The following is a 61,006-nucleotide window of genomic DNA, read 5'->3' on the forward strand; positions in this document are numbered from 1 at the left end:
ATTGTGCATAGCAATAATATGTATATATTGAGTTACAAAATATGAGCAAAATTTTTAAAATTAGTTTTTAATTAACATAATTAGTTTACAATTTTAGTAAAAGAATTAATAAATAAATAGCCTAAACAACATTTATATATACATAAAGTTGAGAATTAGTACATTCTGATATATATATATATATATTTATTTATTTATTTATTTATTTATTTTTGATAAATAGGCATAGTTTTTATATTTACTTGAATTAATACACTGTAATTAATTCATTAAGTAATATATTATTTGTCTAATTAAATAAAAATTTTAATTTTAAACGATAATTTTACTTAATATATTAACTAATGAGTTACTATTTTAATTAAAGAAAGATTTTCTGTTCAAAAAAAATATATTAATAACATTTTAAATATACATTCATATAACAATAATACTATTATAAAATGACAAAATTTTATGATTTTATATGGCTTATTATCAATTATATATTTTATTGAGATTTTATAAATTATATTCAATTTAGTATTACACACAATTATTCTCTTGAAAAAATAAAAGAATTATTTTAATGTGATCATAAATTTTATGTCTAATACATATGCAGACGTATTAACTTTCTTTAAATTGGTCACTTGTACACTTCAAATTTCTTTTTTTTTTTTCCTTTTAAACATTTTAACTGTTTTTAACAAGACATATAAGGGTTGGAATATAAATGAATATAATTAGAACTAACATCTAAATAGCTGTTCTTATGCAAAAAAAAATAATTTAATAGAATTTATCATAATTGTGTTTTCAAACAAAAATAACAAAATAAGTTCACTATTACATAACTTAACCTTTCAGTTTGAGTGGAACAAAATGAGTAAATAATGGTTTACACAAATTGCAAATATGCAACTAAGTGCTACATAACCGAAACCAACTGATGTAGTTGAATAAAATGCAACTTATCTAACTAACTAATGCAAATGCACGTTGGTGTTAATTGCGTCTATTAGGTTGAGATGATGACTTTGCTTGAGCTTGGTTGCTTTGGCATTATTTTGCTGCTATAGGTTCCTAGGAGCAACACACTTTTTGCCCATCCATTTAGGATGAAGTGGTTCGTATCCTAGGTTTCCAGTTACAACAATAGGCCTTTTAATCTGACTAACACTTAAACTTCCTGTATTTATAATCCTACCACCTGCACATCCATTCTATATGTACAAATCCCAATACAACCATTCACTAGCATTCACATAAGGCTTAGCAAATATAATTACCTTTTCAATTGTAAAACTGATTTTCTTATTGATAGACACACCAACACCAATGAATGGTTTTTTCTTGTCCACTTGTTTCATACTTGAGGCATATTTACTTCCTGTGTGCATTTGGCATTATTTTGACCTTTGGTCTTGCATATAGAACAAGTCATTCTAACTCCAATCCTTGACATCTTTCTCACATTTTCTTGGCTCATGGCTTTCCTTTTTTCTATTTTCTTAGGTCTTCCTAGCTTTTTGGTGGTCATATGATGCTCAATTGTAGGTTTCCTGTTTCATCCTACAGCCTCATGCCTCTAACAGGCCGTAAAGCATGACCATATGCTTTCAAGTAGGTCTCCTTCATATACCATTTTCCAACATAGCTTTTTGGATTCAAATTCTTAGGAAACATTGCACAGATTGCATGTGGACAAGGTATTGCTTTCCATTTCCATGACCTACAAGTGGAAGTTTCATTCCTCTAGTCCACTATATCGCCATAATCACCATCCTTAATCTCAAATCTACTTCACCATTCCATTCAATGATGCGGCTCATAGCATGTAACTTATTTTTCTCCAAATATCTTAAGGCTGTTGGTGAAATGTCAATTATTCAAGTTTTAGCAAAATCCCTTATAATCTTAATCTTATTCATTACCTTCACCCTATTTTCCTCTAGCATACTGATAATTAACATAAATTTAGGGCTCAAAATCCACCCATTAAATGTCTCAGCCATGTTGTTCTCAACAACATCACACTGGCTGTCAAAATCAAAATGAACTCTACTCCAATTCTCAATAGGTAAACATAATAGTTTTTCCACAATTCTCTTTCCTAGTTTTGCCATATTATCTAACTTATCCTTTAACCCTACTTCAAAATTAGACCTAGCAACCTTCCAAAATTTTTTTCTCCTAGCTTCATCCCTCCATTCTTTTGCCCAATTAGATCACACATGCCTAGCACACATCATGTGTTCATACTCAAGCAGTAGCTTTCTTAAGGTAGGAATTAAACCCTTCAAATAAAATATACAACTCACATTATTATAAAAATAGAACTATATAATAATATAACTATATAAATTAAGGAATACATTTATAATAAAATACTATTTAAATTAAAAAAGAAATAGGAATAAGAAATACCTTTGCATATGACTAACAACTGTTAGTTTTGTACCATTTGTGATCTCTATATCTAGCTTCAAAACTTTTATATATCATCTTCAATTCTTTATTGTTTCCAGATCTATAACTCTCAATGCAATAGGGTACATTTGATCATTCCTGTCATTTGAAATAACAACTAGAAGTTGTCCTCTACATGGACCTTTAAGGAAATAACCATCTAGTCCAATTATATTTCTCACTCCATCTTTCCAGCCAGCCTTTAAAGCTTGAAAGCAAATGTAGAACCTTTTAAAAGCCTGTCTCATATGCTCCCCTTCTTCATAATTGTGAATAGAACAACTTGTTCCTAGGTTAGACTTCTTTATTTCCTCCACATAACCAAATAACTTACCATATTCCACTCTTAGGTCACCAATGACAAATTTTAATACAAGCATTTTAGCTCTCTGCAGATTATTTTCCTAACTCTAACCTTTAGTTGATTTCTAACCAAATCCTCAATTTCTCTAAGCTTAATTCCTGGTTGTGAAATAAAGTTATCTTTAAAGTAGTTTTTAGCAATATATCTGGAGTCATAGAACTTGTTTTTATTAGTCCTAGTACACCTATGAACCAGATTATAAGTCTTTATTGTGAAATCATTAGTAGATTCTTAAAGGCCAGCATAAAGTTGCCATGGGCAACTAGGTTTCATACACTTTACTATAATTCTATCTAGCTCATTAGGTCTTTTCTTCAATGCTACATCTTTTACAATGCCACATTTGGCCACACTAAATTGAGACATATCATCAAGTATCATGCCAAGCTCCTAAATAGGTAATTCAGTAGTTAGATCATACCTCTTCCTAACTCCGCCTTTTCTCCTTGGTGCATCTTCATCATCATTTACCTCATCTCCTACATCACTGCCAGGTTCATCACTTGCATAATATGATTAATTACCACCAATAATTCCCTTATTTCCATTGCCCCTAACATTAACATTTTCATAACTAATGTCAATCCCAATTTCACCTAATGGAATTTCATCATCCTCTACTCTAACCCTTCTTTTCTTTCCTCTCCTCCTATTATATTCTCTAATATTCTCTTTAGTTTATCTTAATTCATTATCAATATCACTGCCAGCATCCCCATCACATACTACCTCCTCTTCTTTATCTGTAGTTGCTTCACTTTCTTCTTCATTATCACTTTCCAATGTTAAATTCTCCAACTCTACGTTTAGTATGACATTACTCTCATTTACCTCATCCACTTCTTTATTAAATATAATCGAGTTAGGGTTCATGGGAGGACTAGGGTCTAAGGCAGGAGTATGGGTTGGGGCGGTAACCTGGGTTGGGGAAAACTCTTTACTTTGTATAGTTTCTTTGAGAATAAACAACTCAGCTTCATCTATTGTGTGTGTCACATAAATATGCATTTTATCCCCATTTTCAAGCCTTTAACCTACTGAAAAAATCACTAACACTGCTTAAGCTCTTTATACCTACCCCACTATCATAGAGAACAAATAATCCTTCTACTGTGGCATAACAAACTCCTTAGTATAACCCAAGAACTCAAACAAACTAAACTTATCTACATCTAAATTTCTAGCAAAGTTCTCTAACCCATTAATGTAACTAGAGTTTGGGTTATTTATAAAAACCCATAATGATGCCATCTCATATTGACCAACACATCCACCATACTATAAACATAAAACAAACAAACAAACAAAAGAAAATAAAGTTGCAGCCTTTTAAGGACCATTAATATAAAAAAAATAACGAAATTCACAATAATTTTCTAATATATTCTAACTTACCATTTTTAGTAAAGATTCCTAACAATACAAAAGCCAAAACCCTAAACTTAATAACATTAAAGCCATAGTAACATAGCAAGCTTCAAAATTAAATATACCTTCAATGAAAGATAAACCTTACTTTATCCAGATAATGCTTCAAACTTTCCAAATTCTTTCACTAACTAAACGCACACAATCGAGAAGAAAAGAAGACTGTAGATGTTTTAGGAATTTAAGATTTTACTTTATTGCATGATTTAAGGATTTTGATGTTTTGGAAGTTTTAACATTTTAGAGATTTTAGGCTATCAAAATGTGCGCTTTGATGATAGAGAATAAATTTCTTTGAATTATGCTTAGTCATTATTTATGTGTCATACTTTTTGACGTGTCATAGCAACTGTTACGCACGCGCTACTGTTGTAATTCACCAAGTGTCACATTGAAAAAATAAGAGCAGTTGAAGTGTTTAAAAGGTAAAAAAATATTGAGGTGTCCAAGTGACCAATTTAAAAAAGTTCAAGTGTCTGCATATGCATTGAGCCTAAATCTTAAAAGCTGGAGAGCACTAGTGAGTACTAAATTATTTGATAATTGGGCAGACCTTTGAAAATTATATCGAGCAAATTCTAGGTGAGAGTAAATTATTTATATTTTTCTCAACCAGAAAATAGTTATGGCAGGAAATGACTTCATTATTACTAATATATTATATTACATTCTTGCATAAATAGTGTATATTGTGAATTTTTTATACTTAATAATGAAAAAGTTACCCATATTATCTAAAAAATAGTATTTTAATTAGATTTAATGACTTGCTTAAATCTGAATTTTCTAGTTTTTAATTTTTGACCAAAAGTTTTAAATTTTTCAAAGAAATATATGTAATTTGTTATTTTTTTCAAAAACACCTTTCATTCAAATTTTCAGGCCAAACTTGTATACATGGATGCTAGAAAGCTAAGTAAAAAAAGAATATAAATGAGTCAAGTAAACACTAAACTTGGCTTTTCCTTTCCAGCAAAACACATCGTTTAAGGGAAGCAAAATTTTTGGAAGTTACAAAGCATAAATTGTCAAAATCCTAAGCTTATCAAGTAAAAACCTCTTCTTTAACTTACCTCTAGTAGAAGAAAAAGGAAAGCAAAAAGTGAATCTTTGAAGCACTAAGTTCATTGGTTGAAGCATTAATTGGTGGGGTTTGTGGTCCTTCGTCGCACATTGTTGGTGATGGGTCAACAGAGAAGCAAAACAATAAATAACACAGGTACTTCAACTTTATTGAACTGATTTTTATGGTTGACAATTGTTAGTTGTATTATAATATTATAAGCATTGTGGAAAACATAACCAGTACTTAGAGTTTAGTTATTTGGGATAAAATGAATTTTTAGTGGACCAATAATAGTGGTTGTACATATAAAAATGATGAGATTAAGTAGTTTTTAATTGATTTGTCCATATTCAGTTTGAAATAATAATATAGACTTGTTCATACATGGCTTAACTAAAATATATATGTAATGCAGAGATGGATGCATTTCATATAAATCTACTTCATGGTGGAACCTTTGTGGAAAATGAGAACTTGACAGAGTACGTTGGGTGTCAAATGGAAGTAGTGGATAATTGTGATTCAAATAGAGTTGATTGGTTTAGAGGATGATGTTAAAAGTTATGGATACTCTAAGATATTGAAGGCTAGATATGTGGATCAAGATACTGATTTCACTAAGATGTTCATATATGACAAAGACATAATGAAAATGATTAAGTTTATCGGGAATGGTGGAATTTTTATTTTTATAGAAGTTGAGGAGGTTGTTAAGAAAATAGTTGATAATGCTGGTGAACATAGTGACAACCAATCTACTGAAAACCTTAGTATAGGTGATGATGAAGAGCAAGCATGTGCAAAAGCTTCAAATATTGGAAGGGAAATTCAAGGGAATGTTGATCCATATGGTGAAAGTGAGCCCAAAGAACTAGATTATGATCTTATTCAAGTTAGTGAAACAAATGTTGGAATGAGTGATGGGGACTTCTGCTCAGATGACGAGGAACATTTGGAAGGAAGGAGGTACCTGAAGTGGGTTAGGCAATATGAGAATGACTTTCATGATGATAGGGACAGCGCCTCCTTAAAACCACCAGTTAGAGCTCATAATAAGGTATTTTGTGGTGTCTTTTTTTAATTCTATTAGGACTTTAATTCCTTAGTTATTTGATTTATTATTTATAAGAGTGCTATTAGGGTTTGGGCACTATAAATACTCTTATTATTTATTTTATTAATAACTTTTCATTATTATTTTATCAAATCAATTATTTTGAGGATTCTCTCAAATTATTTTTTAGTTTCTTAGATTTAAAAGCTTGTTTTTCTCTGTGTTTTTAATTTAGCATTGAATGCACATTAAAGGTAGTAGTGGTAATTTAGACTTTGAAGGTTTTCTAGATTGGATGACAAAAATAGATAGGTTCTTTGAATATATAGAAATTCTTGAGGAGAGGCAAGTGAAGTCAGTTGCTTATAGATTGAAAGGAGGTGCATCGATGCGGTGGGATAAGTTGAAGGAGACAAGGCAAAAAGAAGGGAGAAATTCTATTACTATATGGAGACAAACAAAATATTTGTTACGAGGTAAATTTTTACCTTATGATTATGAGCAATACATGTTTCAGTCCTATTAGAAGTTTGCACAAGTAGTAGGAGTGTGACTGAGTATATGGCAAAATTCCTAAGATTGGCAGAGAGGAACAACTATCAAAAACTGAAAACTAACAAGCAGCTCGATATTTAGATGGATTGAAACCACAATCAGGGAAAAGATAAGAGTACATATAATTTTTCAGTATGCACAAAGCAAGGAACTTGGCAATGAAGGCTGAGTTAATATTGTGAGAGAGGACAAGAACTGAAAATTATCACATATATGGTAGAGGCGATAATAGAATAATAACAAGTGTTACCAAAGGAAAGGCGATGTAAGAAGCAGAAAACAACAATACCATTAAGCCAAGAGATAATACTAATACTAAAAAATCTAATAATCATTATGCTAAACCTGCTCCATTTAAATGATTTAAATTCTTAGAGCCTAGGCATAGATCGAATCAGTGTCCAAATAGAAAAGCAATGAATGTGATGGAGAAGGAGGTTGAGAATTGTGAGGAAGATGCAATTTGTGATCTGGATGATGGGGATAACGAAGGAGAAGATGATAAGCATAATTATATGTTTATATGTTGTTAGAAGGTTCATATTGATGCTTAATAATGATGATGATATTAAAAAGCATAGGTTGTTTTGCACTAGATGTACGGTATTAGAAAAAAGATTTGATGTGATTATTGATAATGGGAGTCAAGAGAATATAATAAGTAGGAAAGTTATAGAAAAATTGCAATTGATGTATAAAAAATATCCTAACCCATACCTCAATTTTCTTTGTTGGAATGGATGTATGAAATAATACATGTTCAAGTGAATACCACTAGAGTTGGATAAAAAGGGTTCAAGTGAAATAAAAAAATAAGCTCATGCACTTAGGATTGCCCAACCAAGGATTATAAAGCTTGGTAAAAAGTTCATGAAATTGTTGTCAATGAGATCAGAGAAAGAATGATGATGAGTGTTTGATATTTTATTATAATTTACTCTGTAATGCATATGCTTTTCGTTGTGCATTCATTGTATGTTATTTATACAGACATGATAAGGTTATAAAGTGAGAATCTTTGAGTTTGGCAATGTTTATTATAAGGTACATAGGGCAAGCATATATGTTCACTTTATTAAGTTGCTTCTATAAATGAATTATGATTTTCATAATTTGATATTGTTAGAACTCTAGTAAGACAAGAGTAAACTATGTAACTGGTGGTTCAACAACAGGTATTACAGCTAGGGCAATTCCCCCAAATGGATCAAGGAAAACTCCACCAACCAACTTTCAACAATAAGCTGACACTATGAATTCTGCTAATGTTGGTAACAATAGTCAACTATTAGCAAGATGCTTATTCTGGGGTAATAGTCCTATTGGTACCAAAACTTCGGCCTATTTTCTAATTAATCCCAATATGTTAGTTCTTTTTCCTTTTTAGTATAAAAATTTTAATTTTTATTACAAGAATGGTACCTATTGGGAATCCGTTTAATTTTTTATGACGTAGAAGGTGGAGGTCCATAACAACATTCTACTCACTATGCATGTCATGCTTGACTTTGGATAAATTTTCCTATTGGTACTGAAACTTTACCACTTATATCCAAATGGTACTAATTCTGTAATTTGTTTCTACCATATCCATTGATTTTGTTTTAATTGATAGTATATGCGAGTTAAGAATCGCTAATACTCGATAACCCACCTAGACCACTAACATACTCAATAAGCGAATCACCATTCCACACATTTGTAAAGCACTACTCCTGAAAAGTCATAACCCATAATCCTCCTGATCTTTAGGACCATGTTAGAGATTGACATAACTAGCACTTCTCTTATAAATACCCACTTGAAACACTAATTAAAGACTATTGCTAATACAATCCTTAAACACTATTCCTTAAGTCCTTATTCACACTGTTGTTACCTTAAACTCTCAGTGACATCAGTACCCATTGGGATTCTGATGATTTTCTTACTAACATGGTAGCCAAAAGTTTACCCAAGCATGACACTAATTAACACATCAATAAAATATCACTGATATCCTAATAGGTACCATCAATTGAAACAAAAATAATAAATGTAGTACTAAGAAGAAATAAATTAAAGAATTGGTACAATTTGGATATGAGTGTTAAATCTTTATTACCAATAGGTGCAATTTACCTAAAGTCAAGCATGATATGGACTGTAAGTAAAATGCTGAGGTGGAACTTCGACCTCCACATCATAAGAAATTGAACAAATCTCTGATTGGTATTGTCGTCTATAACAAAATAAAAGTTTTGATACTAATAAGAAAAAATTAAAATATTACTACCAATTGCAAATACATGTCAAAATTTTGGTACTAACTAGGCTATTTACCTTACTTATCTCCAAGTTAGAGGATCACTCTCACTCAAGATGGAAATAACCAAGTCAATGATGGTCAATGAGCCATATTTAGTTTAGAACTTTTTGGAATCCTACTTTGCTAGTGAACACTTTTGGGGCACTTTCAACTATTAGTGTGAGTTATATTATAGTGGTGTAGGTTAAATATTTTTTTATAAGGTGTGTTTTAGGCTACTATATATTGTGCTTTAATAGTTGTAAACAATCACCTAGGCAGATTTGTAATGCTTATATAGAATGGTAATTTGTCATTTAGGATACTTTAACTTGGATATATCTAGGTTGTCAATTTTATTATACATTAATGCAATCCTGTATTTTCACATAAATATTTACTTTGAACTATGTTACTAGCAATAATAACAGTTAGACGGACTCAAATACAATCAAGCTAAAAAGCACAATGCTTCAACAGTACATTTTCATTAACCAAGATCAAGAACTAAGGTAAGTACAATATTTTCCAGTTGTTAAATGATTAGGGTTGTATGTCAGATATATGTTTCCTTCTTGTAATTAAATAAGTTTTTATGATTCCATAATTAAAACTTGAAATCTGCCATTGTTCCTTTATTGTCATTCTTATTTTAGGGTTTCCATCATTTTTCTCGTGTTCTAATCTTTTTCTAACCTTTTATACATGTAGAATTGGCTCCAGGGAGGCAAGAATCGAGTGAAAAGCTGCAAAACCACTAAATAAAGCCTTAGAGCCAATCTGTTGTTCACCTCCCAACGTCAATTTTTAGAGTTTTTTTATGTATTTTTGGAATATTTGTGTATTGTACTTCGATTTTAGGTGTTTTTTCTTCCGTTCTTTTAGTTGTATGATGGGTTGTAATAGCTAAATTTACTTTCTGCACTTTATTTTTGCTTAATGTATGTCAAATAACTACAATATGACTACTTAATCAAAATGGGCCATATACACTCTGGGTCAAAATTGGACCCAACATGAAAATTATAGTCCATTAGGTTAGTTAATGATTTTGAATCTGTTAATATGCTTGCTTTTGGATTTTAGATTTGTTTAGTCAAATGATTAGAGTTTTCATGTTAGATGTGTATTTTCTTTATATTTTTTTATAATTAAATAAGTCTTTAGAGTTCCATAATTAAAACTTGAAATCTGTTATTATTCCTTTATTGTCATTCTTGTTTTAGGGTTTCTATCATTTTTCTCGTGTTCTAATCTTTTTTTAACCTTTTATGCATGTGGAATTGGCTCCAAAGCGGCAAGAATCGAGTGAAAAGCAGCAAAATCGCCAACCAAAGCCCTAGAGTCGATCGGCTGTTCACCATCCAACCTCAATTTTCAGAGTTTTTGATGTATTTTTGGAATATTTGTGTACTGTACTTAGATTTTAGGTGTTTTTCTTTTGTTCTTTTAGTTGTATGATGAATTGTAATAGCCAGATTTACTTTCTGCACTTTATTTTTGTTTGATGTATGTCAAATAATTATAACATGACTACTTAATCAAAATGGGCCATATACACTCTAGGTTAAAATTGGACCTAATATGAAAGTTGTAGTCAATTAGGTTAGTTAATGGTAATTTGACTTAAATTCTAAAATCAATATATACCTAGTCGGTTTTGCCAAGTTTTAATTAGGTTAATTAGGTTATATTAGTTTTTTAAGATTACACAAATTAGCTTTAACATAAAAAATAGTCCATTTAGGTTCAAAGACTGAAATTCAAATTATAGTTTGTAATTGGACTAGACTATATGAGCCTTGTACATAATCAACTAGTAAATTAAATTGACAATTTTAGTATGGGTTAGTGTAACGCCTGCATTTTCTCATCATACATGTTATGTGCATTTACATTTAATCATTGGGCATTTGATGGTATATTAATAATATTTTTATCACTAAATGTAACACCCCCATTACATGCTAACCAATAGACATTAGCCAGAAAACATACAAGCGTCGTATACTATATACTACATGTAGATAGGTCAATATGCAGATTGTTAAGAATCAAGACACAAGGTTATTAACATATAAACATATGATTATACTTAAACATCATTTAACAAGTATTCAAAACATCTTCTTATGCCTTACAAGGCACACTCCTATATACATCACATAACTGCATACAAAATGCATCAGGAGGAGACTCATAAACCGGACCAACTTTGTGGGCTAAAAGCTAGACTTGGATACAACCAACGGATGCACTACTATTTACAAACCTGAAAAGAAAAATTTTGGAGAGGGGTGAGCCTCCAGCTCAGTAAATAAATAATCAACATAATCTATATCACATACACTTAATACAATTTCCACCCAATCACATAACTTACCATGATTCATAGTTTAGGTATAAATTCATACCATTCTACTCAATTTAGTACAACCATCATAGAAGAAATACAATTCAACAATTATGGTTAGTTCTCACGGCTTGTGGATCCCCTTTAATGTGCTGCTCTGCCTCATCCTCACCTATCGCACACGTAAGCTGCTCCGCCTCATCCTCACATAATAAACTTTTATAGCCTCTCTAGGCTTTAGCCTCCCAAGGCTTTATATATAGATATATATCTTTTTTTCACAGGGAAATCCACCATTCACATGCACATATGCACTTAACATCACAATTCAATCATTTCACTTATATCATATTCAAGCAATAACAATTGTTTCACTCAACACCAATCATTTCCATCTCATTCATTCAAACACAAAACAATATTAAGCAAACACAACCATTCGTAGAACATTTGATTAAATATATGGATATAGCAAATATTAACTATTTACTTACTCAAAATACACTTATTCCTTCAGCATATAAGAACCTTCTTTCTTCACAACTTTCTTTCCAGGCCTTTGAGTACCTATTAACACATTCATCAATTCACATTTCATGCATATTCCAAATATTCATGTAAATGCTAGTTCTAATGCATTACAAGATCATCCCCTTTGTAATTCATAGGTCTAACTCTTCCTCTAAGACTCTCAATTACTATTTTAATATCATATAAATATTTTTCATCTAGTTATATACCAATTTAACTCAAATTAACTGCATAAAACTAATCTCCAACATCTCTGTTTTCTAGACAAAATTTAGTACCAAAGTATATTTATTGCTGGGCAGAATTGGCTCAATACAAAAATCTCGTATTAAATAGACATATATGCTTATGCGTCTAGTTTCATCTCCAAGAAGAATTACTCAATTCCGACTTCTATAAATTTAATTATTCTCAAATTACTGAGCAAGGGTCATACAGCTAGTTGTACCCGAGCAGCAATCTTTTTACTCAATTTAAGCAACCAAAACGGCAAAAATAGCAAAATCACAAAACTATAAAGTTATAGAGAACTCTTCAAAATTTCCATAGACACCAATTAAGCTTAATTTGGACTTATATAACCCATGTTATGTCCAAAATACAGAACATCAATGTTGCTGGAATTTTGACAGTTTTCTATCTTGACATACTTAAACTTAAATTAAGCTTAATCTCTATGCAATCATTCAATACTCTACTAATTCATGATAATCAGACCTTTAATTAATCAATGAAAGCATCAATTGAAGTTTTTCCAATTTGTAATCAAGAACCCTAATGACAAATTAATAATACTCAAGTAACAACTCACCAATTTCAGCTTTTGGGTTGCTAATATGCTTAAATCCTTTAGCTTTAGCTTGGCTCCTTCAATAGTTGGTAAAATTCTATCTTAATCTTAAGTTTTTCTAGGTATTCCACTCCTCTCTCTTGTTCCAAATTTTGAGTTTTTGGCTATGTACGAATTTTAGAGAAATGAAGAAGTAAAATGAGCTTGCTCATGGTTCCAATTTCCAAGATTCATCTCTCAATGCCACCACCTACTTAACTAGTTTTATCATCCTAAATTAATTCTTACTAACCATATATAGGTACTAACTTTTAATTGTATCTTTTAAGTCCAATCTATTTACCCAACCTTCAGCTATTGGTTCAATTAAGTCTTAAGGCTTAATACACATAACCAAAATACTTAATCAACTTATCTAAATTAATAATCTAATATCATACTTCTTATTCTCTACTTATAATTAATATATATCTGTTCCCATAAAATAAAAATATTATTAATATACCATCATATGCCCAATGATTAAATGTAAATGCACATAACATGTATGATGAGAAAATGCAGGCGTTACAACTCTCCCTTCCTTAAGAAATTTCGTCCTCGAAATTTTAACAACTCACCAATATTACAATGAAATAGATGCGGATACTTCTGTCTCATATGCTCTTCCACTTCCCAAGTTGCTTCTCTTGGTGAATGATGACTCCACTTAATTTTGACCATAGGAATGTCTTTATTTTTCAATTTCTTAACCCTTCGATCAAGAATTTCTATCGGTTCTTCCACATATATCAACTTTTCTGTGATTTCTATCTCTGGCTCTAGAATGATATGACTAGGATTTTATCTATATCGCCTCAACATAGAAACGTGAAAAACATCATGAATAGAAGATAACTCTGTAGGTAATGCTAACCTATAAGCCAATGGTCCAACTCTTTCAATAATTTCATAAGGTCCTACATACCTCGGACTCAATTTTCCTTGTTTACTAAACCTTAATATTCCTTTCCACGGTGATACCCACAAGAAAACTTTATCACCCACAATATATTCTATTTCCCTTCGATGCAAATCAGCATAACTCTTTTGTTTGTCCTGTGCTACTTTCAAATTCTTTTTAACTATCTCTATTTTATCCACTGTTTCTTGTACCAATTCTGGACCTTCAAGCTGTCTTAAACCTTCAACATCCCAGCATACTGGACTTCTACATTTCCTCCCATACAAAGCTTCATATGGAGCCATACCGATACTAGAATGAAAACTGTTGTTATACGCAAATTCCATCTGTGGTATGTAATCATCCCAGTTACCCTTGAACTCAAGTGTGCAAGCCCTCATCATATCTTCTAATGTCTGAATAGTTCTTTCTGATTGCCCATCTGTTTGAGGATGAAAAGCTGTACTGAAATGAAGCTTAGTACCATATGCTTTCTGCAAACTCTCCTAGAAACGAGAAGTAAATCTGGGATCCCTATCTGATACAATAGATATAGGCACACCATGCAATCCAACAATCTCAGAAATATACAATTCAGCAAGTTTATCAAGTGAATCTGTTTGCTTCACAGGTAAGAAATAAGCACATTTAGTAAGTCGATCAACAATTACCCAAATAGCATCATGCTTGTTAAATGTACGCGGCAATCCCATAATAAAATCCATAGTAATCTTATCCCACTTCCACACAGGTATAGATAAAGAATGAAGTTTACCTGCAGGTGCCTGGTGCTCTCTTTTCACTTGCTGACATGCCAAACACTTACTCACAAATTCTGCCACATCCTTCTTCATTGTCGGCCACCAATAATAAGGCTTCAAATTTTTGTACATTTTGGTACTTCTAGGTTGCATTGCATAAGGTTCATAGTGCGCTTCATGCAGGATTTCCTTTCTCAGATCCCCTACATCAAGTACACATACACGATTTCTATTTAATAACACACCATCATCTTTCAACACAAATTGTGTATTCTTTCCTTCTTGTACTCTACCCTTCATCCTTTACAAATAAGAATCTTCACACTGTGCATCTTTAATTTTATCTCCAATCAAAGGCTTTACTTGAAATGTGGTGTGTTTGCTTAATATTGTATTGTGTTTGAATGAATGAGATGGAAATGATTGGTGTTGAGTGAAACAATTGTTATTGCTTGAATATGATATAAGTGAAATGATTGAATTGTGATGTTAACTGCATATGTGCATGTGAATGGTGGATTCCCCTGTGAAAAAAAGATATATATCTATATATAAAGCCTTGGGAGGCTAAAGCCTAGAGAGGCTATAAAAGTTTATTATGTGAGGATGAGGCGAGTACCACGTGTCGATAGGTGAGGATGAGGCGAGCACATTAAAGGGGATCCACAAGCCGTGAGAACTAACCATAATTGTTGAATTGTATTTCTTCTATGATGGTTGTACTGAATTGAGTAGAATGGTATGAATTTATACTTAAACTATGAATCATGGTAAGTTATGTGATTGGGTGAAAATTGTATTAAGTGTATGTGATATAGATTATGTTGATTATTTATTTCATCGGAGGCTCACCCCTCTCCAAAATTTTTCTTTTAGGTTTGTAAATAGTAGTGCATCCGTTGGTTGTATTCAAGTCTAGCTTTTAGCCTGGGCCAGTTTTGTGGAGTCTCCTCCTGATGCATTTTGTATGCAGTTATGTGATGTATATAGGAGTGTGCCTTGTAAGGCATAAGAAGATGTTTTGAATACTTGTTAAATGATGTTTAAGTATAATCATATGTTTATATATTAATAACCTTGTGTCTTGATTCTTAACAATCTGCATATTGACCTATCTACATGTAGTATATAGTATACGACGCTTGTATGTTTTCTGGCTAATGTCTATTGGTTAGCATGTAATGGGGGTGTTACAGTTAGACTTAAGAAAACCTCACATGATGTATTGTATGCTTGTAAATATAAACTGTTGTTTATAGAGAATAACTCGTTAACAATAAAATTAAAGATTGAGATACACGAATAACGAGGTTGGCTTCCGATTTCATCTTGTAGCGTAAACTCCCTTATGAAATCGAAAAACATCACTCATTAGTAAAAATGTTCATGTGAATTATCCGGGTGCAACTTCCATCTCCGTGTTGGTTTTTGTGACTAGTTAGCATGTTCTCAATTTGGTTGAAAGGCCTTGCAGCTAAAACACTTGGGTGCGCGTTCAAAACCGCCGCCCATAATACTGAAGTGAGATAAAATTTTATGTTTTCATTAGATAATTGAATTATAATGTACATATAAAATGAAATTTTATTTCTTATAAAAATAGTAACATATTATTAAAAGATAGAACAATATTGTAATAAAAAAGAAATACAAAATATATTGAGAATAGAAAATAAAAATAACAAGTTAATAATATAATGATAATAAAAATAAAAATAAAGAATACAATATTCAAATTAATAAAGAAAAAGTAAATAATAGAAGGAGAAAAAAAGACATTAAAGAATAAAAAAAATACTCAAAATAGTATCATTTTATTACAAAATTAAAAAACTATGTTAAATAACTCAAGTCTAGAATACTAATGAATCTGGATTAAAATATAATAACTCCAAAAAATATATAGAAATTTAATTTGATAATAATATATATTTTAATTTAGAAAATTAATTTGTTGAAATTTACAATTAAAAAGACTAATACGTAATTAAAGTAATAGGAGCCTTAGACTTTCCCAAAAACTAAAAAGTGTCCAGATCTATCTAGAAGATAAAGAAATTCTAAAAGCTAGAATTTTACTTGTCCGATGATGCCAATTTAGACACTCTTTTTAAGTCCAAATGCTTGACAATTTATACTTTTGGTAAATATAAAATCTACAAATTCTCAAACACAGCGATGACAACCTTGCAAGCACATGCCGCTGTCCAGTGATATTAGTCTCGCAGGAACCTAGACCAGCGAAGAATGTCCTTCTCTCCTTAGCTCTGAGCGGTATAATTTGACCATCTTACTTGCTTATTCCATTACGGTCACTAGAAAGGACGAATCCCAATCTTATTTTCATCTCAAGAATCCATCAGCTGTATATTAACATTGTTGAAGTGAAATACTAGATATTTTAAAATTTGATTGGAATTTTAAATTTTAACCGAATTAGTTATATAATATAAATCGTGATTCAAATGATAAAAAAATTAATATTTTTTCTAAAATAATATATTATTTATTTATCGATACGTAAAGAAAATATTTTATTACAAACTAACAAGATATTAAAAAATTATCTACATGTAAAATCATAATTTTTGATACGGATGTTTTTCATATAAAAATGAATTTGTTTACAGTAAAATTATAAATAATATAAGTTATTCAAAAATTGAAGTCTTAATAAAAAGAAGATATCAATCAATTGTTTTGATTGATATCAATCAAGTTTCTAAAGATATCAATCAAGTTTTCATGGGATTCAACTGATTGTTTTGATTTGGACTGAAAAATTTTTAAACTCAATGAAATAAATTCTAAACTATTTAAGTTATAATGACATATTTTAAAATGTAAAAATAATTCGAGACCGAAATGATAGAAAGTAAAAATATTTAAGGTTCAAAACAATTCAGAAATATATTCAAACACAGCCCAACTTAAAATCTAGAAAGTATGAAAGACATAGGCTGCATATGTGGGATGACAACTATAGAGATGAAGTGCATGGAGACATGTTTTTTTTTTTTTTGAAAGTGATAAAGGTTCTACATAAAATATTTCAACTCCAATCCTAAAAAATCAAGAAAGATGAATAAGAGACAAGCAGTCATTTCTGTGGCTAAGAATCTACTTAGCCATAAGTCCATGTAAACATATTTTGCCTTCTCATAAAAAGCATTCAGTCATGCAAACAAGCCTTCAAGATGACAAAGATACATGAGAGAAACAAAGTTCAAAGGTCATTTTTTATCCTCCAAGTCTCCCATTGGTTGTGATTTATAGAAAAATGGGTTAACGCTTTTTGGAACTTTGTAAGACCTTTCTGAGTTGATATTGAATTCTTAAATCTCTTGGGTAGCAACCCACGTTACCTGATGTTTTCTTGATTACAATTTCCTAGAATTACTAGAATCTTTTCTAATTTTTTAAGAATAGCTATATTTAATCTTAATAAGTATTTAATTAAAAATAATATGTTAGAAGTGCTAAAACCCTTTTGACGCCCATAATTACATATCCAATTACCATTCACGTTTTTCTTTTTCTTATTAATGAATAAATCTCTTTACTTGTATAACTTAGATGTCTCGTATTTCCCGAAAAAGTGATTCGATTAATGATAGAGAAAGAGAATTCTTGGTTCAGTTCTCTACCTTAACGACAGAAAAAAAGGATTGATCAAATTCTATTGAGTCTGACTCATAGTGATCATTTATCAAAGAATGACTCTGGTTATCAAGTGATTGAAAAGTCAAGAGCAATTTATTTATGATACTTAGTTGACATTCATAAAAAGTATCTAATGAATTATGAGTTCAATACACCCTGTTTAGCAGAAAGACGGATATTCCTTGCTTATTAGCAGACAATCACTTATTCATAAACCTCGTGTGGGGTGAATAGTTTTCATTTCCCATCTCATGGAAAACCCTTTTCGCTCCGCTTAGCCCTATCTCTCTCTAGGGATATTTTAGTGATAGGTTTAAGGATGTATTTTATAGCCGTTACAATCAGTTTTATTTATGGATTTACAATTTTTAGGATTAGTCTCAATTCTAAGTTTAGTTAAACTATAGAATTAGTTATATTTGACCTTGTTTGATATAGATATTTTAATCCCTAATATTACACCTTATTTGATATAGATATTTTAATCCCTAATATTACTTGATCTTTTTATAATCTCATATTTAGTAGGGTAGTTTAACCGATAAATATAAATTATGAGAATAACTATATTGCCTAAACACTTTTATTCAATATTAAAATAACTAGTTCTCTTAGATTTTCCAGTCGAATCTTTTTTCTCATTATTTATTTCTTTAACTTTTGTCTGACTAGCCTATACAGGTCCTCTAATCAGTAGGATATATTTATTTAATTTTCTATTGTTTTTTTCAAATATAGTATTTGACTTCATATGGACATGTGAACTTATTGTCTGTGGGATTTGAACTCCTTTTAATATTTTCTTTCTTTCTTTTTAACATAGAAGTTTCTAACTTAATCTAAGTTTTCTTTTAGAGTCAATGAGTCTTGCATGTTTCGAGATTAGAGCACTAATTTTTAATCTCTTTTAATCTTTGGAGGTCTTTACTTTAAGGTTATTATGTGATGAAGGATGAACTCGACCTTCTTACTTTGCCTCTAGTTTAAGTAAGCAGGTTATTATTGTATCGTCCAAAAATCTCGCTAATTGTGATCTTCCAATATGCTAGTTTCAACAACTCTCAATGATAAAGGTACATGAACAACCATTTGATCCCCGTCAACGGGTAACTCCTACAAAAGATCAGACTAATAACGTATACAATACTTAAATTCTCGATGTAGATGCTACATAGTTGGTTCTCATCCTTCAGAGACTACATGACTCCACTAACTTGAATCCAATCTTGCGTGTACCATCTCCTTTTTCTTTCTTTCATTTTATTTTTCTCTTTATTTTTCTCATTCATCTGATTTTTCTCCCTTCAAGAGTTATATTATGTATAGTAGAAATGTACCTAGGATTATTATTTATATCCAGATTAAATTAATTAATTCAAATAGAATTAATATCAAATGTGTTCATGTAATAATCATAGCCATACAAAATACCATTAAGATAAACATCAATTAAAAGAAGTAAAAATTGGAGTTATATTATTAATTATAGCTAAAAGCAAAATTATAACATTGTTCTAAATCAATATCTGAATCTTGTAAAGTTTCATCATCTTCTGATGGTAGGTCTTTGATCTCTCTAGTTTGGTAGTTTTCTATGTACCCTCCACCTCTAGTATTTTCAATCTCCCCTACTTATAAGTCATCGTCATAAAAGCCAACAAAGATCTTGGGATTCATCATTTGTAGCTTTTTCATTCAAGATGGGAGAACATTTCGAATTACAATTCGAACTTGATCCTTTTCAAAAGGCTTGCTTTTTATTAACCCTACTTTATTTCTCCATTTAGTTAAGAAGTCAAAAGGACTTACAAGGCTTTTGCTTTATCGATTTCGAATTTCTTATAGAGACTTCTAGGTGAGTATTGTAGTCATATTGCTACACAAGCGCATCATAAGGCTTTCTTCAATCAGACTTGATGGGCCTTTTCCAACCTATAGTACCAATTCACATCTAGCCCTTCTAATGAAAGTATGAATAGCTTAAAAATTTGGGTCCTAGCCAAACGACTCGGAACCATATCACATGAGATGTTGTCCGCTTTGGGCCCCACTGGCCTCACGGTTTTGTCTCCTTGGTGGGTTCAAAAATTCCTAGGAGGTCACCCATCCTGAAGTGCTACTTTTTAGGCTTTTGTCTTGATTGTTGGTGAAATCGGTCTTCTTAATATCCATCCTAGCCTGCCACCTCTTGTCTCTTCCAAACTAAAGGTGATGAAGCTATATAACTTCAAGACAAAGGGTTAGTGCGATGCATGGTATGCATGATGCATGTGCTATTGGAAATTGAAATTAAAATATAAGAAAAAGTGTAACAGAAGCAATTTAAAAATTTTCTTAATTCCCACCAAGGTCCTCATTGATTTAGATAGTCATAACACACAAAACAAACAAAAAATGGAGAAGGCTTACAAAGGGTGTGTGCCACCTATTCCAAGGAGTGCTTCTTCCTTTGTTGATTCTTGATTCTTCAAGGATGATTGATGCACTTCAAAGCTACTCAAATGATCAGCCTTTAATGGTAATCCATACAAGCTTCAAAGTTGGAATCTTCTATGAACAATCTTTCACAATAGAGAGAGTGGAGATGATGAAGAGTGAATGCTAGTTCAAAACTAGACTGAATCTTAAATAATCTAATTAATTAAGTGTTGATGGCATGATTCTCCTTCACACACATCTCCGAGCCGTCCATCATACTCCATATATATATACATGGGACTTAACCTAGTCTTATAACAAGCAAGGCCTTACTCTTAAGTTGGGTCTTAATTGGCTTATTTAGACTAAGTTAACTTAATTAATACATAAGCATAGTTATAGGACCCTTATAGTCGAATATCACAGCCCAATATGTATTAAACTAATTAACTTTTAATTAGGCCCAATATATGTAAGTTTAAGCCTAATCTTAAGCCTCATTTTAATCTCAACTTTAAGCCCATTTGTGTGTGACCCAAAAGATTCTAACATATTGGCAATGAATTATGAATTAAACCTTTTTAATTCAATATTAATTCTCTAATTAATTTAATTCATATTTCATAGATCAAGATTGGCATTTAACAATGCACTATGTTCATCCAAATGTGAGGAAAGATTAAAGTGCTTTAATCAACCTTTACAGTGAACAATCTTATAATATAATTCAGTCATTTCATTGTACTTTTATCCTAACTAGTTAATAGAGCATGGATGCAAGTGTCAACTCTACATTTGAATCAATCATATTTATTCTTGATAATTGCATATAACATCTTGAATAAGATCTATGAAACACTTTCCATAATCTTCATTCAAACAACCTTGGCTAAGGATTTCTATCTTACAGCATATCATTAGGATAAGGTCTCATAACATATTACTTTGGTAATAAATTCTTTATTGATAACTTATTATCTTCATATGACTCTTAGTATACCTAATGACTATCTCTTAAGGGCTTCATGGATAGGAGAATATAAGATAGTATCAAAGTATAATAATCCTCATATAAGATAACATATTGTTATCTCAAATTTAAGGATCACATCTTACATGATTGTCACTAGAGTATTATTCATAGACACTTGGGGTAAATTCCATAAGGACTACTCAGTAGGGTCGTGTTCAATGAACTTGTTCTTATAACAAGCACCGAATATGCTTATCTCAAAATCCTTATTCCTCAACCTTATGAGACAGATTGCTTACTTCACAAGTAAGTGATAACACATTATGGTAGTCTCGAGCGTTTGATCAATATCCAACGATTAATATCTGATTCTTGATCAAACATCGATTATGAACAAAGTTTATGAATGTATATAATGAGAATCTCATCATTATAAACTCGCTTTATAATTTCTCTTACATTTGTATTCACATTTCATTGTGTTTCATCTTTAATGGTTTGGATTATTCCTTAATAATACGATACTACTCGTACCATTAGAGTCAAATAATGTTTTTAGTATAATTGTGTGCTATCAATTTTGATGTATAAATTAACATAGAAACAAGCACAAACCAGCTTGAGTAGGAAAATGAGGATTACTAGAGAGAGTTTCTCGTATAAAGAAAAGGATCAATTCATGCATACTAGGTTCTTTAGTTTTAGTATTATTGGTTATAGCAGGAATGCACATTTCGAATTACCTGACGCCTTTGGTGGTATTATATAATTGCAGCTTGAATTATAAAATAACATCTTTTTTTATCAACATAGAGAATTATTATCTATTATCTCAATTTGATTTGTGCTCTTAATCGTCCCATAACTTATCGTTCTTGATTTGGATTGCTTGATACTGATGTACTAGATTTAGCTAAATCTTTTGCTTATGCTATTTCAGTCTAATGTATTATTTGCCTCTTATGTTATTTTTATTATGTTAAATTCCTTTTATATTTTTAAAAAAGGCCTATTGGCATAAAGATCCAAACCTTATAGCATTTTGACTATTATTTCCAATTCTTTTAATTTTAATAAATTTATAAAACACAAACGCTTTGACAATTTTAACCAATTAACTAGAGTAGTTAAAATTGGCTAATGTATGTTTATACTAACATTATATAAAACACCCAAATGGCATTAGTATTTAAATATATGAACACACACTACACCTTATTTATCATTTTATAAAGTATAACCAAGTTAGATTAGTTCTCTTAATTCAAATTAAGTAGTTATTGAAACAATAAATCACTAAACCTATAATCATGTTTTTGCAAATAGATTAGGAATGAAAAGATATTATTTTACTAGTGTTTGGTATATAAGTTTAAAATTTAATTTAACTATGGTTAAAAATAATAATTTTTGTTGTCAAGGTGATAAATGTGATGTGATTTGAATCTCTTGCGTTTAAAATACTAATGCCAACACATATATTTTATGTCATACTACATAAAATATGTTAGCCAAATTGCATCAAATTTGTCAGTTGGCCAAAGCTGCTAAAATATTTGCATCTTTTATAAGTTTGCTAAAATTAGAAGAATTGGACTAAAAACACTAATAGGCCTTTATATAATTACTACCACCTTCTTCGTTGAAAATCAATGCGGTTGAAGCTTCAAATTAATAAAAATAAGTTACATTATAATTCTTGAATTTTTTATTAAATATTAAATTCGTTTAAAATAATTCTTTTATTCAATTAGAGTAATTTTTTTTTTATAATAGTTTAACTCTAGTGCTTAACAAAATAAAGTAGTATCTTTTCAATGAATATGTATTTTATTTTAATAACTTAAAATAAAATTATATAGTAATTTAATAATGTTAATTTAAATATAAGTAATTTGGAAATATTTAAAATTTCAAAATTAAATTGTGCTAATAAAATGATAATTAATTATTTTTATTAGATTTTGGAATTAATTTATTGTAAAATTATTATTATTCCACTAAAATTAATAATTACATTATAACTTGATAAAGAAATTAATTTTGAATGAACTTCATATTAAATAAAAATTTAAGAATTAAAATATAATTTTATTTATTAATTTAGTTCTTTAAGTATATTAAATTTGAATGTAAGAAAAATACTAGCTAGTTCTATAAAAATTTATACAGAAATTTAATAATAATATAATAAAATAATATAGGAGTCACTATATATTATGATAAAAATTAGAGGTAAATAGTATTCAGCAAAAGAAAAATAGTGCCTGCATGTCGGCAGAATTTATATTTGTGTATAGCTGGACATACCTTCAATACAATAGATATGCCAAAATTTAAACAATTACAATCTAATAATTATCAAGAAAGAAAAAGAAAACACATTCTCACAATGTGCCAAAAGTATTGCCTTCAAAGGAAAGCGAAAGGTTACAATGATGTAAAATAATGACGAAATTTATTATTCTTCGGCAATCAATTGTCAGTGAAATTGCAATTGTCGAAACCTGCCGCAATTACAAAAAAAAAAAAGCTATTATCCTCTGAAAATTAATAAATATAAATAGACCTAATATACTATATATATGTAGTACTAAATAAATCTATAAAAGTTAATATTATTTTTATTTTAATAATTTATAGATATAATTATGCATTAAATTAGTTAATTATATATTATTTTTAGTTATTGATCATTATTTTTATATATTAAATTTTTTATTTATTTTATAATTTAACAAATAATACTGAAGAATTATGAGATTCATCTATATAATTTTAATTTATATAAATATTTTAAAGTTATATTTATTTATTAACCAATTATATTAAAGATGAATAAAATAAATAAATTACTAAAATAAAATTTTATTAATTATTTGTAATTAAAAATTAAAATTATAATAGTAAAATGTTATAATAATACTCTAATGAAATAAAAATTTAGACATGATGAGCCATGCTAGTAATCATTTTTCAGCTTTTAAAACTGTTAAATTTCTATTAATATTAATATTATTAGTCGATAAATAAAAAATTAAATTCATAATTTCAATTTTTACATATCTTTGAAATATGTGAAAGTTTGACAAGTATTTTCTTGTAATTTTATTTTATTTTTCCAGCAAAAGCATTAGACTTATATTTTTTTAAAAATAATGAAGTGGTGATTAGTACACTAGAGTAAGAACTCAGTAAATTATGTTTTCTCTAAAATAAAAGAAAAAGAAAAAAAAATTATAAAAATATATTAAAATCAACAAGGTATCATTTTTATTGTGTAACTTTTTTTTAAAAAAATATAGTGCCTTTGATATTTTTTATAAGGTATTATTTATATTATGTAGTTTCCTTCAAAAATATAATATTTTAATATTTTTAAAATTTGCGATGTGTTTATTTTTTAGTTATTTTCTAGTTATTTTTTAACTATTTTCAATTGTTTTATAAAATGTATTAAAAAAATCAAATCACCAACCAAAATGTAAATTTGAGAACAAAAAAGTCAAAATACCATATTTTTTATATTTTGATACATTATTAATAAAAAAAATAAAAAAAATCTTTTATTTAATGAAAAATACTAAAAATTGGATAATTGTATATTTCTTAAGAAAGAAAATAGGTGAGCACACTTACCTGGATCATTGGTAACAAGCATTGCAGTCCCACCAAAGTCACAAGTGCCGCCAGCTGCTTTAGCTTTCTGCCAATAACTATTGAAAGCATAAGAAGCATGCGATACCAACGTGTTGGGCTGAAAGCATGGCCCATTGGGTTGAATCGACTTGCAATCCGCCCCTGACCCACAGGCATAGTCCAACGCTTCTTGAACTATTGAATCAGGAACAGTCGGCTTTGCAACACACCAGACGGCAAACTGTGGTTTTTTATGTGGAGGCGGCGGTGTAGACGGTGGTGTTTGAACCACCGGTCCCGGTGGGCTTGGGACAAGCTTTGGTGGGCTCAGCATATACTGTGGTGGACTTGGAATTGGTGTATTATACATAGGTGGGCTAGCGGAGTTTTTAGGTGGGCTTTTCGGCGGACTTTGGATGGAAATATTAGTGGATGGTGGAAAAGGCGGCAACATAGATTCAATTGGTGGTGGAGCTACACTTGATAGAGGACTACCCGCCGGTGCCGGAACTGGTACTGGTGACGCTAAAGGTGGCAGATATAATGGAGAGGGTAAGCCATATGGTTTCCCATTTGTAGGCTCTACTTGTTCTACTGATTCTAAAACTTTTGGTCTCTTTAGTACTTGATCAGGAAATAATCTTGCCTCTGCAACAAGTTTTAAAAAACTAAGAAAAATAATTCTAGAGAGCAATGTAAAGAGGTAAGCAAATAGAAATTAATTGAAAATGACACAAATATAATAATGCATTCAGACACTACACATTGCAAAAGAGTAGATTACACTTATTGCCCATATCTATGTACATTTTTTAGTTAAATCTCTTAGCATATAGAATGCAAGAAAAAAATTAATATTTTTATATTCTTATAAGTCTCATTTCAGGTAATCATAATATTATAAGGGTTTTCTTAAAAATAAATATCAGTTTTCTATAAATTCTTGATATTAATATAATGAGAAGAAAAATAGATTCTCTATGCATAAATAAATAAAAAAAATATAGCATCTAAGTAGTATTTTCCTTCCATATATGTGCATATGCAGAAGCAACATACAAGTTTTAAGAACTTTGAATTCTTACCGTTGAAATGGAAGATGCTGCTTATAGTGACAATGATGCTCAATTTTCTAAGGTAAGACTTGGGATCCATGAGATGATGAAATGCAATTGCTGCAGCTATAAGATCTCAAGGACCAGAAAAAACACTCAAATACAATTATGGGTTTTCTGCTATAAGCATCAGCAAACACAATATGATATATATATATATATATTTATATGCATGTATATATAGAGAGAGGGGAAGCTGCCAGTAAGCTTTTATAGTGAAGAAAAGAGAATGAAGCAAAAGTTATTGTTCACTTTATAAGGTGAAGAAGTGAAGAATGTCTAAGTAAACAGTGTAGAAAACATATGTAAAGTTTTGCAAAAGAAAGGCTTATTAGAAGCTTGTTGAAGGGTATTTTTATCCTTTCTCCTGTTATCTTGTTAGGAATAAATGCTTGCTTGGTTGCAGAGTAATATTAAAGAAACACTAGCTTTATATGATTTGCTTGCTTTGTTTCTACTCAAGGATCTCACTTTCTTTTTCTTCTTTTTTGTTTTTCTTTTCTTTTTCACCAAGGATGTTCATAAACCACATTAGATATGAGATTATTTTCTTATTTAGATCAGAATGCTATAAACAGTAAAGTATTAAAATCTAAACTCATGACTTTTGCCAATAAATGCTTTAGGATCTAAGCAGTATGCTACAGCACTAATTTCACATATGGTTCTTTTTCCTTCCTTTTATATTTAAGAAGAATAACATCAATAAAAATTGTCAATCATTGAGGATGTGAGTGTTTTTTATTGTGCAATCTAAGATTGGAACTCAAATTAGTCAACAATTGGCTATTGAATTTTAGTTTCAAAAGGTAATGGAGATTGTGTATATAAGAAACTGAAATTAGTGGAATGTATTTATGCATATTCATAACGATAATAAGATGCTGACCCTAGCCAAACTAATTTGTACTTACAAAAATTGAAAAACTTTCAGTTTGAATTTACTTACCACTATCCACCAATACATCCCTAATGAGAGTTTGACACTTTTATAACGGATCTAAAAAAGAATTTTACAGTGGGCATAAAATTTTGGTTTAATAGATTCATCGCCATCTGAACTTAGCATTATTGGTTATTTTGCCTCCTATTTTTTAATAGAAACCATTTAGCCACTTCAACTTGGTTAAACTATAATTTATAAATATATTTTTGCTTTGTTGGTAAAACCAAGAGAAAAATAAAAAATTTATTTATCTATGTTCAAATTTTTTAAATTTTTTTATTATTTTAATTGTATTTAATTTAAATAAAAAAAAGAAACTAGCTTAAAATTAAAATTGAAAATTTTTAATATTAAAAAATATTTTTAAATTTAATTAATTTAATAAATTTAAATAAGATCTAAATACAATTTTCTTATATTTAATTTAGGTCATTCAATCTTATTTTGTTATTTTTAAGTCTAAGAGAATGTAAATAATAGAAAGAATTTTGAGAGAAAGAAAAAAAGAATGATGAGTCAACTACACACAAGCAAAAACAAGTGAATCATATGTCCAACAAAGCATAAATGTATTTATAATTATAATTTAGACAAATTAAAATTATAATTAAGGATGAAATGATTAATCGTGTCAAGTTCAGTGAACCGTAAATGTATTAGGTTTAAAATTTTCTATACATAAAAGTAAAATAACAATATAAGTAAATAAACAGTATGATACAAATAAACCTCAAAGCCTAAATATAATTTGTTTTCTAAGAGATTTTTTGATTTTCTACATTTACTTTATATTCCTCTTAATTTTATTTTATTTTATTCGAAAATGATGAAATCAATTCATTTATATAAGAGATCCATGAGCTCAATTGGAAGATATAAATACTATTCTGGAAGATGATTTATTAAAGATTTCTACTAATTCAATTTGCTAATTTGTTAAAGTGTCTATTACCATTGATAAAGAGTCATGAGTTGAAATCTTTTATACAAAATATCTATGGAATAGCAATGGCTTTAGGGATGGAATCCTCATTCGCGATAGATTATTGATGGCAAAGAAATAAATAAAAATAGAAACCATTCATATTTGACGAGATTTAATGCTAAATTATAGCTAAATTTACCGTCAAAGAATTATACAAAAACAAGTTAGCTAGATGTAAAAAATGATGAACTATAGAAATTTCTCCAGAGAATGATAGAAACCTTTTCTAAAGAGATTTTCAGTAGCCAAAGAACTCCCTGTTTTAATTAACCTCTACTTCTTGTAGAGATTCTTTTTTTAGAGTCATTTTCTCAACACATAACTACTATAGTTATCCCTTACTGTCTTAAAAAAATTAAAGAACTCAAAAGATAATTATCTACTAATTACATAATAATTACTTAAACTTTCCTTCTTAGGCCTTAATGAATTAAACTAGGCCTAAACTATTAATAGTCCACGTGTCTTATTCTCGAGCCTTTAATAGCCGCAATTCAATTAACGTCCATTAGTGCGTTTTTAGCTCAAATTCTCCTCTTTGGCGATTATTTCCTAAATTTAGAAAAAAAAACTAAAGTGAGGTAAAACACATCTTTTCACCATATTATATATAGAAATATCTCATTAAAACTCTAAAATATCCTTAAACATCTATATACAATTTAGATCGGTCAATGCGTTAGGCCTAAAATTTTCTATACATAAAAATAAAATAATAATATAAGTAAATAAACAGTATGATATACATAAACCTCAAAGCCTAAATATAATCTATTTTCTAAGAGTAACTTTTTGATTTTCTGCATTTACTTTATATTGCTCTTAATTTATTTTTTTATTTTATTAAAAAATAATGAAATCAGTTCATTTATTTATGTAAGAGATCCATGAGCTCAATTGGAAGATACAAATACTATTCTGGAACATGATTTATTAAGGGTTTTTACTAATTCAATTTGCTAATTTGTTAAAGTGTCTATTACCATTGATAAAAAGTCATGAGTTGAAATCTTTTATACAAAATATCTATGGAATAGCAATGGCTTTACGGATGGAATCCTCATTCGCGACAGATTATTGATGGCATAGCATATAAATAAATAAAAATAAAAATAATTCATATTTGATAACATAAAAGTAAGGAAATTTAATGCTAAATTTATCGTCAAAGAACGATGCAACGACAAGCTAGCTAGATGTAGAAGATGATGAACTATAGAAATTTCTCTAGAGAATGATAAAAACCTTCTCTAGAGAGATTCTCAGTAACTAAAGAACTCCATGTTTTAATTAACTTCTACTCCTTGTAGAGATTTATTTGTTAGAGTCATTTTCTCAACACATAACTACTATAGTTATCCAATACTATCCCAAAAAAACTAAACAACTCAAAAGATAATTATCCAATAATTACATAATAATTACTTAAACCCTCATTCTTGGGTCTTAATGAATTAAGTTAGACCTAAACTATTAATAGCGCACGTGTCTGATTCTCGAGCCTTTAATAGCCGCATTCCAATTAACGTCCATTAGTGCGTTTTTAGCTCAAATTCTCCTCTTTAGCGATTATTTTCTGAATTTAGACAAGAAAACTAAAGTAAGGTAAAACACATTTTTTCACCATATTATATATAGAAATATCTCATTAAAGTTCTAAAATACCCTTAAATATCTATATACAATTTAGATCGATCAATGAGTTAGGCCAAAGATTTTCTATACATAAACGTAAAATAACAATATAAGTAAATAAACACTATAATACACATAAACCTAGCCTAAATATAATCTATTTTCTAAGAGTAACTTTTTGATTTTCTACATTTACTTTATATTCCTTTTATTTTTTTTTATTGAAAAATAATGAAATCAATTCATTTATAAAAGAGATCCATGAGCTCAATTGGAAGATACAAATACTATTCTGGAAGATGATTTATTAAGGGTTTCTACTAATTCAATTCGCTAATTTGTTAAAGTGTCCATTACATTGATAAAAAGCCATGAGTTGAAATCTTTTATATAAAATATCTATGAAATAGCAATGACTTTAGAGACTTTTTCGCAACAGATTATTGATGCCATAGCAAGGAAATAAATAAAAATAAAAATCATTCATATTTGACAACATAACAGTAAGGAAACTTATCGTCAAATTTTAGCATCAATTTTAGCAACGGACAACTATTCTGTTGCCGAAGTATGGCACGGTAAAAATTTTCCTTCCCTGATAAGTGATGGATATTACATATTCCTTTTTTTAGCCCGCTTCTTTAGGTTTCTTTTTTTAATTAAGATAAAATAGATTATCAAATATTAAGAAATTATAATATTAAGTCAACTTTTTATATATTTATAAAATTAGATTTTATCTGTGTGTATTGTATGACCGTTGTAATTATTTTAATTATAAATAATAATATAAATAGAGTTTATAGATAAAATTAAATAGAATTTTTAATGTTTTATAATTATTTATAATGTTCTTAGAAATAATAATAAATTAAATAATTTTAATATTTTTTTAATTTTTATATATATAAATTTAAATTTTATATATAAAAAATAAGTACATATATTAAAATAAAAATTCTATATGTTAAAATATAATAACACTTGTTGAAAAACTTTTATGTCTCAAAATGTAATATATTATATAATATATATATATATATATATATATATATATATATATATAATAAAATTTAAAATTAATATAATTTTTAACACATTTTTATTCTTTTAATTAGTCATACTATAGAGAAAATAAAAATCGATATATTTTTAATAAATGATAAAATAAATTATTTATAAGACTAGTATAATATAATTTTTAAAAAGCTTCCATATACTAAAAAATTATATTATTATTGAATGAAAGTAATTTTTTTATACATTTAACAAATTAAGAATTGCATCAATACTTAATAAATAATTTTATAACCAAAGGTGTTACAGTTTTATGATTGACATCAATATTCATTATTTATAGGTACAATATTAATTGTTTATCATAAACATGTTCATTCTATATTACGTAAATCTTTAGATGTTTATTGTTTTAGTGAAGGATATTCATTATTTATAATATCTATATTCATTTATTTATTTTTATTAATTTAGTAGTTATAACTTTATATATGCTCCTCAAATTCCTATCAAATATAACTTTTAGATAAAAATAAAGTTAATTCTTTATTAGAGCTAGATACACTATTTTTGTGATTGATATAAATATTCAATATTTATAGGCGTAATATTTATTTATTTGTTAATAGATATTCATCATTAATAAACAGCATATTTATTAATTGATCCAAACAGACATATATAACATAGATATACCTTGAACCATACAGTTAGTAAATAAAAAAAAAACTAAAATTAATGCTATAAATATTTATATTATGGTATAAATATCCTTTTCATAAAATAGAGGAATAAGGTTCAATTTGCTCCTCGAACTTTTCAAGAAAGATCAATTCACCACTTTTGACCTTTTTTATTCAAATCAGCCCAGAACATTGCTAAATTAGATTATTTAGCCCTTTTTCCCCTTTACTTTTGTGTGTGTAATTCATCTCAAGGCAAAGTTGTCATAGGCTGCAAATTTTCTCTTCTCGCACGAAGGTTCAAAGGTCCAAGAAGCCTCCAGAATTCACTAGAAAGCAAGGGAGGATTCTAGAACATTCTAGAATAACCTGGAAGCATCTGGAACATTCTAGAATAATCTAAAAGCATGTAGAATATGTAGATAAGTATGGAATTGTGTAGAACATTCTATATACTTAATCTTAACTATTAGATCAAATGTATCCTCACCGTCCATTGAAGGATGGAGGCCTATATATAGCTTAGAGATTTCATTTGTAATCATCAAGCAAATCAAGCTTAAACAAGCAGAAGTTCAATAGAAGAGCAAGCAATTTCTCTCTCTAAAAGCTCTCCAAGCTTTCTTAAGTTCTCTATTGTTCTTCTTGCTATCTTAGCTAGCATTTTCCCTAGCATTCGAAGAGTAAGGCTGACTAGCTTACTTGTTTGCATGTAGAAAGTAGCTAGTGTCGTACGGTTCGTTGGTAGAAAGACCAAGCCCGTGACGGTTGGTATCAGAGCAATGTTAGCATGATCCTTGAAATGGCAAAGACATCGGGAGCAAGTGAGACTACTAGAGCTACCGAGGAGGTAAGGCCAATTCACAGTGAGTCTGTGAAGGACCAACCGGAAGTGTCCAAGCCACCGAGGAAGAAGAGAGGAAGGTCGAGGGACATTGTGTCTAACATGGATGCCAGGCTAGCCAAGATAGAGCTAACTGTGGCTGAGGGACAAGATACGTTTGGGGATTTAAAGCAACACATCGAGGAGCTCGAGAATGGGAGAGAAGAGCTTCATGAGGGGATGCAAGCCGCCTTGAATGAAGGGATGTCCAACTGTCAAGAACAAGCCAAGACCATGGAGAAAACTCTCCTTGCCGAGGTTGCGACGTTGAGGGAGACGCTCGATGGCATGGTTGCTAGGTTATTAGTAACCGAGGAAGAGCTTATCCTCTATAAAAAGGCAGCTATCCAAGGAGGTGGATGCATGCCTATGGTAGTCTCTACTCCGTCAAAGATAGATGTTCTGAAGCCTAAAGCTTATCAAGGCTCAAGGAATGCAAAGGAAATTGATAACTTCCTATGGAGCTTGGAGCAATACTTCAAGGCACTTGGCTTAGTAGAAGAAGCCAAGAAGGTTGACGTTGATGCACTCTTCCTTGAAGATACCGCAGTGCTGTAGTGGAGAATGAGGAGTGGCGATATTGAAAAAGGGACATGCATAATCAACTCGTAGGGAGAATTCAAGAAAGATCTGAAGAAACAGTTCTACCCCGAGAATGCTACTAGAGAAGCAAGGGCCAAGTTGCAGCAACTCTCACATACGGAAAGCATCAATGAGTATGTTAAAGAATTCACAAACACACTCATTGAGATTCCTAACTATACTGATGAAGAAGCCTTGTTCGTGTTCACATATGGGTTGCAGATTTGGGCAAGGTTAGAGTTGGAGAATCGTGGTGTCTAAGATCTCAACACTACCATTGCCGTACCCCGATAGAGATCAGGAGGCAAGACAGGTACAAACCTGACCATGATAGGGACGACAACGGAAAGAGTGGGGGAGACCGCCACCATAAGAAGGAAGGCTCCTACAAGTTTGGCAAGCTTAGAGAATGAGGCAACCATGGCAACAAGGATGACAAAAGTGGAGAGAGGCCATGTCTCAAGTGTTTCTTTTGCGATGGACCACATAAAGCAAGATAGTGCCCTACAAAGAGCAAGCTCTCTGCATTAGTCGAAGAAAGAGAAGAGCACTAACGAGAGCAAGAGGCGTCCAAGATGGGATCGCTACAACTCCTCAGTGCCATTAAAATAAAATTCGGGATGCCTAAGTCCGAAAAGAAGGGTTGATTATTCATCGAGGCGAAGGTTGGAGGCCACACGGTAGAGGTATTGTTAGATACCGGGGCTAACAATAACTTCCTGAAGGCAAAAGAAGCAGAGAGACTTGGTATTAAATATACGAAGGAGCAAGGGTGGCTCAAGGCTGTCAATTCGGCACCGAGTGCAACATGTGGATTTGTGCGAGACATCAAAGTAAGCCTCAGTGAGTGGTCTGGCCTCTTGGACTTCTCCATTATTACAATGGATGATTATAGAATGGTGCTTGGCATAGAGTTCCTAGAAAAAGTATATGTATTCCTACTTCCATTTGCCAACACCATGTGTATCTTGGAGCAAGGAAATACTTGCATAATACCGTTGAAATGAGAAACCAAGCCAGAAGCCAAGAAAATCTCGGCCATGCAACTATCCAAGGGGGTAGAGAAGGCTCAGCCCACATTCCTTGCAGCACTAAAGGAAGAAGCAGAAACCATGCCACAAGATGAAGTGCCTAAGAAGATCACAAGGGTCCTAGAAGAATTCAGGGACGTAATGCCTACGGAGTTGCCGAAGAAGCTCCCACCGAAGAGAAAAGTGGATCAGAAGATTGAGATGGTAGAAGGCACAAGCCTGCCCGCGGTAGTCCCTTATCGCATGGCGCCCCCTGAGTTAGAGGAGTTGAGGAGGCAACCAAAAGAGTTGTTGGATACTGGCCATATTAGGCCATCCAAGGCTTCATGTGAAGCACTGGTACTCAAGCAAAAGAAACTGACTCTCAAGCAAGTAAGATGGCAAGCATTCCTTGCGGAGTCCGATTTTGCAATGGAGTACAAGCCGGGAAAAGGAAACTTAGTGGTCGATGCGCTAAGTAGAAAGGCAGAGTTGGCTTCCATCACTAGCGCCAACATTCCTTTATTGGATCGTATCAAGGAGGGACTCGAGCATGACCCGCAAGCCAAGAGTTTAGTGGAATTAGCAAAGAAGGGGAAGACCCTCCAATTTTGGCTAACGGATGGGGTGCTCGTTACCAAGGGAAATATTTTCTATGTGCCGAAGTAGGAAGGCTTAAGGAATTCCATCATCAAAGAGTGCCATGATTCAAAATGGGCGAGGCATCCAAGCACGCATCGCATATTGACACTTGTGGAGCGTGGATACTATTGGCCTTAGATGTGGGATGACATTGAGCGTTATGACAAGACTTTTCTTAGTGCCCAATTCTCATATAACTTGTAGAAGAGTGAAGCAGTCGAGGCAAGTCCATTCGGGATTGCTACGGGACAAAAACCCTTAACTCTACACACATTAGCCGTAGGATATAAAGGCCCTAGTCCTGCAGCATTCAAGTTTGTAAAAGGTTGGCATGAGAAAGCCGACATGGCATGTGCTTATCTAACTAAGACCGCCAAGAGGATGAAGAAGTGGGCGGATGGAAAGAATAGGCACTTAAAGTTTGAGGAAGGAGACTTAGTAATGGTAAAACTCCTTCCCCATTAAAATCGAAGATTCGCTAAGGTGCATAGAGGACTTAATCAAGGCATACAAGGAGGATGTGACGAGGGCGTCGCCAGAATGGGTGGGAGAGAATGTCACAGCCCGCAAATTTTCCATTCTCGCACGAAGGTTCAAAGGCCCAAGAAGCCTCCAGAATTCACTAGAAAGCAAGGGAGGATTCTAGAACATTCTAGAATCATCTGGAAGCATCTAGAACATTCTAGAATAATTTAAAAGCATGTAGAATATGTAGATAAGTATGGAATTGTGTAGAACATTCTAGATACTTAATCTTAGCCATTAGATCAAATGTATCATCACCATCCATTGAAGAGGTGGAGGCCTATATATAGCTTAGAGATTTCATTTGTAATCATCAAGCAAATCTAGCTTAAAAAAGCAGAAGTTCAATAGAAGAGCAAGCAATTTCTCCCTCTAAAAGCTCTCCAAGCTTTGTTAAGTTCTCTATTGTTCTTCTTGCTATCTTAGCTAGTATTTTGCCTAGCATTCGAAGAGTAAGGCTGACTAGCTTACTTGTCTGCGTGTAGAAAGTAGCTAGTGTCACATGGTTCGTTGGTAGAAAGACCAAGCCCGTGACAAAGTGCGTGGATGGATTAAAATATTAATAAATGAATTAAAATCCACTTTTCTTCCACCACCACCTCGTCTCCATGCAAACACCATCATCTTAACCAAACACCATTATTTGCAGTAATGAGTGCCCCACTGCCATGAAGCTCCACCGCTGAAGCTGATATAAAGGATGAGGAAACGATGGGCATCGACTTGGGCATCAACTTTGCCCGGTGGTTTTTGTAGCAGTAGTAGCAGAAAGGCTAGATTGGTCTTCCATTTGCTTTCTTGGACGATGACGGCCCATGTTCGTATGCTGCTCACAGTACTCCTAGCCAACAACTGCATCTATTGAGCACTGCCGTATCTTCCCATATATCTTGCGACAACGCCTGGGTCTAGATCAGTGTTGCTTGAGAAACCTAGATGGAAAGCACCCCATGGAACTAAATTTGCATCATAAACAAAATATCAAAATAACCAGTTATAAATTTCCTATTCTTTTAACACTGAAAGCACAAAATAATTAGGTTCCCTATTCGTAGACAAATATTAATTTATACGGGTTTTGGATTGATGTAAGTTTCTAGTTTAGATTTCCAAAAGTAATGAAGGATTTGAATTGATTTGTCGATATGGGCAGTGGCAATGTTGGTGTCAAACCACTTATTTTAATAAAATATTTAAGTTGTTTATAAATTATAAATAATTTTTTAGAAATTATTGAATTATTTTTCATTTGTTAAGTCACTCTCTCAAGTAAGTGGAAGATTAAATTGAAAAGGCAAAATTTTAGACTAATTTGAATAAAAAAGTCGAGAAAAGGCGAATTAATTTTTTAAAAAAAGTTTAAAGGTCAAATTAAATTTTATTCCTAAATTATTTAAAGAAAAACGAGCATCAGAATTTTAGTGCATCGCTAATACCACTACAATATTCACCAGATGCCTCAAATGAGACACAAAGGTGAAATATGGGACAACAACATCATTGAATTCTACTAATGTGAGTATATAATGAGACACAAAGGCGAAATATGGGACAACAACATTATTGAATTCTACTAATGTGAGTATATAATACAGGAATCTGACGTTTGCCCACATACAAAACATGCACTTAGACTAGAATTGAAGGCACTTATTGTAGGTGGCTGGACTATAACACAATATGGCTCGGGAACTAAGATATAAAGGCCCTTAAAAGTGTATATTGTCGCTGAAGTAGATATGGTGCATATAAGGTGCTAATTCAAGTAACTGAAAAGTGTCCATTACTAATTCGCAACAGATAGATTCCTATTGCTAATAAATTTTGCCTTTTTTATTATTTTTTCTACTCACTTATTTATTACTGAAGAAAAAGGAATTAGCGATGAATTTATTCATCCTTAATTAAGCTCTTAAACTCACCTTTTTTTTCTTTTTTTCACTTCTTTTTTTTTTCTTTAATGATGAAATGAGAAAAATATTTGTATCGCTATAATATTTTATAGGAATAAGAACAAGAAGTACTATGTGATTTTATTATTTTACAATTTAGAGTATATGGTTTTTTTATAGGCAAAAGGAGGTATGTGGTTACAAATCATGACAATAAAAAGTATTTCACCATTAAAACATCTTAATTTGTAAGGATTCAGCCACCTTCACTTCGATTACCTATTATTATCAAGTTGTTTATGTTTGATCACATGAGGTTGGAACTTAACAACTTCTAATTCCATTATTTGACTATTAAATCATAATTTAAGAAATCATTGATCGATGAGATCGATTTAATAGTTAAACAACAACGTTTTGAGTTATTCAACTCTAAACTCATATTATCAAATATAAAAAATATAATAATAACGGTTGATTGGAATGAAAATGGCTAAATCTTTACTAATCGATATATTTTAATAGTAAATTTTTTTATCATAATTTTTAATTACATACCTCCTTTTATCTTAAAAAGGTTACATGCTCTAAATTTTCAGACAGTGAAACCACAAGATACTTTTTTTTTAATACTTATTTCTATTTTATATTCTCATGTTTATTTTTTTGCTTATTTGTTAATTTTAGCAACAGATTTTTTCCATCTCTAATTTCTATATGTTTTATATATTTATTCTTCCTTTGTCTTTTACTTTTTATTTTTATATTTTTTTCTCCTTGTTCTATCTTTCTTTATTTTTTATCTATATCATTTTTTTGTTTCTTCTTTTCTTTGTTTTTTCTTTATCATTTTCTTACTATTACTCTTTCTCTTCACATTATTTTTTCTCTATCCTTTTCTCTATTACTCTCCTTCTTTCCTTTTTTCTATTTGTTTAATTATTTTTTATCTATTATTTTTATTTTCTATTTTATTACCTTTCTCTCTCTTTATTTTTGTCTTGCTTTCCTTTTATTAGTTACTTTCTTCATTTCTTTCTTTTATATATGTTTTTATTTTATTTATCTCTCTCTATTCTTTTGAATTTTGTGTTCTTTCTTTTTCGTTCTTCTCTTTTATTTGTTGTTCTTTTTCCTATTATTATTATTGTTATTAATGTAAGTTAATTGTACATTAATTTTAAAAAGACATTGGAAAAGAATTTTTTATTTTTATTAAAAATATCAAATTTTATTAAAAGATTAACGTCAAACTTTAAGTTTAATTAAAATAATTTAATTTATTTTGTGACAGATTTGATATTAGTGGTTTATCTATCTTAAATTAGAATTATCAATCACTTTCTTTGTAAGAAATGGATCTTATTTTTTTAACAGTTTTATATGTTCTTAGAAATTTTTTTGAATACTAGAATAAAGACAAATAAAAATTTATTATTAATTTATCACTATTTAGATTTAGTCGTTGGATCTTATCGATTTAGCAATGGAAAATTCCATCCCTAAGTTTATGGTTTTAATTTATCTTATCTACAATGGGATTAGTTTTCCATAAAAGTTCCTTATTGTAGATAATGTAATTATAGATAATTATTGAATAGTCCCATTTAACATGAATTGCAAATAGGACTGCATCTTCGAAGGCTAATGGTTTTACTATATGAGGACGCTCAATAGCTCTAAAGACCATATCTCTTTTGTAATTCTTGCAAACCAAACCCACCATTTAGTGACTTTAATACTTTAATTTCCAGTTTAATCTAACAAACACTTAAATTTTATTTTTATAATTTAACACATTTAATTTTTATTTTAATCTGACAGACACTTAAACTTTGTTTAATGATAATACTAAAATATTTATGCATAATACACATAAACATGTTGAATGAAGCCACACATCAAAAATATTTAAATATTATAAGAAATAGGCTTAATTACTAATTAACTTTTGAACTTTATACTTTTTAACAATTTAATTTAATTATTTTAAAATTTTAAAACAAATATCTATACTTTCAATTTAGTGATCCAAAACACTTTTCAAATAACAATTTTTGAAACTTTACAATGAAAAAAATGCCATTGTAAGTCAATTCTGCTTACTAACGTAAAATTTAGTGAGTCAATAAAGATTTGTTATATTTAGATGTAAAATATATAAAAGAATACATATAGGTGAGATTTATAATATCATATTATTAAGTCTATGATAAATTATTTTTGCTTATTCATAATTGTTATTCTTTTAATAAGTATAATCGACTTTCCATGTTTTCTTTTTTATCTTAAAATCTCAAAATTTGTCATCAATAAATATTTTTGAAAATAAATTAAAAATATAGATATTTATTTTAAAATTTTAAAATAATTAGATAAAATTGTTGAAAAGTTTAAAGCTCAAGATTTAATTTATAATTAGGTCTAAAAAATATAAGTTGAGATGTCTATTAAGTTAAATCAAAAGTTAAGGTGTTAAAGTGACTAAATAATCAAAGTTTAGGTGTCCAAATACTTGTAGCCAAAAAATTATTACTTTAATGTTAGGGATTTTTAATAAATTCCACAAAATTAAAAAAAATAATAAAAATACCTGCAAAAATTGTTAACAATAAAAATACCTAGAAATGATTTTTTTTTTTTATAAAAACTCTAAATGAAATTTTATTTATAAAAATACCTAGATTCGATATTTTCAAAAAAATCGAGAACAAAAAATAAAAATAACCAAAAAACCAAGTATGAAATGCAAGATTCAATGATTAATTACAAATACTAGTTGCAAAAATCAATTAACACAAGAAATGCCAACAATATTGATTTCAGAAGCAATTGAACATCAAAATCATCATTAATAGAAAAGAAAAAGAAATATAGGTAAATTTTGAATCTCCAAAAAGTTTCTCTAAATTCAACAATACAAATATAGTTTTTCTGAAATATTATTACATTCTAATCGATTTTGAGATATTTTACTAATTTAAGAATTTGGAGATGTGATTTCAATATCATATCTTAAAAAAAAGAAAATAATATCGAAAGATGAGAAAATAAATATGTTGGATATACTTTGAAGAAAAATGGCCTTCTCAATCTTGAGTTTTTTGATGGCATTGACAAATTCGTTGATTTTGTATGTACCCATTCGGAATGGATGGATAGAAAAAAAATTAAAGTGTCCATGTCCATGCAAGAAGTGTCAGAACCGCCAATCCCTAGATGTTGAGACTGTAAAATTAAATCTTCTGAGACATGGCTTTTTATCGAGATATTATGTATGGATAAGACACGAGGAGACAGAGGCAATGACTACTAAAAGTTAGTCGATTTTTTTTCATCTGAAGAATTTGAAATAATGGTTGAAAACTAATACCACATAATGGTAATGGATGCTGTTGGACCTTCATTCAATTCGAATTTCGATGAGTAAGAGATTCATAATCCCGAGGTGCAAAAATTCTATGATATGTTAAATGCAGCAAATAATTTGTTGTGCCCCTAGGTGTCAAACCCATTCACAGTTATCTCTAGTCTCTAGAATGCTAAATATCAAGGCCATTCACCATTTGTCAAAGTGTGCTTTTGATGCAGTTGCTCAACTAATCAAAGAGGCCGTTCCGGGTGATAACCTTGTTACTGAAAACTTTTATGATACAAAGCGTTTGGTTCAAGGGTTGGGATTACAAATAAAGAGGATATATTGTTATTTTAATGGCTGAATGTGACACTATGCAAGATTTGTGGCCATCCATGTTACAAAAGACGGCTTACCATTAAAAGCACTCAAATAAGACAAACAGATGTACATTTCAAAAATATATATTACTTCCCTTTGACATCGCATCTTCTTAGATTCTATGCTTCAAAAGCAACTACTAATAAAATAAGGTGGCATGTGGAGCATGATATCAAGGACGGTGTAATACAACATCCTTCCGATTCTATTGCTTGGAAGCATTTTAATAATGTTCATCCCAATTTCTCTTTTAAAATCATAAATGTTTGTCTTGGCCTGTGCATAGGCGAATTCCAAGCTTTTGAATAGCCCGATCAATAATACTCATGCTAGCTAGTAAAAGTATAATCTACCCCTCTAGATGTGTATGAAAGACACATCGATATTTTTAACAGTCCTTATTCCAGAAATTCAAAATTCAAAACACATGATATTGCATAATAATGTCACTTTTAGAGAATTAATTTTTCTTTATGAATAAATTATTTTATGTCAATAAAGGAGGCATATTGATGCCTTACTAATGATATTTTATACATTTTAGCATAATATTGTCATAAAAAGGAGCATTTATGTTCTCTAATAAATAAATAAATAATATAATTTTATTTTGTGACACTAAAAGAGATAAATATGAGGTACTATATCATTTTCTCATAAATATTAAATCATTAAATTTATATTAGACCATATAGCCCCATGTCTATAGGGCAGAATTTATACTTAGTTTGTATTAGAGAAAGAAGGTCAAGTTTGAGTTTGAGATAGGTTAAAGCCTCTCCTATCTTTTAACTCAAATTTTTAAAACTATTAAGCTTTATCATATGGTATATAAAAATTGTGTTTGATTTCAAGTCAAAATTGTACCACTTGATATAGCCGGTTATGGTCCAGAAGTCCTTAATGTCAGTAATGACTTTCAACCACATCTTTAGTAATAGGTAGTGTAGAAAATAGAAATGATGAATTTATTGATATGTAATTCTGATCTTTTACAATTGATTGTATTGGTATTTATATGTACATGTCCAACGGTAGCCTATTCTACTTGGTTGCCTTGGTATTTCTGTCCAACACCCCTTTCTTTTTCTGGGAAAGGTTGGAGCGGCCTTTCCCTGCCACAGGGATGGTTGCTCCCTTCGTGGCCTGTGATGAATCGCCTGCATGTGCTTTTCTACCCGTGCGGTCCGAGGCCATACTTGCTTTATTTCCTCTTTCAACACTCCCCCTCAAGTTGGGTTCATAGAGGTTGATCGAACCCATCTTGCTTAAAATTGAGTGATGCGTCTGTTTGTCAAGTGCCTTGGTAAGGATGTCTGCCAGTTGGTCTTGGCTCTTGATATAAGGAGTTTTAATTTCTCCTTTTTGAACTTTTTCCCTGATGAAATGGCAATCCACTTCAATGTGTTTAGTTCGTTTATGAAACACGTGGTTTGATGCAATGTGACGTACTTGGTTATCACAATGCATCGTCATAGGTCCGTTGATTTCAATCTTCATGTCTTTGAGGACTTGCTTGATCCAGATGAGTTCGCTAACTATAGATGCCATTGCACGGTATTCAGCTTCTGCACTAGATCTAGCAATAACATTTTGCTTTTTGCTTTTCCATGTTACCAAGTTTCCTCCTTTAAAGACACAAAAACCAGTGGTTGACTTTCTGTCACAGCTTCCAGCCCAATCTGCATCAGAGAAACCAATTATAGAATTAGAATTGGTATTCTTCATCCATATTCCCTGTCATGGGGTTCCCTTTAGGTATCTGAGAATTCTATCTATAGCTTCTAGGTGACAGGTGCGAGGGGCATGCATAAACTGGCTCACCATACTTACTGCGAATGATATGTCAGGTCTAGTGACAGTAAGATATATTAACTTTCCTACCAAACGTTGATAATGTCCTATGTTGGCTAGAGGTTTTCCATCTTCCAGATTGAGTTTGACTTTGGTTTCCATAGGAGTGTTGGCAGGTTTAGCCCCTAATTTTCCAGTTTCTTTTAATAGATCAAGAGTGTATTTCCTTTGACATAGAAATAAACCTTTAGTAGACTTTGCCATTTCTATGCCTAGGAAATATGAGAGCTGCCCAAGGTCCTTAATATCAAACTTTTTCTTTAGACTTTGTTTGACATCCTTAATACCTTGATCATCATTTCCTGTTATTATGATATCGTCAACATAGACTAGAATGATGATAGTGTGTGTGTGATTGTGTTTAACAAACATAAAGGAGTCAGAATCACATTTAGTAAAACTAATTTTTAATAGAAAGAGGCTTAGTTTGGCATACCATGCTCTCGGAGATTATTTAAGCCCATAGATGGCCTTTTTTAGCTTACATACCAGGGAAGCATATGTGACTGATTTGTGGCCAAGGGGGAGAGTCATATAAACTTCTTCTTCTAGGTTTCCTTGTAAAAAGGCGTTCTTAACATCCATTTAGAATAGGCTCCACCCTTGATTAGTTGCAACTGAGAGAAGGATTTTGACAGTGTTCATCTTGGCAACCGGAGCAAACGTCTCTTGGTAATCAATTCCATAAGTTTGAGTGAAGCCTCTGGCGACAAGTCTGGCCTTGTATCTCTCAATGGTCCCATCACTATTATACTTTATTTTGTATATCCATTTGCATCCAACGGGTTTCTTATTTGTAGGAAGAGGTACAATATCCCAAGTGTTATTCTTTTCTAACGTTTGAGGTTCTTCCTTCATGGCTCTACACCATTTGAGATTGGTATTGGCTTCGTAAAAGTTGGTTGGCTCAAGATGAGATGAGATCTGGCTTAAGTAACTACGATATTGGCTTGATATGGTATCATAGGAAATAAAACTTTGGATAGGATAAGATACCGAATGAGATACATAATCTCTTAATTTCAGGGGGGGGCGAGTTTGACGAGTGGACCTTCTCAAGGTGATTGCTTCCTCCTGAGGTTGAGGTTGGATTTCAGAGATTTGGCGTTGAATTTCAGAGGTTGTATCTCCAATTGTATTGTCTCCCCCTGAAGGAATTGACCTTGAGACTGGGGACGGCTCCCCCAGTAGAAAATCCTGAGTAGGGTTGCTAAGATAAAAATCAGAGTTAGGCGGAAATACTAGCGGGCAAGGCCCATGAGGATTACCATGATTTCAAATGGTGTAATAAGGAACTGTCTCAAGAAATGAGACATCACGAGAGATGTAGATTTTATGAGTATAGGGGTCATAACATTTATATCCTTTTTTAGTGGAGGAATATCCTAAAAACAGGATTTTGACAGAACTTTTATCGAGTTTGTGTTGACGATTGATGTGAACATAACAAACACAGCCAAAGACCCTGAGGTGACTCAAATCAATTTTCCTACCTTTGAGAACCTCTAGGGGACTCATATGTTTTAAAATGGCAGTGAGGAGTCTATTAATCAGGTAGGTAGCAGTTAAAAGGGCATCTGACCAAAAAATCGATGGGACATTATTTTGAAAAAGGAGAGTACGAACGACAATGAGAAGGTGTCTATTTTTACCTTCAGAAATACCATTTTGTTCAGGAGTATTGATACAAGTGGTTTGATGAACAATCCCTTTTTGTTTAAAGAATGTAGAAAAAATTTGGTTTATATACTCTGTGCCATTATCGGAGCGAAATTTTTTTAAAGTAGCATTATATTGGTTTTGTATGAAATTATAGAATTCTTGGAAATGAGAAAAAACTTCATTTTTTCCTTTTAGTAAATACACCCAGGTAGTACGAGAATAATCATCAATGAAAGTGATAAAATATTTAAAATGATTATAGGAAGTAACAGGGGCAGGTCCCCAAACATCAGAGTGAATTAAATCAAAAGCTTTTTCAGATACATTGGAGGATAAAGAAAAAGGTAATCGAGTGTGTTTAGAAAATTTACACACATCGCAATTGCTGGAATTTAAACTATAATGAAATAATTTATTCGAAACATTGTCGGATGGATGCCCGAACCGCTGATGCATTAACATGCCTTGGTTAGAGTTTGTTGACAAAAAATATTTCTTGGGTGGAGCATGAAGGTAGTAGAGGCCATTTTCTAGTTTTCCCTCACCAATCGTCTTCCCGGAAATTCGATCTTGAAATATGACTGAGGTAGGTGAGAAGATGACATTGCAGTTTAAATCACAAGTAATTTTGCCCACAGATAATAGATTAGATTTAAATTCAGGCAAATAAAAAATATTTTCAATGTGAGAGTTAAGTAAATTTGAAGTGCCATATCCCTGAATTTTGACTTTCTCTCCATTGGCAACAGTCACATGGTGGGAATTGGAAACCAAATTAAGGTTTTTGAAGTTTTTTGGATCCCAGGTCATGTGATCTGTTGCCCCTGAGTCAATAATCCAGGAATTTTAACAAGGTTTTGAAGAATTTTGTAAGGAATTTAAAGCAGTTTGAACCGAACCTGACCTGTCGGGTTGAGTTGACTCGAACCCGTTGGGTTGGAGAACCAAGGCTTGTAATTGGGCCAGCATTTCGGCCACTTGGGCCTGCTGCTTCTGCTGGGCCTGGTGAGCTTGATGGGCCGACTGGCTCTGCTGGGCCTGATGGATCGGGCCGAATTTGGAGGAGTCGAGTCGGGTCCAGTTCGGTTGATCCGGGTCGGGTTGATGTAACCCTAGGGAGTCCGGTTGGGGCGTCATATAACTATCCGCATATGACGCCCAACCCTCATAATCCCTTTTTTTCCCTAGGGTTTTCTTCGGGCCTTCTTCTTCCTCCTCTTCTCCCCCCTTCGCCGCTCCCCCTGTCCCAACCTCGGGTTGGCTTGAGCTCCGAGTGTAGGTGCCAGCAACGAACGCGATTGTGACCCTGCTTTTTACAGTGGTCGCATCGCTCGCTCGTGCTCACCCCTCCCCCTGTTCGGCTTCCTTCGGTGAGATTGGGGCGACGCGATGCAAAGGCTTGATTCTCCGCGAGTTCAAGAGAGGCCGAGGGATTCATTAGATTCCTTCGCGTCTCCTCGCGCTGAACTGTTGCAATAACAGTGTCGATGTTCGGCAGTTCTAGGGACAGGAGGATTTGAGACCTCAAGCTCTCGTAGCTTGAGTCCGATCCTCCCAAGTAAGTAAATACGAGGTCATTCTCAGCTCGTTTTTGAATTTCTGCTGCGTCTGTTGAAGGAGGTAAGTAATTCTGAAGTTCTTCCCATCTCGTCAATATTTCTGTGGCATATTGCGAGCTTGATTTTGTGCCTTGTGTGATTCTGGCCAATTTCTGTTTAAGATTGAAAATATGAGCAAAATTTTGTTGATGGCCATATAGGCCTTTTACCTTGTCCCATATTGCTTTTGATGATTCTAGCAACATACAGAGCCTGGAAATTTGGGGCTCCATAGTGCTGGTAAGCAACGACATGACCATGTAGTCTGTCGTCTGCCATTCTTCGATTTTTTCTGCTTCTTTTTCTGTCGGGGCTTCTGGTCTAGTAGGTTTGGGTTTGGGTTTAGTCCCTGTTACGAACCCTAATTTCCTTCTGCCACTAAGCCCTATGTAAACGGATTTTGACTACTCGAAGTAATTTTGATTACCTCTCAAGATTATATTGGTCAATCTGTTATCATTTTGAGACATGATGATTTTCCAAAAAGGAATTCTGAGAATTTGGTTTTTGTTTGCTTTGATTGGTACTTCACAGGTTTGAATCCTGCGCTGATACCATGTAGAAAATAGAAATGATGAATTTATTGATATGTAATTCTGATCTTTTACAATTGATTGTGTTGGTATTTATATGTACATGTCCAACGGTAGCCTATTCTACTTGGTTGCCTTGGTATTTCTGTCCAACGTCCCTTTCTTTTTCTGGGAAAGGTTGGAGCGGCGTTTCCCTGCCACAGAGATTGTTGCTTCTTTTCTTCAAGGCCTGTGATGAACTGCCTTGCACAGGCTTTTCTGCCTGTGCAGTGTCTGAGGCCATACTTGCTTTATTTCCTCTTTCAACAGGTAGACATATGATAAAAGATATCATCAAGTCTACCCTTAACTTCTGCCAGCTAGAAACATGTGTTGACTATTGTAAAACTGTTCTGACCAATGTTAATGAGAACAAAAGCTTTACTCATAGTTTTGATCTTTATTCACTTGCAATATGCAATAGTAGATTTTTCCTGATATGAATATTTGTTCTCAGTTAAAGTTAAATATGAGATACTTGATTTGTTTAAGTACTTCTAGACTAAAGTTAAGAAATAACAATGGGAAATGGACGATACTATCGTATTTGAGAAGGAAGATAGGCATTATAGCAGACAGTATGTTTATTTACATAGAAAGGTTGTTTGCATTTACTTTAAAGATTGTAAAGTGGTAACTTAGTTCACTTTGCGAAATAATCTTGAATAAAATGGTGTAGTTAAAGCCACAATTAAACACTAGATTAGGAGCATGTTAAGTAGTCGATACTATATTTTGAATGACGTAAATATAGTAATTTATATCCTCATTATTGCCTCCAATAAAGTCTTCAGTTGAGATATATTTTGTATTGTGGATTGATTGACAACTAATTTAATCACCTCTGTATCTAAGAACGTCCTCTATTAATACATCTTTATGATCCCACTGTATGTTAACTACAATCCAGAAATACTCATTATTATTTCATAAGGTATCATGATCAATGTAGATGTTTCAAACATTTATGTAACTTCAAAGGTTCTCAAGTTGTAGATCACATGCAATTGAGTTTCTGGAGTATGTTGTGATTGATGGTAATCACCCTCTGATCAGTAATGAAGGTTAGCAGGCCATAACGGTGTGCCTTTACCTATAAAGTAAAAGAAAATGGATCTTAGTCTTGCAAATGATTCCATGGAAGAGATGGAGTCTATAAAGATAACTCACTTCATCTTCATAGAAAAAAAAAAGAAAAAAGAGCAAAGGTTCCACTTAAATGTGCTATTAGGTTAAGGTGGTTTGTTCTTCCTTTTGATTGGTGATCTATTTATATGAAAGTGATTACAACATTAGTCATTTAGTTTATCCAGTAACTTTTAAAGAGGTTGTTTGTGTGAGTTTATAAAATGAAATTTATGGGATATAATGATTAGTGGGACCTTATTGAACTGCTTGCAAGGCTTTTGGCCTACTATTATCTATTACACCGTAGGGATTTTAAGAGAAATATAAAGTGGTCTAAGGCCAGGTTACTAAATCAATATGGTATTTTGAGTTGCATTAGAGGAATCTTAAACTACATTCCTGAATAAAATATCAAGTAAACAAGTCTATATGGTTTATCTTATCAAGGAAAAATCTATCACAATTTTAGAATTAAACACACTATTTATAATTGAAGACAAACTCCTTCATACTGGTACCTAAGGTTCAACTGTATAATATTTTTCTTTAGTTTTGTGGATAAGAAAGTTAAGAAAAATGTATTACTCCAAGTTAGTGTGAGAAATCTTATCATTTTCATAATGTTATGTGAATGATGGTTTTGTTGCAAGTTATGATCTGGGTAATGCTGCATGCAGTCGAGCAGTAATTATCTTGATATTTTAATAGCAAAAGACCTTGGAGAAGCATTCATATTTATTGATTAACATCCACACTAATAAATCCCAAAACCTGTTTGGTCTCTTTTGAAAGCATACATCGAGATCATATTGAAGAAATTCAGAGTGCAAGACAGAAAATCCAATTACTAGAAGTAACAAGGTATGTCTGGTACAATTTCCTAGGAATGGGTTAAAAAGAGAGTGTTCCTAAAGACAATGTCATAAATTCAGAGTGCTTCTTTCTTTTTATCTTATTAACAAATTGAGATGGATTCCACCATCACAGCTAGAGATTAATGAATAGAAATTCTAAATATGAAATCATAAAATTAAAATCAATTTCACTGTATAAAATTCGAAATAAGACATGTTTTTCAATTAAAATTATTACCTACTCTAAGCTTTCGTGTTAAAGATCTAATATATATAACTCAGAATTTCTTCATGATATACATAAATTAACAGCTTAAAATATGAAATTCAACAATAATATAATTCAAACATGGAAGTCTAAAATTTCAAAAACTTAAAGATAATAAATTTATAACTTTATTATTAAAAAATACCAGATTTACCCTTTATTAAAGATAAACTTTTTATGACCGACCCCACGACAAGCGAGCAGGAATTGTTTTATACTGTACACAAAGTACTGAAATCGTCATTGTCTGAATTAATAGATCTCATCCCACAACCTAATTAAATTCGAAAAGCAGACCGTTGAGACCCGATCGTAAAGGAAGGATTAATGGACACAATGTTCGTACGCAGAGACAAAATAATTATTAAACAATCGTCATTTTTCAACGGTCAGTTTTTGTTTCGCATTTAACTCTCACAACCTTGAAAACGAAGAAAAGTTAAAAAAGAAAAAAGCAGAGGAGTACAGTTAGCTAAGCAGCCAACGGTCCCGAAACATTTCAAATATGAAAAGGAAAGCAGAAGTAGCCGAACAAGAAGAAGAAGGCCAAGAAGCCAAAAAGAGGTTCATCTTAAGTAACTGTAAAGTAGTAGAGTATTTGGGTCCATTGATGTCGAAATATCTTCTCTTCAAGTTTCCAGACAACTCTGCTTTCGACTTTGATTATTCGCAGAGTTCAATATGGTCTCCTTTGGTTCCTCGGCTTCACAGTCCCATGGAGTTGGACTCCGATTTGATTACACCAAGAAAGCTCTCTTTTGGATTCGGATTACATTTGGGTAATAATAGTAACACAAGCTGCTCTTCCAGGAAAATTAAAATGATCAAGCAAAAGAAGAAGAAGAAGAAGAAGATTCTGGGCTCTGAGTTCTCTCCAGCTCCTATTAAGGCTACCTGTGTTCCTTTTGCCACCAAGGTAAATTAATTCTGATTTTCATCTCCTTTCGTCTCTTTCCTTTTTCTTTTTTTTTTTTCAAAAAAAAATTAATTAAAATGAAAAACTTTTTTGAGTTCTGGGTTTTGCTTCATAATTTCAGGGATGGAATAAGGTGCTAAAAGCGGCATCTAAACATTTCAAGAAAAAGAATAAGAAAGATTCTACAGGCCATGTGAAGCTGTCCAACTTTCTCACTGATTTTCAGCATTGAGCTACTTGTAATTGTTGCGAGATCGTGTCAACTTTGTATTGCAGGAAAGGGAAGGGATGGGATGTTAAATTCCCATATGCCAAACAGTTCTTCTGTGAATTGTCCAATATTTTAGGACCATTTTATTTATTTATTTATTTATTTATTTATTTGAAATAATGTATGTTAGTTTGGTTATTATACAAAATGGCATTTCATGCCATCCCACTTTTATTGTTTTCTAATTTCTCCCCCTTTTGTTCTTTGAGCATATTAGTAACATTCCTTGACCTCTCACAAAATTTAAACTTACTTTAAAATTAAATGAAGTCATTCCTAATTTTAGTCCTTCACATTTTAACAAAAGAGTAGAGCAATGTTGAAAATAGAAAATGAAGGACTATTAAATTTGATTTTCAAATAAGAGAAATGCAAGTGTAGATTTTATTAATTATCTGGGACCTTTTTCTTAGCAATTTGTTCTTTGTTATTTTAGAACTATAATATATTTTTATAAAAATAGAAAAAGGTACAAAATCACATTTTAACATTGTTCTATTGAAATAAATTTTATAAGATTTTATAAAATTTATTTGTAGATCTATAATTTAAGTATTTAGTTGAATACAAATTAATATAGAATTCTAATTAATTAAATTCTAGTAAACTAGATTGATTCTTCCAATTCATACTAATAAGTCAGTATATTTTATAAAATTATAATTTTTTTTAATTTTATTATTTATTTTAATTAATTTTATATAAATTAATATAATAGTCATTTTAGGATACGAAATTTTTATTTAATCAAGAAATAAGTTATTTGTATTTAAAGATAAATTTATAAGAAATCACTAAAATTTAAATTGTTTACAATATATAATCTTTTAAAAGAATGAGTAATTGTCTAAATTTAAGTTCAATTATGATATACAATGTAAGTAGAATAAAAGAAATTTAAGAATAATATTTAAAATCTTCAAAAATCAAGAAAAAGAAAGTAAATCTTATTGCATAATGATAATAATATCCCATTTTCTAAATATAATTATAAAATAATTAGTTCTTTTAGTACTTTTATTTTTTTTAATGATAACAATATTAATTATATTATTATTTTGAATGATTAATTTATTAATTAATATTTTGTACGAGTATTATAAAATATTTAAAAAAATTTATATAATGAGTGATATGCTCAAAATTTATATTTACACAATATGTATTATTTGTACGACTGATATTATTATTTTAATTTTAAATAATAATATAAAATAATTTTTTAAATAATTTTTAATATTTTATAATTTTATTATATTTTAAAAAATAATAATTTAAAATATTTTAAAGTGTTTTTCTTAGGAAAGGGTTTTAATGGTTTAAGATTTTATCAAGGCCTTAATAAAAACTATTTTAAAATATTTTCTAACTATATATAAAATTAATACTATAATTGTATTTGGTATTCTATTGAAATTTAAAATTCTTGTATTATTAGAAAATTAGTTTATTAGATAATATTAAAATATATATATATAACTTATTAGTTGATATAATATTAAAATATTATTTTTAAAAAATTAAAATAATTATTTATTCAAAAAATAATTTATTAATTAATAGATTAATATAAATTAATTATAAAAATTACATATTGACTTAAATTTAATGATTCAGAAATAATTACATATATATTAAAAAGGAATTATATACGACAAAATACCAAAACACATATTAAATAAACTCTTTTTATTTACTAAAAATAGTAGGTCAGTTACTTTCTTCTTCTTCTCTTAATTTTTGTTTTTGGAATTTGCAACTGCATTTTAAATTTTTAACTACCATACGAAAGGAACTCGTAATAATATCAGTAGAGACTTAAGAGGAAGGTTCATTATCCAAAGAATTCAGCAATGGCCTCCACATCTTCTGCTCTTCCTTTCCCTCTGTCCACACCCTATCATCATACAGACAACATCAACCATAACAATCCCTCTCTCTTTACCATCTCACCACCACCAAACCCCACTCTTAAAACCCCTACAATCCGCTCTCGCCTTAGCAGACTCTGTCAAGAAGGCCAACCCCTTGTTGCACGTCAACTGTTCGACACAATTCCTCGCCCAACTATAGTTCTTTGGAATACAATCATTATTGGCTTCATTTGCAATAACATGCCCCTTGAAGCGCTTTTATTCTACTCTCAACTTAAAAATGCATCTCCTGATACAGAATGTGACTCCTATACTTATTCCTCTACACTCAAAGCTTGTGCAGAAACTGGCAATTTATTGATTGGTAAAGCTATCCATGGACATTTTATTCGTGGTGTAGCATACCCTAGTAGAATTGTTTATAATTCTCTTTTAAATATGTACTCTACTTGTTTGTGTAACATGGGCTACTTTTATAATTTTGATTTCTCCAAGTATGATGTAGTACATAAGGTTTTTAAGACAATGCATAAGAGAGATGTTATTGCTTGGAATACTATGGTTTCTTGGTATGTGAAGACTGAAAAATATGTAGAAGCAATTAGGCAGTTTAGGCTAATGATGAAATGGGGGATCAAACCAAGTCCAGTTAGTTTTGTGAATGTTTTTCCTGCTATTTCGAGTGTTGGTGATTTTAAGAATGCGAATGTTCTTTATGGGATGCTTCTCAAATTAGGAAATGAATATGCAAATGACTTGTTTGTTGTGAGTTCAGCAATATCCATGTATGCCGAGCTTGGTTGCCTTGACCTTTGTAGGAAGGTTTTTGATAGTTGCTTGGAGAAGAGTGCAGAAGTTTGGAACACTATGATTGGTGGGCATATACAGAATAATAGTTTCTTAGAAGGAGTTTATCTATTTCTTCAAGCTATGAAAACAGAGCACACTATTCTTGATGATGTAACCTTTCTCTCAGCTTTAACAGCAGTGTCACAATTGCAGTGTTTGGGCTTGGGTCAACAGATGCATGCCTTTACTATGAAGAATCATACAGTATTATCAGTTACGGTACTAAATGCAATCCTTGTCATGTATTCAAGGTGCAACTCTGTCCAGACATCATTTGAAGTCTTTGAAAAGATGCCAGAAAAAGATGTTGTCTCATGGAATACCATGATTTCTGGTTTCATACAGAATGGATTAGATGAAGAAGGGTTGATGCTTGTGTATGAGATGCAGAAGCAAGGATTTATAGCTGATTCTGTGACAGTAACATCTCTACTCTCTGCAGCATCTAATCTTAGAAACCGAGAAATTGGAAAGCAGACCCATGCATATCTTATTAGGCATGGCATAAAGTTTGATGGAATGGACAGCTATCTTATAGACATGTATGCTAAATCTGGTTTGATCAGAATATCACAACGGGTTTTCGAGAATAACAATATTCAAAATAGGGATCAAGCTACTTGGAATGCAGTGATTGCTGGCTACACGCAGAATGGACTGGTGGAACAGGCTTTCATTACCTTCAGACTGATGCTTGAGCAAAATCTAAGGCCTAATGCTGTGACTTTAGCATCCATCCTTCCAGCTTGTAGTTCATTGGGAAGTATAAATTTGGGAAAGCAGCTCCATGGAGTCTCCATTCGGTATTCATTGGACCAAAATATTTTTGTGAGAACTGCCCTTGTTGACATGTACTCTAAATCAGGTGCGATAAACTACGCTGAAAGTATTTTTACCCAATCATCTGAGAGAAATTCTGTCACATACACGACAATGATATTGGGTTATGGTCAACATGGGATGGGTGAGAATGCTCTCTCGCTGTTTCACTCAATGAAGAAATCTGGCATCCAACCTGATGCAATTACGTTTGTCGCAGTCTTGTCAGCTTGCAGTTATGCTGGTTTGGTTGATGAAGGCCTTCGCATATTTGAGTCTATGAAGAGAGATTTTAAGATTCAGCCCTCAACTGCGCACTATTGTTGTGTTGCAGATATGTTGGGAAGAGTTGGGAGGGTCATTGAAGCCTATGAATTTGTTAAACAACTGGGTGAAGAAGGGCATGTAATTGAAATTTGGGGATCACTTCTTGGGGCTTGCAGACTCCATGGACATATTGAATTAGGAGAGGAGGTTTCCAATAGGTTACTTGAAATGAACTCAGTGGACCGCTTGGCAGGCTATCAAGTCTTGCTCTCCAATATGTATGCTGAAGAAGCAAACTGGGAAACTGTTGATAAATTGAGGAAAAGTATGAGGGAAAAGGGGCTGCGAAAGGAAGTGGGATGTAGTTGGATTGATACTGGAGGTTTACTTGTACGTTTTGTGTCTAAAGACAAGGATCATACTCGATGTGAAGAGATATATGAAATGTTGGAAAGATTGGCCATGGAGATGGAAGATAATGATCATAAATCCTTGTCCTAGGTATATCTTTGACATGTTGTGACGCTGGCAGACAAATAAGAATTGTCAAAAAACAGTTTGCTTGTGGAAAATGGTATTGCTGGAAATTGCTTGATTGCTAGCTCAGAGTTCCTAAGTACATGGATGATTTATTTGAAGCAGATTGGTCAGTCCTCAAACTTTCTTGTTCATCTCTTGCACTATTCCTTACTTTGTCATTAAGTGAACTTGTACAAAATTATGATCTGACATGATAAAACTAGTATGAGTTGCGAGGTCTTTAATTTGTATGTTATTTAATATACGAGTTTGCTGCTTAGTTTTGTATTTTTATGGTGGGTTCTGGTCCTTGAACATCCAATGTCAAATAAGTAAAATTTGAGCTAATCAAGGTTATGAAAGATTATTTTTTGTCAGTTTTAGCTCAATATTTATAAATCCATTGCAAGGAAACAACATTTGGACTACATAACTTATCACTTAAAATCATAGTGGCTGCATTTTCCAGTCAAGAAAACAATTAAATGTTAGTCAATATTTAACATTTTTTCAATACTGATATCGAAATGAGATTTCTTGTTTCACTGAGAGGATAATTTCTCATCTCAACTTTTATATCTCTTTCTTCTCTTTTCATCTTAAAATTTTTCACTGGAACTGAGGCCAGTGTATTATCAATTGCAGAATGCAATGACACCTTGCACAATCCCTAGTCTTGTGCTTGTCCATGAGCAAAATTTTCTTCACTCCAGAACCTACAATGGTGGGGAACAAGATTTATAGTCTCATAGTGTGAGAAATCTATGTCATCTTTAGCTTAACTGGCCCATTATGCTTCTACTGTAATTCATTGAAATAGAAAGTGAGGCAAACTTCCAGAAGAGGATGTCTCAGCATGAGAAGTCGAGATCTTGCATGTACTACTTTTCTTGTTATTCCTTGTCTCTATCATAGGCAGTTGCTTCCTTAAATCTTTGACATATGATAGATGACTTTGGTGGAATATCGATAAAGGAATACATATGATACATTTTACATTGCACTTCATTATGTTCAGATCTTCCTTATCTATAAACTTGTTCTATAATTGATAGATGCTAATGAATATTTGGCCATCTTGTCCATATGAAAAAGTAATACAATTGTGAATGAACTTTTCTACCCAAATTGTGTTGTATGGTTATGAATGTTTTCTAGTAGAAGTTCTACATCTACATAATTTTATTTATAACTATTTTCATTCTATTGTAAATGTACTATTTGAAAATGTTAACTTTTTCAAAGAAATCTTATTATACAAAGGTGACCTTAGTTGCTTGGTAATCTATTTATGAATATTTATAAAAGTACTACAATCAACATATATAGTTAAGCTTACTACTGGCCTTTAATAAACATTGTTAAATATACATACATAGATAGATGGATATAATTTATTTGTAATATGTAAAAGTAATTAGGGTCGTGGAACATTTGAACAGACAAAACCTTGATATTTTTTTGAATAGTTACAATAAACCTTTCGTCTAATGATGATTTGTTGATTCTTTTAGTAAGTAGCTAGTAATGCAAGCACTGCGATGGGACTGTGTTATTAGGTTCAACTGAAAATTGAATTAGTTGAGTTGCAGATAGAACTGGCTTGGACAACATCATTTCCAATTCTAATATAAGCATCAGCCCCTTTAGAGTTTTTCTTATAAGCATCTGCCCTTTCAAAGTTTGTAACTCCCTAATTAAATCTCTCTTATTGTCTTCTAATATAATCTATTTGACATTTGTTATGTGTTCAGTTTCCTAATAAACATTATCTGGATAGGTTTCGTTCCAAAATCTTTCATCCCAATATCAAAGCAAATGAAACATTTGTCTTGGCATTCTTAAACAACAGTGGAGTCCTCCACCCTGCCTTTACTATATCCAAGGTATTGTAATTTATCATTCATTATTCATTTGGTTATTGTCATTTACAGACTTGCAATCTTCTTTGTTCCATATAATCCATATATATGTTTGATGCAGCCTTTGTCCAAGTTGCAATTGCTTAAAAACTTTATGTTCACTGTTACGATGATAAACTTACTGCATTGAGACTTGTATTAGATTTGCAATAATATCAAAAGGGGATTCTTTTATCTATCCAAACCCAGATGATCCATTAATGGTGCCTGAAATTACTCGTGTACCAGATGGGCATATCCAAGTATATGAGACTACTGCTAGATCCTGGACCCAGAGATATGCCATGGATTTGGGTGCTACACCTACCTGATGGACAACATGTGCTTTGTGTTGGACCACTTTTATTGGAGAGGAGAAGGAGATAAACACAGTAAACACAATACAAAAGAAAAAATTTGAAAGAGAGATATATCACAAATATATATTTACTATTATGAAAGCACACAAGACACCACTTTATCTCTTATTAGAGATAACTTCTCCATTTTACCAAATTACTAAAGCTATTTATAATAGCACCTATATGATTCTTTACTTACAAACTTAATTATTCATTTTCATAATACTTAATACTCTAAATGCATAACTTTTCATATACTTAGACCATCAACATAACTGTAGACTCTGCACATATTTATAATCATTATTGACTTTTGAAATAATAATAGTAAATACTTAATAATTTAACTTTATGCTATTTCCATTAGTAAATAATAGAAAATCCTGAAATAGTTTTTTTGTCTGTTTCTGAACATGATGTGGGAGTGCTATTTTCACAATTATGCGTCAATAAATTGATATAGATGCTCCACTGAATCGAAATTATTATTATGGAGGTTTACCTCCACACTCATTCAACTATTACAGGGCAATGCTTTCTCGGTTACAGTTGTGTCTAGAGGTCAGAATGCAGTCTTGCCTCAGGAATGTGTTGGGATCTTTGCATGAAAGTTTCCTGGTACTATTTCGAATCTAATGAGGCTTGGAAATATAGTAAAACCTGCAAGCTAGATTGAGGTTACAGCTTCACATTGGAGATCTGTTAGGTGGTCACATGCCCTAGGTGGAGCTGTTGAAAATAATTAAATCGGCTCAGCTCCATCAAACTTCAATAGATTTCACTTTCCAAGTGTGATACTCAGGAAATATTACATCTTAGCAAACATTGTAAAAACTCGAAATTTTAAGGATGCCTTTCGTAATGCCATCTCTCATGCAGGTGCAAAAAGTTTTGACCTGTTTGCCATATGGCACAATACATTACTAAACACAAATACTTGTATGAAATAGGCAATTATCACTTCGTACTTCACCAAATTAAACATCTCTATTTGTCAAATTCTTAATATATAAATATGGTGACTTTTTCTAAAATAAAGTAATTTTACTTTGTTTTGAAAACCACTAATATTTTAAATTGCTTAAATCATACTTATTTAATTTTATAAGCAAAGATGACTGATAATTTATTGAACTGTCTACAATTTTATTTTTACTATACTACTATAATTAAAAATCTCAATTATCTAAATACAATACAATTACGGTTTATTTATGATTTCTACATCTATTGTGAGCTTTCTTTCTCAAAGTTCTCTTAAATTTTTAGTAGATTTACTTTCTTTTTTCCTAACTTTTTGTTGTCATATCAAATTTAAAATTTGATATTACGAAAAAATGATTATTTTTGTGAAATTTAATGATTTATGAAAAGATTGGTAGATTTATGAATAATATTATAAAAAAATTCGTAATTGTGAAATATATTGCTAAATTATGAAAAAATGATAATTTTTTTCATATTATTTCGGAAGTTATAGTTTTTTCTTATCTCAATGCATTTTAAAAAGTTAATGAAAATTTCAAATCCAATTAATATTAAATTGATTAATTTTTCTTAATAATTATAATCTCATAGCAATTTATTAAACTGTTATACATCATCAAAAGAGAATATAGTGATGATTTTTTGAAATAAGTAGTTGTACATTAGTTTAGGAGTGGCTTTGTGAATTGCGTACATCATATAAAGATGACATTGCAACTAGAGACAAGTTAATTCATTTTCTTTTAAAAAAAAGTAATTTCTTTTAAGGTATAATTAAGTGAATATATCATTCCTGATGCATTATTAATGTGTCTAAGTTAGTACTCGCAAGTGCACAAACCATTCTTATAGTAAAGCGGTAAATTCAACTCGATGTCGATTTTTCAAGGAACTATAAGGCCACTTGTTATATAGACTAATTATTAACACAGAACAATAAAAGTAAATCTAAACACTTTAAACCAGTATTTTAAGAAAATAAAATATTTATAAAATAAAATAATAAAAAAATAAATAAATATGCAATGCAAATGCTTATGCTTATGATTTAAAACTATATGTTAAAGTCAGTATTTAGCCTCGCCAATTGCTTAGTAATTCTCTTATTTTACTTTAAACTTAGATATAATAAATAAGATGATGTTGTACTTTTTCCTTTAATTACTCAAGCAAATGATGCAATTAAAGTTTCTTCTACAAACATAGATTGAAGTAAAGATAAAGTCTTTAATACATTTAACCTAAATATTTTCATAACAACTATTATTGTTAAATTAGTATGATGGTTAACGAACAATAATAACTGAAAGTAATAAAGATATGAAGGTAAAGATATCACTCATTAAATAACTAAATAACAAGATTCATACATAAATAAAATGGCCAAACTAAACACTTGTGAAAACTAGCATAACATATTTAATTCAATGATCATAGTATTAGATAAAAAGACATAAAAATAAGGCTAAAAATAAAAGCTCCATCTAGATCTAGAATTTCGTTAAGGTAGGAAGATAATTGATCATCACTCTTCACTTTTCGAAGATCTCCTTTGATCTTGAAAGAATAATGTAAACTAAGACTAAATGTTTATGGAAAAACTGTAGAGAATTGCAGAGAAAAGAATGATGGACGGGTGTATATCGAAGATGCAGTAGAGAGCAAATAGGAAAGACTTCTCCTCCTCCTTCTCTAGAATTGAATTTGTAGAGATATATATAAAGTAGAGTCTTCTTCTAAATATAAGTATACCCAAGATAAGTCTATCTAATAGATAAGTCTATAGACATCATTATCTCCACCAAATATTATCTTAAAAATAACTCTTAATATAAATCCTAATAATAATACAAAATGACTAAAAATCCCTTAAGTAAATAGAAGAATTGGGCTAGTACAGTAAATAGCAGGTCCATATGTCTCAAAAGTCTTAATACAAACATGTCCAATTAAAGTTCATTTTGAGTATTTTTCTCCATATTCTCCCATCTTGGCTAATATTACTTGAAAATAGAAAAGTAAGGTTAAGTGAGGTATAAACACTTAGTTTTACCATATTATATATAGAAAATATATCATTAAAGCTTTAATAACTATATATAATCTAGACCTATCAAATATCCCCACACTTAAACATTTACTTGTCCTCAGGTAAATAGCAACTTAGAAATTAATCTTTGCAAAAATCATAAAAAATATTCATACTTAGTTCCAAGATATTATTCAAAAGGATTTCACTAATGCAAAAATCATGCCAACCCAAGAACAATTTGAATCATCGAAATTTCTTTAAAAGTATAAACTCAATCATTATTAATCAAAATAATCAAGCATTTATCATTTACAAATTTTTCACAACAAATAGCCTAATTCATATTTAAATGATACAACTATGGTACATAATCCAAATTATTATAACCTTAATCAAAAAGCAAACCTTTATTCATAACAAGAGATCAATAGGCATATATTTTCTTAACACTTGCTTTCAGCTCTTTTATATTTATTTTTTCTTTCTTTATATTCCTTGGATTTAAACTTGATACTTGGAGAATATCTTTCTTTCTTGAGATGTTATGTCTTTTTATGAAAAAACAAACATGGGTAATGAATGCATCTGGTTAGTTAATAAAATATACATCAAGACACTTTGCACACTCATAATCTTAATTACCTTTTTACGCGAAAATCAATATTGGTCATGAAAATTTCAGTTACCAAGCAACTAAAATTAGCGGAATAGATTATTAAACTTAAAGGCTTTACTTTCTTCTTTACCTATATTATATTTCACAAACTTAAGTAAACCAATTTAATAACAAAAAATAATAATCTAAATCATACACTTCTAATTATATCCAATTCAAACTTGTCAAACTACTCATCATGTCCACATACTTGATCATTTAAGTGCATATAAATTCATGAGTTTACATATTTATGTCAAAATTTAACCCAAGAGTTCAAAAAACTTGGCATGCATTCTTTTATTGGCTCTTATATAGAATAATAACAAAAAACTGAGTAGAAAAATTTAAACTTTTGTAAAAATTAACCAAAATTGCTAATTCACATGGCATATTAAATAAATAAATAAATAATTATTCTATTTCTGTCTCCCACACTTAAATTTGATATTGTCTTCAATATCATTAGCATATATGAAAATAAAGAATAAGAGAGGAGGAAAAAGATAAAAAACTCTCATGATTTTTTTTTATAATGCACAGTAAGTCATGAACTTGAATTCCAATCTTCATCATCCATACCTTAGAAGCACATTTGAACACACATCATTGATAATTATAAAAGAAAGAAAGGAAAGATAACAATCCTAAAAAAGAAAAAACTAGAAAGATTAAATTCTTAGGTAACTAA

The 61,006-nt window shown here is 30.9% G+C and overlaps 4 protein-coding genes and 1 long non-coding RNA gene across 10 annotated transcripts; 4 read left to right on the forward strand and 1 right to left on the reverse strand.

The window, feature by feature from the left end:
- Nucleotides 1–23,882: 23,882 nt before the first annotated feature.
- Nucleotides 23,883–26,500, reverse strand: LOC8270510 (leucine-rich repeat extensin-like protein 3). The gene is made up of 3 exons (XM_002520523.3): nucleotides 26,362–26,500; nucleotides 25,277–25,924; nucleotides 23,883–24,144 (listed from the first exon to the last, which is right to left on the reverse strand). The coding sequence occupies exons 1-3, from the start codon at nucleotides 26,429–26,431 to the stop codon at nucleotides 24,113–24,115; spliced, it is 750 nt and encodes a 249-aa protein (XP_002520569.2). The 5' UTR covers nucleotides 26,432–26,500; the 3' UTR covers nucleotides 23,883–24,112.
- Nucleotides 25,694–26,829, forward strand: LOC125371299. Its single transcript, XR_007217601.1, has 2 exons — nucleotides 25,694–25,828; nucleotides 26,325–26,829. It is a non-coding gene; the product is annotated as an uncharacterized LOC125371299 (long non-coding RNA).
- A 5,618-nt stretch (nucleotides 26,830–32,447) lies between these two features.
- Nucleotides 32,448–33,466, forward strand: LOC125371332. The gene is made up of 2 exons (XM_048380037.1): nucleotides 32,448–33,256; nucleotides 33,345–33,466. The coding sequence occupies exon 1, from the start codon at nucleotides 32,448–32,450 to the stop codon at nucleotides 33,096–33,098; it is 651 nt and encodes a 216-aa protein (XP_048235994.1). The 3' UTR covers nucleotides 33,099–33,256; nucleotides 33,345–33,466.
- A 15,765-nt stretch (nucleotides 33,467–49,231) lies between these two features.
- LOC8270512 lies at nucleotides 49,232–50,235 on the forward strand. The gene is made up of 2 exons (XM_002520525.4): nucleotides 49,232–49,779; nucleotides 49,901–50,235. The coding sequence occupies exons 1-2, from the start codon at nucleotides 49,369–49,371 to the stop codon at nucleotides 50,009–50,011; spliced, it is 522 nt and encodes a 173-aa protein (XP_002520571.1). The 5' UTR covers nucleotides 49,232–49,368; the 3' UTR covers nucleotides 50,012–50,235.
- A 1,559-nt stretch (nucleotides 50,236–51,794) lies between these two features.
- On the forward strand, nucleotides 51,795–56,835 carry LOC8270513 (pentatricopeptide repeat-containing protein At3g22150, chloroplastic). Of its 6 annotated transcripts, none has more exons than XM_048370071.1 (3): nucleotides 51,795–54,505; nucleotides 56,159–56,264; nucleotides 56,362–56,835. In XM_048370071.1, exon 1 carries the CDS (start codon nucleotides 51,904–51,906, stop codon nucleotides 54,358–54,360), a length of 2,457 nt encoding a protein of 818 aa, XP_048226028.1. In that variant the 5' UTR covers nucleotides 51,795–51,903; the 3' UTR covers nucleotides 54,361–54,505; nucleotides 56,159–56,264; nucleotides 56,362–56,835. The 6 variants fall into 6 exon arrangements, with proteins under 6 accessions (XP_048226028.1, XP_048226029.1, XP_048226030.1 ...); XM_048370072.1 differs by having other exon boundaries at nucleotides 56,443–56,835; XM_048370073.1 differs by having other exon boundaries at nucleotides 56,490–56,835.
- Nucleotides 56,836–61,006: the final 4,171 nt, after the last annotated feature.

Source organism: Ricinus communis, chromosome 10 (genome assembly GCF_019578655.1).
Source record: "Ricinus communis isolate WT05 ecotype wild-type chromosome 10, ASM1957865v1, whole genome shotgun sequence".
Taxonomy (NCBI): domain Eukaryota; kingdom Viridiplantae; phylum Streptophyta; class Magnoliopsida; order Malpighiales; family Euphorbiaceae; genus Ricinus; species Ricinus communis.

Coding starts and splice junctions, on each gene's coding strand:
- LOC8270513 (XM_025157591.2), top strand. CDS start 51,904: ATGGCCTCCACATCTTCTGCTCTTCCTTTCCCTCTGTCCACACCCTAT.
- LOC8270510 (XM_002520523.3), bottom strand. CDS start 26,431: ATGGATCCCAAGTCTTACCTTAGAAAATTGAGCATCATTGTCACTATA. Junction 25,925..26,361: donor CAGCATCTTCCATTTCAACG/GTAAGAATTCAA, acceptor AACTTGTTGCAG/AGGCAAGATTATTTCCTGAT. Junction 24,145..25,276: donor GCTTGTTACCAATGATCCAG/GTAAGTGTGCTC, acceptor TAATTGCGGCAG/GTTTCGACAATTGCAATTTC.
- LOC8270512 (XM_002520525.4), top strand. CDS start 49,369: ATGAAAAGGAAAGCAGAAGTAGCCGAACAAGAAGAAGAAGGCCAAGAA. Junction 49,780..49,900: donor GTGTTCCTTTTGCCACCAAG/GTAAATTAATTC, acceptor TCATAATTTCAG/GGATGGAATAAGGTGCTAAA.
- LOC125371332 (XM_048380037.1), top strand. CDS start 32,448: ATGATCCTTGAAATGGCAAAGACATCGGGAGCAAGTGAGACTACTAGA.